At 38.9% G+C, this 72,089-nt stretch overlaps 1 protein-coding gene across 2 annotated transcripts; it reads right to left on the bottom strand.

Annotated features, from left to right (window-relative positions):
• Positions 1-29,385: 29,385 nt before the first annotated feature.
• Positions 29,386-65,858, bottom strand: HPRT1 (hypoxanthine phosphoribosyltransferase 1). 2 transcript variants are annotated; one of them, XM_057495428.1, is made up of 10 exons: positions 65,662-65,858; positions 56,138-56,244; positions 54,765-54,948; positions 48,052-48,204; positions 45,881-45,946; positions 43,962-43,979; positions 34,465-34,547; positions 30,869-30,915; positions 30,627-30,703; positions 29,386-30,096 (listed from the first exon to the last, which is right to left on the bottom strand). In XM_057495428.1, exons 1-10 carry the CDS (start codon positions 65,686-65,688, stop codon positions 30,049-30,051), a joined length of 810 nt encoding a protein of 269 aa, XP_057351411.1. In that variant the 5' UTR covers positions 65,689-65,858; the 3' UTR covers positions 29,386-30,048. The 2 variants fall into 2 exon arrangements, with proteins under 2 accessions (XP_057351411.1, XP_036787128.1); XM_036931233.2 differs by lacking the exon at positions 48,052-48,204.
• Between the last annotated feature and the right edge of the window lie 6,231 nt (positions 65,859-72,089).

Genomic DNA, 72,089 nt, shown 5'->3' with positions numbered 1-72,089 from the left:
AAAGACAGCGAGAGAGACAGAGAAATGATGTTGCTTGAGTCCCTGGAGCTAGGTCTGGTGTACATGTAGTTCCTTTTGGGTTTAAGCTGGTTTCATTTATTCATTCAACAAATACTTATCCAGCACCTTCTAAGTACCAGGCACCCTTCTAGCGGCTGGAAATAGAGCATTAAATGAAAGAGACAATGACCCCGCCCTCGTGGAGTTTACATGCTAGATGGAACTGTACGTCTGTCAATTGCAACTGAAGCAGTGCTGCCTGCCAGATCAGAGGAGAATGTACATGCTAGGGTAAGAACTAGGGAGAGACTCTTTACTATAGACAAGGAGGACTCTTTGAAACTTCCTGAGCAGAGGAATCATATCATCATTCACAGAAGTCCAGGTTTGAGGCAGGCCAGATTGGAAGCATGACTGTGGAAAGGCTGGAGTGGCTACGATTCCAGTTTGCTCCATTTTTGAAATACCCTCATAAAGAGGAACTCATGCCTGAATCAAGGTTCCTGGGATAAAACTCAGAAGGAAAATACAGTGCTTCCAGGAAGTATTCCAGGCCCAGCTCTCTCAGAGCTCCCACCCTCCCACTTGTTGGATGTTTGGCTCAGCCTCCCCTGGCCTGCTCCAGCTCCCTGCCTTTACCCTGTGGGTGGAGTGCACAGGCCACTGACCCCAATACCTTAGCTGAAGGGCAAGCCTGCATGGAGGCTGCCCTCTCCCTGCTCCCACCCCACTGCACCTTCAAGACCCAATCCAAGCACTCCCTTCTCCAGAGGACTTCCTTGACTGCCTCCCCTCCTTGTCCTGAGCCTCCTCTGAGCTCCTCCCACACCAGGTCCAGGTGCCAGGTCCAGGTGCTTGCTCAGAATAGACACAGACTTTTTCAAGTGTGCTCCTGCAGTTCAGCAGGAAGCTGCATGCAGGCAAGAAGCAGGCTTCCCTTCACCACCTCCCCTGTGGAGCCTCTCCTGTGCCTGACACAGCAGGCGGGTGCTCAGCTCAGGATGATTGATAGGACTGATTGTGGAGATGGCTCACAATAAGCTAATCTGAAGTCCTTTTCCCAGGGAAGTCATGGTTTAGGCCTATTCAATGTCTTAATTATTAGTAGCATCCTCTTTCACTCTCGGAAGTGTCTCATGATAAAACATACTGTCACCTCATCTGGAGGGTATGACAGGGGCTGTTGTCACAGCCACGTTGAAGTGGCTCCTGATACAGGACAAAATGCTTCTGAAATCACAACAGGGTTATATTGCAATCCCATGTTCTGTCACTTGGAACTGAACATGCTTCCTGCATAGCTCCGGAAAGCCCTACCTGCTCAACTGCATCCGGCTCCCTCACGCTCTCTAGCACATGAGGCATTAAAGCCACAGTCCAGCCTGTCATAAAATTCAGATATTGCCTCCATTTATTCCACAACATGGGTATGTAAAACAGCACTGTTAGTCCCACAAAGAAGGGCAAGGCACAGAGGCCCAGTCCAGGACCAGAAAGCATTCAGAGGCAACACGAACAAAACAGCAGATGGGGCAGAACGCTGCTTGATGATTCTTTCCAGTCCTGAGCTTGTGAAAATCTGTCTCGCAGGGGCAACCAGAAGGAAAGAACAGCCTCACCTCACCCGCACTCCATCTTCCTCTCTCCCTGTGTCTCCCCAGGGTCACGGCTTCATCCTGCCCCTGCTCCTGGCACTCTAACTGGCGCACTCTACTTGCCAAGGACGCTCACCTTCTCCAGGTGGGGCACCTGTAAGGTGAGCAAGTCCCCCTTTGGAGGATTAGTGAGTACCACAAATTCTTTGCCATTCCTTACACTGGCATACGGGTTCCAAGTCCTCTCCCCTTGAATCTGGGCTGGCTCCAGTGACTTGCTGCCCACTGTGGCAGAAGTGGCCTCGAAGCTGCCACCTGGGTCTCTTGGAGCCTTGAACTTCCATCTAGGAGTCCTAGCACGCTACTCTGAGGACATCGTGCTGGAGACAATATGTGGAGAGATGCCATGGAGAGACCCTGAGACTCCAGTGCAGAGAGAAAGAGATACCCTGGCAGCCGCTAACTGCTCCAGCCCCCAGCAGTTCAGGTCATCCCAGCTGAGTCCCCAGATGTCACAAACCATCCCTGCCCAAATCACAGATTCCTGAGCAAAGGAAATGGTTGTCCTTGTTTTAAGGGAATAAGTTTTGGGTGGTTTGTTATGTAGTCGTCTATCAGCAGGACACTCCCTCTGGCCGGGACTGATTTATCACGCCTTGTAGCATTTAAGTCTGATGTGCTCTTCCAGCTCTAGGACCAAAAGTGAGGCCAGGGAAGGACCCAGCTGGTGAAGGGGACAGAGGACCCTGTACTGCTGTGCTCCTAGCTCTGGAGCGGAGGAGCACTACTAATGGCAGGTGAGAGGATGGTTGGATGGTAAAGGAGAAAACTAAAACAATTTTAGTAGTATGTGTGCAGTGTCCGTTTCCTTTCATTTACAGCAAGTGAAAAGTTTTCATGTTTACCATAGTGAAATAAAATTGTACGTACAAATAAATTTGCCATACCCATTAGGATGGCTACTACGAGAAGAAAAAACAGAAAACAAGCATTAGCAAGGATATGGAGAAACTGGAACCTTTGTGCATGTCTTGTAAAATGGTATGGCTGCTATGGAAAACCACATGAAAGTTCCTCAAAGTATTAAACATAGAATTACCGTATGTTCCAGCAGTCCTACTTCTGGGTATATACACAGATTAACTGAAAGCAGATATTCAAACAGGTATTTGTACACCAGTCAGTTTTCATGGCAACATTATTCCCCAATAGCCAAAAGGTGGAAACAACCCAAATATCCATCAACAGGTGGATGGAGAAAAAGACATGGTCTATCCACACAATGGAATATTATTCAGCCTTAAAGAGGAAATACATTCTGACACATGCAACAGCATGGAGGAACCTAGAGGCTTTCATGCTAAGTGCAATAAGTGAAACACAGAACAAATATTGTATGATTCCAATGACTTGAGTCCTATCACTTGTATGAGTAGTCAAACTCACAGAGACATTAGTTCTGGCAGCTAACTGCATTCTTCAACCACCCAGAAGCAGAGCAATCCACTGCTTTTAGAGTCCTCTGGGTTTTATTGGCAGCGTCCCTACAGAAGGGGAGCCCCTGCCCCCGCCATCCCTGGGCTGCACCTCTGGCAGCCAGTAAAATACCAGGAGACCAGACTCCAAGGCGGATTTCAGGACTGGGCGTGGGGCACCGCTCCGTAGGGGCGACCTGGGGCACCCCGCAGGCCCCCAGGGCTCCCGCCCCTGCAAGGACGCCCGCGCCGCGCCGCTACGCACATGGGCCACGACCTCCGGGTAGCTGCTCCCAGCGGCGGCGGCAGGCGCGTTACCCCGCGAGGTCGGGGCGAGTCTGGGGAGGAAGGGCCAAGCCTCGGGAGGGTTTTTAAACCTCCGAGCCCCATGCAAGGAGGAGCGGGGGCGGCTCGGGGAGGTCCAGAAGGCCGCTGCCTCATCCATTGCCCACTCAGCCTGCGACCGCCTCGGGGGACACAAACCTTGGAGCTTTGGACCTTTGATAGGACATACTTGCGGAGGGGCAGCGTGGCATGGGGTGTCTTGGCCCAAGTGGATTGAGGAAAGCATCAAATTGGTGGCGGGGATGAACTGTAGATGATCTGATCTTGGTCCCACTGAACACAGATGAGGTCAGAAGTTATTTGCCCAGACAAAATCAGAATGATTAAGTGAAAGTGTAAATGAGTAACTCACCACCTCCCCCAGCCTCCTTTCCTCACTGAGCTCCCAGAACGCTGACAACCTGGCTTATGTCCTCCAGGCAGGAGACTGGATTTTACTCCTTGTAGTAGACGCCTCTGGTGCCTCTTGTCCTTTCTCCTTGGGCCACCTCTGATGTCAGCTGCATACGTGCACCATTTTGTACAAGATCATACTGGACTCATGCTGGCAGTTTGACCTTCAAGGAGCATTAGGTCTCTTTCTACTTTAATTTTCAAGGCCTTCTCTGCTGCTGTTTGCTATGAACTGAATGTTTGAGTCCCCCCTAAATTCATATACTGAGACCTGACCTCCAGTTCAATGGTAATTAAGAGGTGGGACCTTTGGGAGGTGATTAGGTCTTGAGGGCAGATCCCTCATGCATGGGATTAGTGCCCTTACAAAAGAGACCCCAGAGAGCTCCCTCACCCCTCCGGCCATGTGGTGAGGGAGGGAGAAGTCAGCCGTCTATGAACCAGGAAGCCGGCTCGCACCAGACACCAAATCTGCTGGCACCATGATCCTGGACTGCAACCCCCAGAACTATGAGAAATACATGTCTGTTCTTAAGCCACTCAGTCCATGATGGACTAAGCCCAAATGGACTAAGACACTGTAGGAGACTACCTGGCTCACTTTTATGAGCAGCCTGTAAGTGTGGTCAATTAACACCCCAGGGTTAGCCCTCAACAGATGGGGAGATGGGAGCTAGTGTTTAAATGCTCTAGCTTCCTGTTCTTCAGTGGTCAGTCCTGGGAGGCCTCTGAATGCTTCTACGGAGGCCCTGGCTGGAATGAAACCCAGGCTTCCCACAGGGGTAATCTCAGTACTGCATGTTGATACTGGCTTTGCCTCTTTTTCTGTGTCACTCTCTCAGCTCTCTCACTCCAACTTCCTGAGATCAACTCCCAAATAAACAACCTGCTCTCAAGTCCTTTTCTCAGCCTCTGCTTTTGAGGAAGCCCAAATTAAGGTGCTCTCCATTTTGAGATGCCATAAAGACATGGCATCTATGTCAGACAAAGTCTTTGTCCTGGTCCAACATTCTGGAGTGAAGCCAGCAGACAGGCTGGGCCCATGCCACAGAGCTTCCAGCCAGCATTTTTATGTCTCATCACTAAATATGGATCAGAGCCCAGGCTCAGAGGCCAGAGCTGGGAGTAGAGGGAGGCAAGTGGGATGCCCAGGGTGCAAAATGTAAGAGGCGCCCACGTTCAGGTGCCGACCCACTTCATGACCTGAGAAGTGGGCGCCTCCCTAAATTTTGCAGCCTGGGAGTCCTGCTTGCCTCACCCTAGTCCCAGCTCTGGCCAAGACATTAGTGAAATCCTCTAAGATGAAAACAAATAGAGAAAAAGAAACTCAAATGAAAAGGAAATAATGCACACAGCAGAAAATAACTTTTAAAAATCCACAATATCCTCAGAGACATAATTTATTCATCCATCAAGAAGGAAAAAGGAGCATTTAAAGAACAAGAAAAGGCTCTTGGGAATTAAAAGTGTAGGGTATTTCTCAGAGACTAGAACAAAAAGGCAGAGAGTAGGAAAATAGGACAGAAAAGAAAAAGGACTTTAGGAAAATAGGTAGAAAAGACAAGAACTTTAAAGGATTGTTCCAGGAGACAAATAATAGAGAGGGAGCAGGAAAGAAAAAAGTTGGAGAGGATATTGTTAAAGAAATGACACATGAAAATGCCCAGAGTGAAGGACATGAATTTCCAGTTTGTGTGCCCAGCATAGTGAATGAAAAAAGCCCAAATTAAGGCACCTCATCATGAATGTTTCAAACACAAGGATAAAGGATAAAGAGAAGATTCTAAGAGCTTCCAGGAGAAGAAAAAGAGATTCCACACAAAAGATCAGAAATCTTTTTTGATCAGAAATTAGAATGGCTTTGGATTTTTTAAGAGAAATACTGGCAGCCAGAAGACAAGGAAGCAAAGCCTTCAGTATGCTGAACAAAAGTTCATATTCAACCTAGAATTCTGTATCCAGCCAAAGAACAACTAAGTGTGAGGATAGAATGTAAACATTTTCAGACATACAAGGTCTCAAAAAAATCACTTCCTATGTGCGCTTTCTCAGGAAGTTCCTAGAGGGTGTATGCCACCAAATGAGGAAGAGAGACTTCAGCTTCTGTAAATGGAAGACTAGGTAATTTGGGCCAGCACTCCTGCTTTTGACTTCAAAGAAGCTGAACAAAATAATTTAAAAATATCCTTAAAAGCATAAAACACTTAACAAGACAGTGAAAGTCATGAGCCACTGGGGCTGGTATCCTGAAAAGCTGTACCCCAGGAGTAAGCAGGACTTGGAAGTAAAGTAGTACTTACGTGCATTGCAGCCTGCCTTCCACTCACCTGCATAACTCGGAAAATCTCAGACCCCGAAATTGGATTAAGTTCATTCCAGATAGCAAGTAGCCCAGGCAGCTGGAGAAAACAAATCAAAGGCTTTGTTGGAGGAACATAACAATATCCTAGGCTTCATATTATTACTTTAAATTAAAATCTCATGTCCAACACACAGTCAAATACATAAAGATTTAACACACTATGGGCCAGAACCAGTAGAAATAACAGCAAACAGAAATGAACGCAGAACTCCAAATACCAGAATTTTTGAGCATGGCTGTAAAACAGTCATGCTTATTTCGTTCAAAGAGAAGATGCCAAGCTTTACAATTGTGGCAGGAAATTGAAAACTAAAGTGAAACACAGAAGATTCAAAAAGAAAGAAAGAAACCAAAACTTGAGAGTGAACTAAGAAAAAGATATGGGAGTCATCAAATAGGGAATATGGCACAGGAGAGGTATAAAGGAAATTCCTAAGACGATAGTGAAGGAAGCCAGCATGAACCCTGTGCACTAGACCTTGAGAACTACCAGGTCGGGTTGGAGCAGGGGATGGAAGGCCTTAAGAAGGTTATTTGCCAGGAGGAAAACAAGAGTAACTGAGAGATTATCTAATGTGTTTCACATATGAAAAATTTGGTTGAAAGTTGTATTAGGTCATTGGATATTATGAAAACACTTAGCCAAGGATTTGAAGAAATTTGGGGAGCGGCTAGTCAATGGAAAATATTTAAAATTGTAAAATCAGTGAAGCGCGGTATAACCATAGGATTTTATTTGTAAGGTCTTATTTCTCACGTAATTTCTTCTTTGCTCTATGGGTTATTTAGAAGTGTGTTGATTTATTACTATCTGGGGATTTCCTGCCTTCTTTAGTGTCTTTGTGGTACATGTCATTTCCTCTATTATTTATTAGTTGTGCCTCTTTTTAAAGTATTTTTAGCAGTTGCTCTAGGGTTAATGTATGCATCCTTAACTTACAGAGTCTATTTAGAGTCAATATTCTATCTTGTCACACTTCACACCAGAAACATCAAACTTCCAACTTTCCCCTTTTCACTTTACATATGACACTTCACAAATCCACTAACCGTACAGCACATGAATCCATTTACCTGCCCTTCTATTGTTTGACTTCTACAATGGTTATCAACCCCACTGTACAGCTTTTAGATTCTTTCTTTAAAGTCATTTGCCTTTTAAGTAAATTACAATGAGAAATCCTAGTCTTTTGTTTACTCACTTGCCATTTCCAGTGCTCTTCATACTTACTTGTACATCAGGTTTCCTTCTGGTGTAATTTCTCTTTGCTTTGAAGAAGTTTAATAGTTTCTTGTAGTGAAGGCCCACTGGTGACAAATTTTCTCACCTTTTGTTTATCTGAAATCTTTATTTCTCCCTCATTCTTGCAGGATAGTTTTGGATGGACATAGACTTCTGAGTTGACAGGCTTTTTTTCTTTCATCAGTTTAAAAATAGTATTTCATTGTCTTCTGACCGCTGTTGTTTGTCAGCCATCTTATCCTTGTTTGCCTGTATGTAATTTTTAGATTGTTTCTTTGTGTTTGGTTTTCAGCATTTTATTGGTGATGTGCCTAGATGTGGTTCTCCTTATATTTATATTTTGTGGGGTTCTCTGAGCTTCTTGGATTTGTAGATCATTGGGTTTTTTTAAACCAGTGTGGGACATTTTCAGCCATTAGTTCTTCAAATATGTCTTCTGCCTTAATCTCACTCATTTTTCCCTTTAAGACTCCAGTTGCATCTATATTTTATCATTTGATATTGACCCACAGGGTCCTGTAGCTATGCTCATTTTTCTTCTTTTCTGTCTTTCAAATTGGATTATTTCTATTAATCTGTCTTCATTTATGTTCTATTTCTTCTACTATTTTTAAGCTATGTTAAGTTCATCCAGTTTTAAAATTTTTCAGCTCTAGAATTTCCATTTGGTTCTTTTTTACAGCTTTTGCTTTCCTGCTATGATTTCTTGTGTTCATTCATTAAAATCCTAGTTTCCTGAAATTTTGTACCACATTTATAAATGCTTTAATGTCTTTCTATCAATTATCTCAGCCATCCCAGGCTGTTTTTAATGACTGACTTTGTCTTTACTGTGGATCATACTTTTTCTGTTTATGTGTCTAGTATTTTTAATTGAATACAGGACATTATGAATAATATATTGTAGGTATTCTGAATTCTATTATCTTCCTCTCTAGAGGAAACAGGCAGGTCAGTTACTGGCTAGTGTCTTTTATACTTGTGTGGGCTTGGTTAGATGGGCTGGCCAAGATGGTGAAATAGCCAATTTGTATGCGGCATACCTCTGCGCATACCTTTTGTGATGAAAACACTGCTGAATAGGATTTCACTGTTCTACGTCCTTTTTACAGAAGTAGAAGTTTGAATCTAGGGAGGAACTTCTACAAGGTCACAGGAAATAATTGGTAGGGAATGAAAAAATGCTCTGCCTCCCAGGCCAGTGTTCTTCCTCCCTCATCATTATGTTTATGGTGTTCCGCTTTTTCTTTGAGAGTTTGCCCATTACACACTCTTTAAAAAGATTAGAAAAAGTAAAAATGCAGATGAAAAGCCAAAGCTATAGTTCAAGAGAAGATGATGGGCCTGATTTTGGATGGCAGCAGATGGCTAGAGAGAACTAGATCGGTTCAACAGGGGTTTAGGAAGTCATATTTTTATTGTTAACAGTGATGTCCCCCCTGTTATCCCTCTTCATCCCCTGAATACGGTTGTGAGAGCTCTTCCCTCCATCACCCTTCTCCATGAACAGTGGTTCCCTGAAAGGCTGAAGGCAGTGAGGAGGTGTCTTCATTAGGATGGCTGAATGATTTAGGGAGGTTTCAAGATCCAGATAAGGTAACTTTCCCACTCACAAGATGACAAGACAATTAACGAGGAAAGTAACGATACCACTCACAAGATGGGCAGCCTGCATGGTCCCACTCTCCTTGGACTCTGGTGCAGGAGTGACTTTCTTGGGCCCACACGCTACTGGGCACACAGACAGTCCTCTAAACTGTGTTCTGCTCCTATTTGCTGAACTCAGCGTTTTCTGGGTCACCCAGTGAAGATGGGAAACCCTTGAAGAATGGGCATATGAATCCCAGGCATCTCCTCCCAGGTTCCTGCCCAGTACCTTTAAGCTCTCACCCATAAATGCCCTCATTCTACTTCTTTCCCCTCAAAGTAGGGCTAAATGGTTCCTGAAGCAATTGCCAGCAAGACTCCTAGTCTTTCCAGAACACAAATCTTGTTCACTTTCTGGATGGTAAGGAGGTCTCAGACCTTAACAACCCGATGACGTCTTCTAAAGCATCATAACACAGTAACAACAAATTGGGTTTTCTTACCCTGATACCTACTCTTACATTAAAAAAAGAGTAATGAGAATGTATACCATTTCTATCTAAAAAGTCGTATCTTTCAAAAAACACAAATGTACATGCATAGAGAAAAGTCTGGAAGTGTGTATATGTATCCACAAACGTTTAAATTGTGGTTCTCTCTGGGATGGACTTCCCTGAAGATTTTTACTTTCTTCCTCTAAACATAAAACTTTGTTGTTATTTATATATGTATTATTTATTTAGTTTACACTGGACATGTATCCTTTTATAATCAGAAAAAAAATGATAAAGCTATTTTAAATAATCAATTGATAACTTTGGTTAGTAAAAATAATACATTCCCAGCATTGGGTTCAAATGAAGACCCTGCTTCGGAAGTTTTAACCCACTTCAGAAGAACTGGGAAAGGACCTGCTTTAAGGCAGGGCCTTTCAGAGACAATAGAGGAGAGAAAAAAAGCTATTTTGATTTTGAAACAGTTACTGTTTTAAAAGTAATATATAGCTGTTAATAAACATGAGTGACCTCTTCTTGAACATATCTCCCCGGGCAAGGAAAACAACAGCAAAAATGAGTAAGTGGGACTATATTAAGCTGAAAAGCTTCTGTACAGCAAAAGACACCATCAATAGAACAAGAAGGATCCCTACAGTATGGGAGAATATATTTGAAAATGACACATCCGATAAAGGCTTGACGTCCAGAATATATAAGGAGCTCACATGCCTCAACAAACAAAAAACAAATAACCCAATTAAAAAATGGGCAGAGGAACTGAACAGACGGTTCTCCAAAAAAGAAATACAGATGGCCATCAGACACATGAAAAGATGCTCCACATCGCTAATTATCAGAGAAATGCAAATTAAAACTACAATGAGGTATCACCTCACACCAGTAAGGATGGCTGCCATCCAAAAGACAAACAACAACAAATGTTGGTGAGGCTGTGGAGAAAGGGGAACCCTCCTACACTGCTGGTGGGAATGTAAACTAGTTCAACCATTGTGGAAAGCAGTATGGAGGTACATCAAAATGCTCAAAACAGACTTACCATTTGACCCAGGAATTGCACTGCTAGGAATTTACCCTAAGAATGCAGCAATCAAGTATGAGAAAGACAAATGCACCCCTATGTTTATCGCAGCACTATTTACAATAGCCAAGAACTGGAAGCAACCTAAATGTCCATCGATAGATGAATGGATAAAGAAGATGGGTACATATACACAATGGAACACTACTCAGCCATAAGAAAAGGGCAAATCCAATCATTTGCAGCAACATGGATGGAGCTGGAGGGTATTATGCTCAGTGAAACAAGCCAAGCGGAGAAAGAGAAATACCAAATGATTTCACTTATGTGTGGAGTATAAGAAAAAAGGAAAAACTGAAGGAACAAAACAGCACCAGAATCACAGAACTCAAGAATGGACTAACAGGTACCAAAGGGAAAGGGACTGGGGAGGATGGGTGGGTAGGGAGGGATAAGGGGGGGAGAAGTAGGGGGGTATTAAGATTAACATGCATGGGGGGGTAGGAAAAAAGGGAGGGCTATACAACACAGAGAAGGCAAGTAGTGATTCTACAACATTTTGCTATGCTGATAGACGGTGACTGTAAAGGGGTTTATAGGGGAGACCTGGTATAGGGGAGAGCCTAGTAAACATAATATTCGTCATGTAAGTGTAGATTAGTGATACCAAAAACAAAGCAAAAAAAAAAAAAAGGGCAGTTCCTGTGTGGTAACCTCCAACGAGTTCTACACAAGGGTATAAAGGGCATATAAAAGTGTAGGCAAAGGGTGTGTTTGTGTTTATACAGAGGATCAAAGCCTAATTGGGCTACCCCGAAAATGAACTAAGATACGATATGAAAAAGAACTTCCAACACCAGCACTCTCTGGAAGACTCATGCCAGAAGATGATCATCAAAAAACCCCAACAAAGATCCACGCACTGCTACAGCTGTAGATGCACTCATCCCACCAGTTCCTGGACTTGCCATGGGAATGAGGAAGGAGATATCTAAGCTGACCTGTGCATACAGTAAAACAACAAATTTGACTGGATCTATACTGTTGGAACTCAACCAAGAATTTGGAGAAGTGCAAATTGTAGCGCTCCAAAGTCTTACAACTACAGACTATTTACTGTTAAAAGAACATATGGCATGTGAACAGTCCCCAGGAATGGGTTGTTTTAATTTGTCTGATTTCTCTCAGACTGTTCAAGTTCAGTTGGACAATATCCACCATATCATAGATAAGTTTTCACAAATGCCTAAGGTGCCTAACTGGTTTTCTTGGTTTCACTGGAGATGGCTGGTAATTACAGATATGCTTTGGTTATGTAACTATACTCCTATTATGTTAATGTGTGTGCGCAATTTAAGTAGTAGCTTAAAACCTATACATGCTGAAGTTACTCTACAAGAAGATATGTCAAAGAAATAATCAATCTTCCCATGTTTTCTTCCGCCTGCTACTTCTATAGCTTTTCTTCTTCCTTCCTAATTACAACCCTTAAATAGAATTCGTGCCTCATATCAAATTTACCGAGTATCATAATTCTTCCAAGTGGTAAAGATACCTCAAGACAAATGCTGGGCATAGAAGCCACAGGGCATAAATATGCAAAGAAGTAAAAAGCTAACCTTTTCAAACAATAAGGCTTCTCTCTCACTTACCAACTTCACATTTCCCTGTATGGCCCCGGGAGATGACTGGTTAGCCAGAGACAGGTAAGATTCCTCAAGGGAGGAACAACCTAAGACAGGCACAGTCGCAGGGGGGCCATCAGGTGAGAAATTGGGGATCAACAGAGGTGAGGCTTAGAACCTCACCCCCCCTGTTCTGAGAGAAATCTTCTGCATACGTGGATGTTTTATTGCCCTTGTCTAGCTTGGATTAACACATAGTCTACAGGCACACACCTGATCATCTACATTTGCTCTCTTACAACACTAAACTATGTTTTCTACCTTTATCTTGTATCTACCTACCACTTCAGCATTTTATTAAAAATAATAATAATAAAGAGAGAAATGTGGTATCCACATATAAATCAAGTATAAAAACCAAATGAGTATTCATATTTGAACTGACTGTTTAGAGTTCATAATGCATGAGCAAAACCGAAAGTTTCTGTGATGACTGCCCTTGTACTGTTCACCGTGTAACTTATTCACTATGTAAGAATTTGTTCTCCATGTAAGAACTTGTTTGTTATGCCTCAGAAGATTGGAGACTGACGAAAATTAGGCTTGGGGTGGATTAATGATTGTGCATTGAGCATTGACTCCCCTATACAGAATTTTATTGTCGTTAACAACCATTTGATCAATAAATATGAGAGATGCCCTCACAAAAAAAAAAAAAAAAAAAAGGACAGACTTTCAATGGTAAAATAAATAAGTAACCGGGATGTAATGTATAGCATAAGGAATATAGTCAAGATATTGTAACAGCTTGGTAGGGTGATAGCTGGAACCTAGAATTATGTATATAAATGTTTTACCACTGTGTTGTACACTTGAAACTAATGTAATGTAATACTGTGCGTCAACTACCCTTCAATAAAAAATAATTATTTAAAAAAAAAAAAAAGAAGTAAAAAAAATATATATATATAGCTGTTAAGAAGATAGGTAATAAAAGTCTGGGTAACAACTGTAGTTAAGAATTGCCATTTATCAACTACCTACCACACGTTTTTGGAGATAGAGCCTCAGTGGAAACTGAGGTTCAGAGAGGTTAGGAGCCTTGCTCAGACTCCATGGGTAGAGAGGAAGTGGAGATCAACACAGGAATCCAATTCTGTCAGTAGACACATTGGTCTTCTCATGCAACAGCCTGAAAATGTGTAAGACACACCAAACTAAGCCAAAGAAATTTCACGACCATATATAAAGTATGATTATAATTAAGATAAAAAACACTATGCATTTATGATTGTTTGCATGACTCACCTAGTTTTCTCTATTTTCCACATTTTTAAAAATCAGAAGCATTAAAAATCATAAGAGCACAAATTGAGGTTTTCTTCTTGATACAATTAGAATGACTGAAAAATAACCGAAGAGGGAAATGACATCAGAGAGTATTAGCTTCATTTAAAAAATTACTTTCTTCTTTCTTTTGGCTACAATACAAGTTTCTCTTTTATTATACAGTTAGACACATACATAAAAGTTCAAGAATCAAACCTGATTAAAAAATGGGCAAAGGACTTAAATTGACTTTTCTCCAAAGAAGATGTACAAATTATTAGGGAAATACAAATCAAAACTGCAGTGAGATCCCACTTCATGTCCATCAGGTTGGCCATTACCAAGTAAACAGACAATAACAAGTGTTGATGAGGATGTAGACATTGGAACCCATGTGTATTGCTGGTGAGAATGTAAAATAGTTCAGTCGCTGTGGAAAACAGTGTAGCAGTTCTTAAAAAAATTAAACGTAGAATTACCATGTGATCCAGCAATTCCACCTCGGAATATATATCCAAAGGAATTGAAAGCAGACTTAAATATACATTTGTATACCCATGTTCATAGCAGCCTTATTCATGATAGCCAGAAGGTGGAAGCAACCCAAGTGTATTAATTTGCTAGGGCTGCCCTAACAAAATACTATAGACTGGGTGGCTTAAATGAATTTATTTTCTCATAGCTCTGGAGGGTGGCAATCCAAGATCAAGTTGCCAGGAGGGCTGGTTTCTCCTGAGACCTATCTCCTTGGCTTGTGGGTGGCCACCTTCTTGCTGTGTCCTCAAATGGCCTTTCCCACATTCTTGGTATTTCTTCCTCTTCTTATAAGGACATCTGCCCTACCAGACTAGGGCCCCATCCCTCTGACTTCATTTAAGTTTAATTACCTTTTCAAAGGTCCTATCTCAAATACAATCACACTGGGGGGTTAGGGCTTCAACGTATGAATTTGGTGGGGACACAATTCAGTTTGTAATACCCAATGTCTCTTGATGGATGAATGGATAAACAAAATGTGATATACACACAATGGAATATTATACAGCCTTAAAAATGAAATTTTGACACATGCTACGACATAGATGGGCCTTGCACACATTATGCTAAGTGTAACAAGCTAGTTACAAAAAGACAAATACTGTGATTCCATTAATGAGATATCTAGAGTAGTCAAATTCATAGAGACAGAAAGTAGAATGGTGGTTACCAGGGGCCTAGGGGAGGGGAGACTGGGGAATTATTATTTAATGGATAGAGTTTCAATTTTGGAAAATGAACAAGTTCTGGAGACTGATAATGGTGATGGGTGAACAACAATGTTAATGTGGCTAACATCACTGAACTGTACACTTAAAAATACTTAAATTGATAAATTTGATGTTGTGTTTATGTTACCATAATAAAAAATGTCCAAGAACCTCCCTGAGATAATAATCACTAAAGTTTTGGGAACTCATCTTCCATTCATTTTCTACACTTATATACATATATATGTTTCCTTTTTGTCCTTGTAGAAGTCCTATTAATTTTAATATATTTTTATCAAGATATTTCAAATATAAAGCATATTCATAGTGCAGAAGCCCATGTACTAACCCACTCAACTTTAAGAAATTTTCATTTTTTCATGCTTGACAACTTTTATAAATCTTTTTTACTATGTAATAGTACCTACAATATTATATATTTAATGCACATATAAAATAAAAATGCACACTTGAGAACCCACCCAACCTCAGAACTAGACCCTTACGGATACTTTTGAATCTACCTGTGTTCATTCCAATCTCATCCCCCCACCCCTTTCTACCTGCATCTCCCCCTCTTCAAGAAACACTATATTTTGCTTAAATAACTTGCCACATACGTATATAGTTCTGGCTACTTTCTGCTACCTAATAAAATACGTCAAAACCTAGTGACTTAAAGCATCAGCTATTAAATTATATCTCATGATTTCATGCGTCAGGAATTCAGGCAGGGTTCAGTGGGTGATCTGTTTATTTCACACAGTGGACGGGCTGGTCTGGAAGGGCCACAGGCCCCACTCAGGTCTGGAGGCTTGGTGGGGATGGGTGGACAGCTGAGTTGAGCTGAGACTGTTTGCTGGAGCATGACCTCCAGAACAACGGATTCTGGGTAGAAAACTTTTTATATGGCAGGCTCAGGGCTTCCAGAAAGTGTCCCAGGAGAGCCAAAGCTTAAGGCTTCTTCTGATTTAGCCTCAGAAATCTTGGAACGACACTTCTGCTGCAGTCTATTGGTCCAGCAAGTCTCTAAGGCTAGCCAGAACTCAAGAGGACAGGCATTTGCTCCACCTAATAGGAGGATTAGAAAAGAATTTTTGCCCACATTTAATCCATCACAGCTCCTAGACAGTATGTTTTTTAGTATTTTTAATGCCAGTGGCAGGGGTCCTGCACATGCTGAGCATTCCATAGGAAATGTTACTTTCTCAATTAGGCTTATCCTGATATATTACTTTTCCTCTTAAAATTTATTTTTATTATGGAAAATTGCTAACATATAAGTAGGTAGAATAGTATCATTAACTCCACATATACCCATTACCCAGCTTCAGTGATTATCAGCTCATGGTCAGTCTTGCAGCCATATCCCCACCTATTTCCCCTGCTCTCATATTATTTTGAAACAAATTCCAGACGTCAAGCCATTTTCATCTGTAAATGATTTAGTATGTATTTCTAACAGACAGGACTTTTAAAAAACTTAACCACAATGTATTATTCCACATTTAAAAAAACCACAATAATTTCTTGATATCAATATATATTCATGTCCGTGTTCCAATTTCCAATGGTCTCATAAGTGTCAAAAATGTGTGTGTATTCTGAAGTTTGAGTTGCAATCCAAATGAGGTCCATACATTGCTACTGGTTGATATTTAAGCTTCCTAATTCATAGGTTCCCCTTCATGTCTTTTCCTTGCAATTTATTTGTTGAAAAAACCAGGTTGTTTGTCCTGTAGATGAACAATTGATAGCATCTTAGATTCAATGAAACACAGGAATATTTTTGGTTTGTTAAACCTAAAACTCTTTCCACATTCACCATTTTTCATTTTTCACTTAGTGAGCACAGTACTCCACTTTCTTGGCACTTGAGACCACAGAGGTTATTGTTGGTTGCCTCCCCAGAAGAAATTCCCCGTTTCTTCCTTGTTCACTGAATCCTGATTTTGTTCAATGTGTCCCCAGGGAAATGGACTCTAATCTTAGCTCCACAAGTCTGCCTGATTGGGCAAAGGGCAATCCCATCCCCAATTACCAATAACCGGTTTAAGAAATAAACATGTGAGCCCATTCTAGCTAGCAAGAATTAAGGAGAGATTTTTCACTTTAGAGAGAGTTGGCATAGAAAGCCTTTCTCGAGGAAGCTTGCACTCAGATGACTACTGGCAAGCCCTCATCTGACCACAAGGAAGAACAGCCTTAGGATGAGGCTGAGTAGTGGGATGGAAACCACAAGGGTCCTTGGCAGCATAATGGAGCAACGAATCAAACTGATCAAGCCTGAGCTACCTCTGGACTTCCCAGAGCCAATAAACCTTATATTGCTTAAGCCAGTTTGAGCCGGGGCATCTGACTGGAAGCCAAGAACATCCTAACTGATACAAATGCCCTTAAGATGACTCCAATCTACCTGTCCGGCTTTCTCTCTTACCACTCCCCTCTACATCCTCTCTGCCTCACCAAAACAGACTACTCACCATTTCCCACAGTGCTCTGAGGTTGTTTTTACCTATGCCTTTGCCCAAGCGGACCTTTTGGCTGAAACTTTCCCCCCAGCCTTCCTTCCCCTGTATCTACCTGCCCAAACCTTTCCCGTTCTCCAAAGTTCCATTTCAAATGCTGCTTCTCCCTGAAGCTTCTCTCAGAATGCTCTCCTGCCTCCCCCTCCCCGTTCTGAGATGTTCCTCCTTGACTTCCCACTGCAGTCGGTGTGCCCTCCTCTCCAGTACTGAATACAGCCTCGCGTTGCATCTGAATCACTCGGACACTTGACCCCCTCCCCTACTACAACTGAAGCCACTCGAGGGCAGGGACAGTTTGCATTCATCTCTAATCCTGAAAATGCCAACATTTGACAGACCCTATAATTATCTACTGAATGGAACAATGCCTAATATGGTTGTTCCTTGAAACTATGTGATGCCAGACAACTGTTTTCTATGAAGGCTCACTGACCTTTAAAAGAAATTGTTATGTCTACATATTTGCAAATAACACATGTAAACACATTTTGAAAATGGGGAGGGCAGACTCAACTGAAGGCAACGTCTTCTGCCAGGTTCCAACCAAACATCAGGTGGCCCCACCTTGTGGACCTTGTTTAACCACAACTAAATAACTAGAACAAAGGTTCCAACAGTTAACAGAATGTTTTCAGAAAGGTGACTTTCGAAGTGCCGATCTTCAGGAAGACCCTGACTGAGGAGGAACAAGACAATTTTAATACAGAGGCGGTTTGAACACTGGTGCTGGCATCAAAGATCCTAGTTTGGTTATGTCCCAGCCATGTCACATTAGCCAAGTTCCTTACATTCTCTGATACTCAGCTACTTCGTCTAAGAAAATGGGGGTAATACCACTACCTGCCTCAAAGGGTTGTTGTGAACAGGAATGAAACATGGCATGTAAAAGGTCCACCCTGTAGCGTGTGCTAGGTAAAAATGTAACTGCCATTAAAAACAAGGAAGGTGACACTCATGGGGTGGGCGGTAGAAGGAACAGAAAGAGGGGGAGTGGGAACAGGATAGTGGGGATGGGGGGAGAACAAAATATCTCCACATAGACGTTTTTGTATAGCTCTGACTCTAAAAGTTTCATCATAATAACTAATTCCAACTAGGATAAAGGGAGTCAGGGTCCTAAACAGAATACAGTTAACAAAGGAATCAAACTGTATTACAGGTAACACAGCTACACGGAAAGGGATGGAGAAAATAAGTAATTTTGAAAAACAGTATTTTGATTGGATACCATAAGGCTTACAACAAAAAGATCTGTCCGTGAATATTGGGCTCTAGTTAGTAAATCTGTTACGGGCATACATAACTATTTCATGATACTAGGATTGAACAAATAAGTGAATAGAGCCACATTCTCGCTGTCAAAGAGAAAAGTTAAAAAATAAGGCAAAGCAGGTGAGGCTGAATCCTGCGGTGTAGATAAGAGTGGAGACATCAGGATGTTTTGCATATATATACAGAAAGACAGGTACAGAAGTAGACATAGACGTGTGTGTGCCTGGGTTGGTACGCATGCTTCATTTCCTAGTTCTGTCCACTGGGAGGACCTAGAAGCAACGACACTCCTAGCATCCAGATCCTGGTTTCTAACACGGTTCTTCACTAACAGAACCAGGGCCCCTTGGAGTAATAGTGGCTGATTCCAGACCAGGGCAGGGAAAATACAAGGTGAACCTGTAATGTCTTGCGGTGCCAGAATGTAAGGCAGTGCTCAAAAAAGGGTGAGGGCATAACAAGAGGACACAAGAGCCAATGTGAAGACGTGGGGCAATCGTTCCAGAGGCAATATTCCACGGGCAATGTAACTGAACCTTTGATTATGTTCAGAGCTCTCAAATATTTTCATAATGAAAAGAATAGAAAAATGTTAGGAAAGGAAGTCCTACTGAAAAGCTACCAAGTTTGAAAGTCACTTCAGCCATGAATCATGAGGAGGCTCGTTATGAAGCATGCCCACATTGTGTAAAGAGAAAACTTGAAATTTAATCTGGCAGTTTTTATCAGTAATGCTTGAAGTTACAAATAATAATGAAAAACCATTAAAAAATCATTAGTCTTTCAAGTGGTTTGAAGTATCTATAAAATTCACATTTAAAAATGGCAAAGAACACACATAATCCTTCATGCCAGAAAGTTATTTTGTCTGGAGCAGCCCACGGGATCGTAAAATAAACCAGCAGAAAAATTTGAGGATCACGTTGGAAGAATGCTGTAATTGTCTTTGAAAATGCTTCCTAGTGCCAGAGGAAGTCACTTTACATTCTTAAAGATCATCTATGACCTCAAAAAGCTGTATAAAAGTCATTTGGAATTATTACCTTCAGTGAGTTTAATATTTTCCTCCATGTTATCAGTGAATTAGTTTCCACAAGAGCTAGGCACTAACGAGTAAGTGGCAATACACTAAGAGGGTAGGCTGTGGAATAAGATTGGCTGGATTCAAATTCATCTGCCACTTCTGGTTGTAATCCTTGGCAAATTATGCAACCTCTCTGAGCCTGTATTTCTTCATATATAAAATTGGGATAATTAAAAAAACCCACACCTCACAGGGATTATCACAAGAATTCAAGAGGGCTTAGTGAAGTTCTATTGCATATGGTAATAATTCAGTAAATGTTAGCTATTAATCATGGTTTGTTGGGTTTTTTTGCTCAACCTGAAAATATATCTTGCTTCTAATTCTAGGTAATTAGATATAATTTTAAAACATTTTATTTGCTTTTAAACTATCATTTATCCAACAAATATTTATCAAGCACTATTAATTTGCCAGGCACTCTTCAAGGTGTTAGGGATGTAGCAGTGAACAAGACTGGCAAGGTCCTTCCCTCATGGAGTCGATGGTCTACTAGGAGAGACAGACAATAAGTAGAGAAATACAGGACTAAAGACCAATTTGGCAGGTGCTTATAAGTTAACAGCCCTGCAATGGACATCACCACGCAGGCTTCACACACAAGGCCAACTGCAGCCCGACTCAAGTTTCAGATGAACACTTTGTGATCCTCCCAGAAACATGTAAGGTAAGCAACCTTGTGAGAAGTCGTCCCAAGGCTATTTGTCAACCTACTCCTGATCTTGCAGGGGCTGCCTCAAGGCAGTTTCTCATGTCTCCCAAGGTCTGGTAAGGCGGGGGACTTTCAACCTTGCCTCCCCACTTAGGGCAGAACTGCACTTCTACCCTATAAAATAATTCAGCTGGAGTATGGAGTGAGCTCCTCCATGACAGGGCAACCCACTGCTTGTCATCTGTCCTCTCTGGTTTGGTGTCCTGGGACTGGGGATGTAGGAAGTTGACATCACGTTGATCTTGCTTATGCTGTCTAAGTAATGAAGTATCTGTATCCACTTGGGCTTTGTTTCCTTCCTGCTTGGCTGAATCTAAGCAGTTATAGGTCCAACTTAGCAGCTGTAGTAGTTGTTGCCATTTAGGGACTGCCTGAACTCTTGACTGTGTTAAGGATTACAAGGAAACTGAAACAGAGGTAATGCAATGGAGGGTGACTTTGTGGCTGTTAGAGGGAGATCAGGGATGGGTTCACCAAGGTGCTATATGAACCAGTCAGGTGGATCAGGGGGAATCAAGTAGTAGGCAGAAGGAACAGCAATTTCAGAGGCCCTGGGGCAAGAGGGAGATTGGTAGGTTTGAGAAACAAAGTATAGCAGTGTGGCCGCAGTAAAGCAAGCAGTGAGGAGGATTAATGAAATCAGACAAGTAGGCAGGAACTGGTTTGTACACAGGATTACAGGCCACAGGACAGCTTTTCAAATATTAAGCAGGCAAGTGATATAATCTGATCCATATTTTTAAAAGATCATCCAAAAAAAAAAAGAAAAGAAAAAAACAAGAGTAAAACGAGATTACCCCAACTGCAATGTAGGGGTTGAAAGGGAAGACAGTAAGAGGGGAGGCAGGGAGAGCAACTGGTGGCTCCTACAGCAGTCTAGCTAAAGTGGTGGATGACAAAGAAATGGAGCAACTCCAGAGCCTGCCCAGCATGCTCATGGTACAGTGATGCAGCCAGGCTGCTTAGAGCAGTGAGGTGTAGAGTAGATTATCATTGTAAAGGCTTTGGCTTTCACTGCAAAATGGGGAGCCACAGCAAAGATTTGAACTGAGGAGAGACTCAATCTGATTGTTCTAATTAAGATCACATTAGCTGCTGTGTTGAGAGATTAAGTGTGTGTCAGTCAGTGGGAAGGGGGACAAGGATGGAAGCTGGAGATCAGGTTGGAGGCTATTACAATAATCCAAGGAAGAAAGGGTGGCCAATTTGTCCATAGTAGCTTCACTCCAAAGAAGAAACATAGGTGGCAACAGGCACATGAAAAGATGCTCCAGATCACTAATCATCAGGGAAATGCAAATCAAAACCACAATGAGATATCACCTCACAGCAGTTAGAATGGCCACTGTCCAAAAAACAAGAAATAACAAATGTTGGCAAGAATGTGGAGGAAAGGGAACCCTTCTACACTGTTGGTGGGAATGTATGTTGGTACAGCCACTGTGGAAAGCAGTATGGAGGTTCCTCAAAAACCTAAAAATAGAAATACTATACGACTCAGTAATTCCATTTCTAGGAATTTACCTGAAAAAAATAAAATTTGATTTAAGAAGATATATGCACCCCACGTTTATTGTGTTTATTATAGCCAAGATATGAAAGCAACCAGTGTCCATCAATAGATGAATAGCTAAATAAGATGTGGTACATGTACACAATGGAATGTTACTCAGCCATAAGAAAGAAATCTTGCCGTTTGTGACAACACGGATGGACTTAGAGGGCATTGCACTACGTGAAATCAGTCAGATAAGAGGAATACGTTATGGTTTCACTTATATGTGGAATCTGAAAAAGAGAAGAAACAAATCAGGAATAGACTCATACACATAGATAACAGATGGTTGGTTACACTGGGAGGCAGGAGGAATGGGTGAATAGGTGAAAGGGATAAAGGGATACAAACCTCAAATTATAAAATAATTTAGTCACAGGGGTGGAAGTATTGCATAGGGAACATATCTCATACTATTGTAATATCTTTGTATGGTGACAGACAATAACTACACTTATCCTGGTGAGCATTTAATAATGTATATAATTGAAGAATCACTATATTGCTCATTTGAAAGACATAGTAAGCATTGACAACGATGTGGAGAAAAGGGAGCCCTCCTACACTTTTGGTGGGAATGTAAATTGGTGCAGCCATGATGGAAAATATGGAGATGCCTCAAAAAACTAAAAATATAAGTATCATACAATCCAGCAATTCAACTTCTGGGTATTTATGTGAAGAACGAAAACACTAGTTCAAAAAATATATATGTACCCCTATGTTCCTTGCAGCCTTATTTACAATAGCTAAGATACAGAAGCAATCTAACTATCCATCAATAGATAAATGGATAAAGAAGATACGGTGTGTGTATATATATCCATCCATACACACACACACACACTCAGCCATGAAAAAGGAAATACTGCCATTCATGACAACATGGATGGACCTTGAGAGCATTATGCTGAAGACAGAAAAAGACAAATACTATATGATTTCACTTACTAAGTGGAATATAAAAAACAAAGGAACAAACATACAAAAAGCCAGAAACAGACTCAAATACACAGCACAAACTGGTGGCTGCCTGAGGGGAAGGAGGGTGAAGATATAGGCAAAATAGGTGAAGGGGATTAAGAGTTACAATCTTCTAATTATAAAATAAATAAGTCACAGGGATGAAAATACAGCATAGGGAATATAGTCAATAATACTGTAATAATTTTGTACAGTGACAGACGGTAACTACATTTATCATGGTATTTCATCATGTATATAATAGTCAAATCACTCTTGTACACCTGGATTTTATGAAAACCACTTCAATTAAAAAATTTTTTTAAATTCATGACACCATAAAACTCTTAAAAAAAACATAGGCAAAAGCTCTTTGACATAAACATGAGCAACTTCTTCATGAACATAACCCCCTGGGCAAGGGAAACAAAAGCAAAGATGAACAAGTGGGACTATATCAAGATGAAAAGCTTCTGCACAGCAAAGGACACCATCAATAGAACAAAAAGACATCCTACAGTATGGGAGAATATATTCATAAATGACAGATTCGATAAAGGATTGACATCCAAAATATATAAAGAGCTCACGCACCTCAACAAACAAAAAGCAAATAACCCGATTAAAAAATGGGAGAGAACCAAGATGGCAGCGTGAGTAGAGCAGTGGAAATCTCCTCCCAAAACTACACATATTTTTGAAAATACAACAAATACAACTATTCCTAAAAGAGAGACCAGAAGACACAGGACAACAGCCAGACTACATCTACACCTGCGAGAACCCAGCGCATCGCAAAGGGGGTGAGATACAAGCCGCAGCCCGGTGGGACCCGAGCGCCCCTCACCCCAGCTCCCGGCAAGAGGACAGGAATTGGAGCAGGGAGGGAGAGGGAGCCCAGGACTGCTGAATACTCAGCCCTAGCCATCCGTACGGTGAACGCAGACACACAGCATGTGCGTGGGGTGCTGGAAAGTAGGGAAACAGGACAGTAAGACCTGTGAGCAGGTCCCGCAGCTGGCGCACCCGGGACAAAGAAAAGCAAGTGCTTTTTGGAAGTCTTAAAGGGACAGGGACCCCACCGCTGGATGGAAGCGTCCTGGGTCACTTAGCCAAGTGGCTGGGAATCCCAGGGAACTCCGGGCACCCTAACCCCCTGGGAAGCAGTGCAGGTAGGAGGCCCCGCACTGTGATAAACAGCCTCCCACCCGTTCCCCCTCCAACGCAGCTCCGCCATATTGGAGAAGCAGCCTGAGGCTGGCCACGCCCACAGCAACCACAGAGATCCACAGCAGCCGGGCAAGAATTAGAAACCAAATCTGCACGCAGCTGCCCAGCACAAGCTGCTAGAGGTCGCTGTTCTCCCAGGAGAGGAAGGCCACAAACCAGCAAGAAGGGACTTTCTCTTAGCCAACACACATGCCAGCTCCCCACAAATACTACTATCGCCATGAAAAGGCAGAAGAATTTGATACAGACCAAGATCACAGAGGCAAACCCTGAGAAGGAGATAGACATAACCAATCTCCCTGAAAAAGAATTAAAAATAAAGCTCATAACCATGCTGATGGAGCTGCAGAGAAATATGCAAGAGCTGAGGATGTCCAGAAGGAGATTACAGAAATGAAACAAACTCTGGAAGGATTTATAAGCAGAATGGATAAGATGCAAGAGGCCATTGATAGAATAGAAACCAGAGAACAGGAACGCATAGAAGCTGATGCAGAGAGAGATAAAAGGAGCTCCAGGAATGAAACAATATTAAGAGAACTGTGTGACCAATCCAAAAGGAACAATATCTGCATTATAGGGGTACCGGAGGAAGAAGAGAGAGAAAAAGGGATAGAAAGTGTATTTGAAGAAATAATTGCTGAAAACTTCCCCAAACTGGGGGAGGAAATAGTCGGTCAGACCACAGAAGTGCACAGAACCCGTAAAAGAAGGGACCCAAGGAGGACAACACCAAGACACATAATAATTAAAATGACAAAGATCAAGGAAAAGGACAGAGTTTTAAAGGCAGCTACAGAGAGGAAAAAGGTCACCTACAAAGGAAAACCCATCAGGCTATCATCAGACTTCTCAACAGAAACCTTACAGGCCAGAAGAGAATGGCATGATATATTTAATGCAATTAAACAGAAGGGCCTTGAACCAAGAATACTGTATCCAGCACGATTATCATTTAAATATGAAGGAGGAATTAAACAATTCCCAGACAAGCAAAAGTTGAGGGAATTTGCCTCCCACAAACTACCTCTACAGGGTATTTTAGAGGGACTGCTCTAGATGGGAGCACTCCTAAGACAAAATAGATGTCACCAGAGAAAAATAAAATCACAGCAAAGAAAGTAGGGGGGGACTTGTTGAAGGGGGGACCTTAGTAAACATAATGTTCTTCATGTTATTGAAGATTAATGACAACAAAATAAAAAAATTATTAACTAAAGGAAAGAAATAAAATCAACTACCCACAAAAGCAGTTAAAGGACACTCAAAAGAGCACAGAATAAAACAGCCAACATATAAAGAACGGAGGAAGAGGAATAAGAAGGGAGAAAAATAAAGAATCACCAGACAGTGTTTAAAATAGCTCAATAAGCGAGTTAAGTAAGACAGTAAGATATTAAAGAAGATAACCTTGAACCTTTGGTAACCACAAATCTAAAGCCTGCAATGGCAATAAGTACCTATCTTTCAATAATCACCCTAAATGTAAATGGACTGAATGCACCAATTAAAAGACACAGAGTAATAGAATGGATAACAAAGCAAGACCCACCTCTATGTTCCCTACAAGAGACTCACCTCAAACCCAAAGACATGCACAGACTAAAAGCCAAGGGATGGAAAAAGATATTTCATGCAAACAATAGAGAAAAAAAAGCAGGTGCTGCAGTAGTATCAGACAAAATAGACCTCAAAACAAAAAAAGTTAACAAAAGATAAACAAGGACATTACATAATGATAAAGGGCTCAGTCAAACAAGAGGATATAACCATTCTAAATATATATGCACCCAACACAGGAGCACCAGCATATGTGAAACAAATACTAACAGAACTAAAGGAGGAAAGAGAATGCAATGCATTCATTTTAGGAGACTTCAACACACCACTCAGTCCAAAGGATAGATCCACCGGACAGAAAACAAGTAAGGACACAGACGTACTGAACAACACACTAGAACAGATGGACCTAATAGACATCTACAGAACTCTACATCCAAAAGCCACTATTTACAATAGCCAAGAAACGGAAGCAACCTAAGTGTCCATCAGTAGATGAATGGATTAAGAAGATGTGGCATATACACAATGGAATATTATTCAGCCATTAAGAAGAAAACAAATCCTACCATTTGCAACAACATGGATGGAGCTAAAGGGTATACATAAGCCAGGCGGAGAAAGACAAACACCAAATGATTTCACTCATATGTGGAGTATAGGAACAAGGAAAGACTGAAGGAACAAAACAGCAGTAGAATCACAGAACCTAAGAATGGACTAACAGTTACCAAAGGGAAAGGGACTGGGGAGAATGGGAGGGGAGGGAGGGATAATGGGGGTAAAAAGAAAGAGGGTATTACGATTAGCATGAGGGTCATGGGGAGGGCTGTGCAACACAGAGAAGACATGTAGTGATTCTACAGCACCTTACTACTCTGATGGACAGTACTGTAAAGGGGCTTGTGGGGGGAACTTGGTGAAGGGTGGACCCTAGTAAACATAATGTTCTTCATGTTATTGAAGATTAATGACAACAAAATAAAAAAATTAAAAATAATAAAAAAAATAAAGGGTCGAGGATCTGAACAGACACTTCTCCAACAAAGAAATTCAGACGGCCAATAGGCACATGAAAAGATGATCCACATCGCTAATCATCAGAGAAATACAAATTAAAACCACAATGAGATATCACCTCACACCAGTAAGGATCGCCATCATCCAAAAGACAAACAACAAATGTTGCCAAGGATGTAGAGAAAGGGGGGAACCCTCCTACACTGCTGGTGGGAATGTAAGCTAGTTCAAATATTGTGGAAAGCAGTATGGCGGTTCCTCAAAAAACTAAAAATAGAAATACCATTTGACCCAGGAATTCCACTTCGAGGAATTTACCCTAAGAATGCAGAAGTCCAGTTGGAAAAGACAGATGCACCCCTATGTTTATTGCAGCACTCTTTACAATAGCCAAGAAATGGAAACAATCTAAATGTCCATCAGTAGATGAATGGATAAAGAAGATGTGGTACATATACACAATGGAATATTATTCAGCCATAAGAAAACAAATCCTACTATGTGCAACAACATGGATGGAGCTAGTGGGTATCATGCTCAGTGAAATAAGTGAGGTGGAAAAAGACAAGTATCAAATGACTTCACTCATATGTGGAGTATAAGAACAAAGAAAAAAAAACTGAAGGAACAAAACAGCAGCAGACTCACAGAACCCAAGAATGGACTAACAGTTACCAAAGGGAAAGGGACTGGGGAGGATGGGTGGGAAGGGAGGGACAAGGGGGGAAAAGGGGCATTATGATTAGCAGATATAATGTAGGGGGTGGGGGGCACAGGGAGGGCTATACAACACAGAGAAGACAAGTAGTGATTCTACAGCACCTTACAATGCTGACGGATAGTGACTGTATGGGGTATGTGGTGGGGATTTGATGATGGGGGGAGTCTAGTAACGATAATGTCGTTCATGGAATTGTAGATTAATGATACCAAAAAAAAAAAAAAAAAAGTAAAGCCTGGAGGGATTACTGAGGTGTGACATTTAGGACCATTTGCTCCTCTACTAAGTGACTAAATGACCCAGGAGGCTATAGCTTTTTCCAATACCTTCCTCTACCTTGACAGAATGTTATCCTAAAAATTACTGCTACTCACCTCAGGATCTCTTTCCCCTCATCTTATAAAGAGACCACATATAGCCTATTGAAAGTTGGCTAAATAAATGATATTATTAAAATTGTAGGTCCCCAAAGCTAGTTAAGTAAGGTCTGAGGAGTATCCTTATAAGAAAAGTACATGAGCTTCAGGAAGCCTTTCCTTCCTGGCTGTTAGCTGGGTTTCTTGTCTGATTTGCAAACCAGCTAAAATATTAGTTAACTAAAAAACTGAAGAGTTTGGGTAAATCAGAAGGGGAAACAGAAACAGTTCAGCTTCTTCATGACAGTATCTGCACATACTAGCCATGTAACCTAACTTCTTGAAACATTCAAAAGCAAGTAATGTATATGGAACACTTGTTATGTCCCAGGCCATGTCCTGTTTCACCCGCAGTATCACATCTAATTAATCCTTGCAATAAGCCTGTGAAGGAGACAGCATTATTGCTATTAATCAGTTGTGAAAACAGGTTCCAAAGGCAAGTAACTCAATGTCACATAGCTAATAACCAAAGGTCAGGACAGTGTAACCCAGAGCTCTTAGTCAATCATTCATTCAACAAAACTCTTCTGAGCTCCTACCATCTTTCAAGTATTAGGTATACATCAGTGAACAAGACAGCTAAAAATTCTTGCACTCCTTATGGAGATTACATTCTAGAAGATGTAGAGGGGGAAGATAAACAGTGAGCAATAAATACCAATGTAAATTCCACAGCATGTTATTAGGTTACACCTCTTGAAGTTGCCAATAGCCAACTATTTTTACTTACAAAAATGGTAATTTCATATGGTTCAACCTATAGAAGGTGTTAAGTGCAACTGAAAAGAGGAGGGTAAAGAGGATAAGCAGTGGGAGGCAGGTTGCAGTTGTAAATAGCGTAGCCTGGCAGACCTCAGTGAGGTAACATGTTGAGGGGAGAAGAGGAATCAGGAGTTATCTTGGATGCTACACACACATGCGATAGCATGGACCTCAACGTCACAGGGGCTGTGAAGATCAAATGAAATTACAATAGTGAAAAAGTTTTATAAGTTAGGAAGTTCTAGGACTTTAACAAATTATTATTTAGTATTATTTGAAGTTCCCTACTTTGCTGCTGGGAATTACAGCAAGATTAAGGCATATATATATATATATATATATACACCTAGATGGCTTGCAAAGTTACCAGTTCATACCTTAACTAGAGTAGAGAAGTATTTTTGATGTAAAGAAAAGTTTTGATGTAACACTTTTTTTCCTGCTCCCAGAAAAGCTTTTGTTGTTGTTCTTTAGTCAATAAAGTATTAACTACACAAAGCAGGTAAACAGTACATGTCTGAAACAAACTGTTGAGATGCAGATGATACGCAATCTAAAAAAATTTAACAGAATTCCAAGAGAAAGCCATGTTACTTTAATATAGTAAAATGTAAGAGTATACCAGGTATCTGAAATTTAATGTCTCTGAATTAGGTGAGAATTTTGGTAGCTCCAACAACCCATTCTACCAGATAATCATTATTTACTCTCTTTGGTAAAGATTACAATTAAACTAGTTAGCAAAACTTAACAGACAAGGAAAAGGTAACCAACAGAAAACTATACTAGATTAATGTGTAGAGAAATGATAGGTGTGCATAGTTTCTTTTAAAGAGACAGCCTTTATTTCAAGGATTTTTACATTGAGGAATTCAAAAAGTGGTAAGGATTTTTTTGAAATTTACTGATTTGTATTTAAAAGGAACTGTTGACAAATATTCACTAGAAATAATCTGAACAAGAGGAAAAACAGTCAATACTTCTGAAACACTACTAAAATTAATACCAGGATGTATGGTTTCCCTGACATAACAATACCTCTTAGATGCTACCATTGATAAGAAAACTGACTGCTTCTTACTTTTCTAAACACACAGTGGTATAATTAACAACATGCAATCACTTCTGTTCTTTCTTGAATATATAAAAATTAAAATACCAATTAAAAAACTAATATATCTTCTCTTTAAATGTTTCTTACAGATACAATTTCGGTATTTCATTCAACAGTGTGGTTTAAGAGATTTCACAAGTCAAACAATAATCCACCCAAAGGGACTGATAGTCTATAGGTTCATAGTGCAAATAAGAAGTTCAGGAATGCAGCAACTGACATTTCTAAAATACAAAACAGATAAAATTCTTAGAAGATACATGCAATATGCTCTGCTTAAACAGCTGGCCACAGAACTAGAACATTCGATAATTTTACTGGTTATTTCAATGGGACTCCAGATGTTTCCAAATTCAACTTGAATGCTCATCTTAGGCTTTGTATTTTGCTTTTCCAGTTTCACTAATGACACAAACGTGCTATAAGATAAAAATCCAGAAATTCACATTAGAGAAGTGTATTTGGAAATGAAAGGCAAGCATAGCATTTCTGTGTATTTTACACAAATAGTATTATTCTGAAGGTTTTTTTACTAAACAAACAGAAGTTTGTGTAGTCTTCCTAATCTTCCTCACCCATGTTCATAAATGCATTCTCAGGACTCCTACCTCCAGAGTAGGAAGCAGGTAACTGAAGGACAATGAATTAAAATACTTCAACTATTGCATTTATTTCTTACCTATAATTACATTTATCATCTGACATAATAACGGGACAGTTATTGTACATTAAAGCTGTTCAGCTGTTTCAGCCAGCAAGAAGTGTCACCCTAGCTGGCCAAGTTCCAGTTCTAAGGAACGTCTGTACTTGACTACAGTTTTATGTGACTAATGGGAATCATCAGTGTATTCTAATTATGAGGTTCTGAAAAGAGAAAACAATTATTCTCCTTTGTAAATTTTTATGTGAGTTCTGAGGGATGAGATTGAGAAAAAGCAGCTGTACTTACATTCAAATCCCTGAAGTATTCATTATAGTCAAGGGCATATCCTACAACAAACTTGTCTGGAATTTCAAATCCAACAACTAGAAAGAATCATAATTCCACAGTTAGAGTAAACATCATTTTCAATCTAATATTTGTAAATATGCCTTCTCTATGAATACTTTCTGAAGTAACTCTAAAACATTAAATATAAAATTTATTTGGGTTAAAGATGATTCAGTGATTGACAAAAGTAATTCACTTACAGTCTGGTCTATAGCCAACACTTCGAGGAGTCCTCTTTACCAGCAAGCTGTTAATTACAAAATGTGACATGTGTCATATGGAGACACTACAGGGCTTTACAAAAGAGAACACTAATGTTCTGAAACATTGTCTCACCTTCATTTAGCATACTAAGGTCTGTTTTAACATACCCAAAGAAAGACTATGAAACAGAAAGCTAAACCACAGGGATCACTGGGCAGGGGCAGCAACAAGTTTCCACCACTGATGAGGCCTTTGATTGCTCTGTTCCTGGAAAGTTCTGAGAGCTGCACCCTGACTACCCACGCACCCACCAAAGGGCAGCTAATCAGGAGGATGAATGGGTGGGGAGTACCAATGAGAAAGATGGAAAGAAAGATAGGGGCTGTCAGTCCAGAATCCCTGGATATACAATCCCTAAGCAAAAAAGGGGCATGGGAGAGGTGAACATCACTTTTCCAGACTTTTAATATGTGGCTTCCAGAGAGTAACAAGGTTAAAAAGTAGCTAAATGCTAAAGGAATATTTATTTTTGAGAGAGCAAAACCTTCAGGTAGGATGAGTCAAACTCTAACAAACGTAATTTCGTAACCCAAGTACTACCTGCTGAAAGTTTTCAGCCATTAAAAAAAGCTGTAGATGGTGTTTTGAAAGTATCTACATATGTCAAGGATAATCCCAATAAAACATGATTTTATACCTTTCTAGATAAACAAATTTAAAGAACTATAAAGGACATAAAGTGATTCTCAACCATAACTGCCTATCAAAATCACCCAGGAACCTAAAAAAACAAATGAAAACAGATACCCAGGCCACAGCCCTGACCAGTTATATCAGAATTACTGGGGTTGGGACACACATATATTTTTTGTCATTTTTAAAATTTCTCAGGTGATTCCCATGTGCAGCTGAAGTTGAGAACCACTGGCCTAAGCCTTAGCCTCCAAGGGAGCATCTAATCATTTGAGTTGTATTGTGAGAGGCAGCCTGCAAGTGCTTGCTGGCTGCCTTGTGGATATTAATTTTTTTATCCTCAGTTTATATATATTATAATTTAATTTCATAAATGTTACTCACCCTATCATTAACTTGTCAAGTACTAAAAAGAAAAAATGTAAACAAATTATCCATGAATAGAAGTTACAAACTTTTAAGAAATTAATTTTTCAATTGTTTGACTCTTGCTAGAAACTACCAGCTGTACATATTTTTAAATGTGATTATATTACTATTATTAGGTATTCATAGAAATTGCTAATTTGTATGTATAATTTTATACATTATAATTTATATAAATAAATTATATTAAAAAGTTACTAAGCAGGTATAGTCATAAAGTTCAATGGTAATATTTTTTTAATTTTTAATTTTGAAATAATTACAGATTCACAGAAGTTGCAAAGAGGAGGTCAAATGTTCCCTTTCTCCAGTTTCCTCCAATGGTAGTATCTCACATAACTAGTTATGGACATTGGTAGACTGATTTTATCCAGATTTCACCAGTTTTATATGCACTGGTGTGTGTGTGTGTAGTTTATGCAATTCATCATACATGTGGATTCATGTAACTACCATCAAAATCAACACAAAGAACTTTCCATCACACAAGGCTCTCTCTCTTGCTAGCTCTTTATCGTCACATCTACCTGTCATGCCCTAACCCCTGGCAGCCACTAACCTATTTTACATTTCTATCACTTTTGTCACTTCAAGATTATATAAATGGTATCATATAGTATGTAACATACTGACATTGACTTTTATCAGCATAATTCCCTGAGGGGTTCATCCAGGTTGTTGCCTGTTATCAATACTTTGTTCCTTTTTATTGCTGAGTAGGATTCCATGGGAGGGTCTACCACGATTTATTTAAGCATTCACCTACTGAAGAACATGTTGGTTTTTCCAGTTTTGGGCTACAAATGAAGCTATAATGAACATTCATGTATGGATTTTTGTGTAGATATGCTTTCATGATCTGGGATAAATGCCCAGAAATGCAACTGCTCAAGTCATACAGTAGTTAAATGTTTAGTTTCTTAAGAAACTGCCAAACTGTTTTCCAAAATGGCTATACCATTTGATATTCCTATCAGTGTACAGAGTTAATTTTTAACTTAACTTTTAAATTTAAAAGCTTATCTAGTCATTCTTGGCCCTGAATTGAAAAACGAATAAGCTTTATACTTACTCTTTTTGTGTGTAAAGCAGATATGCGTATACTACAGAAACATATATATATATATATATATATATATATATATATATATCTGATATTAAAATTCAGTCATGAGGGAGAGATTTTTAAAAAAGGTTGAGAAACACTGACTCAACAACTCCATCAAAAGGACATGCCCTAAGTATTCTTTGAGCATTTCACACCTTCAGCAATAAAAAATACCTCTCTCATGCGGCAATCTATCTCAATTCTACAGCACATTCAAGGAGAGAGGCACAAAAGAATATCCAGAGGAATAAACGCTATGCCATGGCAGGTTGACATTTAAAATTGTAAAGAACCAAGCAAGTACACTGACTGGTGGACAGGATACTACTTAGTACCCCAGAGTGCGTCATTTACACACACTCATCACACCTGTCGCAAATCCATCTAAGGTAAACATTCACTGACAATACACTTGCACCAACTATCAGAAAAGCTCCAAAAGACAAACTGCTAACATCTGACTCATTAGAAGGCTGGCTTACTCTGATTCAAAGATGCTCAACAATACTTTGATCTTTAAAATGGGTTTATAAGAAAGACTTAATCTTTAGGGGGAAAAAGTTGGATCACTGTATGACCCCTACACAAAAACTGCAGATTGTTCAAAGATTTAAATATAAAAAAATGAAACTATAAAAGTTAAAAAAAGTATATCCACCAGGGATTTCACCCTACCAAGACCTTAAAGATACTAAAGCATGAACTCTGAGCCTGGTTGCCTGGGTTTAAATTTCACCTCTGTTGTGTACCAGCTCTGTGCCTTTGGATAAGTCCCTATGTCTTGGTATCCTTATTTCTGATGTGGGAATAATAGTGCTTCCTCAGAGTTGTTGGGGAATTAAACTATAATTAAGGATAAACACAGGTAGAACTTAATAAAAGCAAAAGCCAAACAGCACAGGTAGGAGGCCACAAGGTGGGGCTGGTTTAGAAAAAAGGAAGTAGGTATTGTAAACTTTCAACGTAGATACAAAACAAGTATACATCACCACTCCATCGATCAGTTTCAGGATCTCCACATCTTCAGGGCCTATCCTTACTACCACTCCTAACCCCTCTGTGGGAGCCTTGGTCTCAATTTTGCAAAGGGGTCCCAAAGCCTCTGCCATGGTACCCAGGACAAGTAGGTAACAGCATTACCATGCTGAAAAATGAGATGTTATTATTAGGCAAAAGGTGACTGCAATGAAGGGCTTTATCAACACATGACAATTTATAAAAGATATTTACCAAGTCATATTTGAAATTACATTACTTTATGAAGATTAAATGACAGTTGAGAACATGTACTCTTACAAAGAAGCAATTTACTTAGTCCTCTTTCAAATGTAGAAAATATCCTATGTGAAAATGTTATATACATACCTTGCAACCTTGACCATCTTTGGATTATGCTGCTTGACCAAGGATAGCAAAGTTTGCATTGTTTTGCCAGTGTCAATTATATCCTTTAAAAAAAGACATTTAAGTGGTAAATAAAACTATAATAGCTTTAAATTCAGTCATTATATAAACACAAAATACCAAAACCCATGTATAATTGGAAAAATGCCCTTTTTTTCAGTGGAGTAATTCTCACAATTCATAAACTGAAATATAATGGCATCTATAAATCATCTGGCTCTCAGAAAGAAGTATGAATTCCTCAGGACTGGATTCTGTAGACACCAGAAGTTACTGACAGTTAATTTGGATATATGTATATGCAAGTATGTACACCCATGTTTTTTTTTTTTGTATCATTAACTACAATTACATGAGTAACATTATGTTTACTAGACTCCCTCCATCACCAAGTCCCCCCCACATACACCATTACAGTCACTGTCCATCAGCATAGTAAGATGCGGTAGAATCACTAGTTGTCTTCTGTGTTGTACAGCCCTCCCTGTGCCCCCCCAAATACATGCTAATCATGGTGCCCCCTTACTTCCTGCCCCCCCCATATCCCTCCCTTCCCACCCATCCTCCCCAGTCCCTTTCCCTTTGGTAACTGTTAGTTCTTTCTTGGGATCTGTGAGTCAGCTGCTGTTTTGATCCTTCACTTTTTTTCTTTGTTCTTATACTCCACAGATGAGTGAAATCATTTGGTACTTGTCTTTCTCCACCTGGCTTATTTCACTAAGCATAATACCCTCTAGCTCCATCCATGTTGTTGCAAATGGTAGATTTGTTTTCTTCTTATGGCTGAATAATATTCCATTGTGTATATGTACCACATCTTCTTTATCCATTCATCTACTGATGGACACTTGGGTTGCTTCCATTTCTTGGCTATTGTAAACAGTGCTGCAATAAACATAGGGGTGCATATGTCTTTTTCAAACTGGGCTCCTGCATTCTTAGGGTAAATTCCTAGGAGTGGAATTTTGGGGTCAAATGATATTTTTATTTTGAGTTTTTTGAGGAACCTCCATACTGTTTTCCACAATGGCTGGACTAGTTTACATTCCCACCAGCAGTGTAGGAGGGTTCCCCTTTCTCCACAACCTCACCAACATTTGTTGTTTGTCTTTTGGATGGTGGCGATCCTTACTGGTGTGAGGTGATATCTCATTGTGGTTGTAATTTGCATTTCCCTGATGACTAGCGATGTGGAGGATCTTTTCATGTGCCTGTTGGCCGTCTGAATTTCTTCTTTGGAGAACTGTCTGTTCAGCTCCTCTGCCCATTTTTTAAATGGATTATTTGCTTTTTGCTTGTTGAGATGGTACACCCATGTTTTATTAGAGAGTTATGCGGCTGCTCTTCATAGATATTTTCATAAAATCAAGATCGGGATTGTTCTCCCCAACTCCCAGATGCAGGTGGTTAGCAGACCACACTTTGAGTAACACTGTGTTATACTTTATACCATCTTAAAATTATCCAAATTAATAAGGCTTTACTATATAAAATGACTTCACATGAAAGTGAATCTTAGCTATTTAGTCAAAAGTAGGACATTATTCAAAACAAACCCATCTCTAATTGGGAAAATATTTTTTAACAGTAACCCTAATGCTCTTCAATGAAAATATTCTCTACAAAAAAAACAAAGAGAAAAATACTCTCTACAGATAGTACAAAGCAGTGCTTCACAAAGTGGTGTCTGGTTCAGTGAGTCATCAGAAACATAAGGGCTGGAGACTTGCCAAAAATGCAGATTTCTGAGGGAGGAGCCAAGATGGCGGCATGAGTAGGGCAGCAAAAATCTCCTCCCAAAACCATATAGATTTTTGGAAATAGAACATATACAACTATTCCTAAAAGAGAGACCAGAAGATACAGTACAACAGCCAGGCTACATCTACACCTGTGAAAAACCCAGCGCCTCATGAAGGGGGTAAGATACAAGCCACGGCCCAGCGGTACCTGACCACACGCCCCACCCCAGCTCCCTGGTGAGAGGAGAGGAATTGGAGCAGGGAGGGAGTGGAAGGCCAAGACTGCTAAATACCCAGCCCTAGTCAACTGCACCGGGAGCGCAGACACACAGTGCGTGGTGTGGTGGATATTACGGAAATGGAAAAGTAAAACCTGCGAGCGGGTTCCCACAGCCGGCGCCCCTGGGAGAATAGAAAAGTGAGTGCTTTTTAAAGTCTTAAAGAGATGGGAGCCTCACAGCTGGATGGAAGCGTCCCAGTACACAGCCCAGCAGCTGCAAATCCCGGGGAACTACAGGTGCCCTTAACCCCCTGGGCGGCAGTGCAGCTCTGAGTCCCCTCACGACAATAAACAGCCTCCCACCTGTTCCCCCTCCAGTGGAGCAGCAGCCTGAAACCATCCATGCCCACAGCAGCCCCGCAGAGCTGCCTGAGCTAGACCCAAAGACACCCGTTGGCATGCAGCTGCCTAGCACAAGCTGCTAGGGGTCACCGTTCTTGCAGGAGAGGAAGGCAATGAGCAAGCAGGAAGGGACTTTGTCCTCCCAGCTGATACATGCGCCAACTGCCCACGACTACCTCTACTCCATGAAAAGGCAGAAGAATTTGATCCAGACCAGAATCACACAGACATCCCCTGAGAGGGAACCTGGGGAGATAGATTTAACCAATCTTCCTGAAAAAGAATTCAAAATAAAGGTCATAACCATGCTGATGGAGCTGCAGAGAAAAATGCAATAGCTAATGGATAAAGATGGGAGGGAGACTACAGAAATAAAACAATCTCTGGAAGGACGTAAAAGCAGAATGGATGAGGTGCAAGACGCCGTTAATGGAACAGAAAACAGAGAACAGGAACGCAGAGAGAGATAAAAGGATCTACAGGAATCAAACAATATTAAAAGAGCTGTCTGACCAATCCAAAAGGAACAATACCGCATTACAGGGGTACCAGAAGAAGAAAAGAGAGAAAAAGGGATAGAAACTGTATTTGAAGAAATAATTGCTGAAAACTTCCCCAAACTGGGGAAGGAAATAGTCGCTCAGACTACGAAAGCACACAGAACTCCCAACAGAAGGGACCTAAAGAGGACAACACCAAGACACATAATAATTAAAATAGGAAAGATCAAGGACAAGGACAGAGTTTTAAAGGCAGCTAGAGAGAGGAAAAAAAAGTTCATTTACAAAAGGAAAACCCATCAGGCTATCGTCAGACGTCTCAACAGAAACCTTACAGGCCAGAAGGGAGTGGCATGATATATTTAATGCAATGAAACAGAAGGGCCTTGAACCAAGGATACTGTATCCAGCACGACTATCATTTAAATATGAAGGAGGGATTAAACAATTCCCAGACAAGCAAAAGTTGTGGGAATTTGCCTCCCACAAACAACCGCTACCGGTATTTTAGAGAGACTGCTCTAGACGGAAGCACTCTAAGGCTAAATAGATGTCACCAGAGAAAATAAAAGCAGACCAACCAAATATTAACTGAAGGCAAAAAATAAAATCAACTACCCACAAAAGCAAAGGAAACACAAAAGAGCACAGAATAAAACACCCAACATATAAAGAATGGAGGAGGAGGAATAAGAAGGGAGAAAAATAAAGAATCATGAGACAGTGTTTATAACAGCTCAATAAACGAGTTAAGTTAGACAGTAAGATATTAAAGAAGATAACCTTGAACCTTTGGTAACCACGAATCTAAAGCCTGCAATGGCAATAAGTACATTTCTTACAATAATCACCCTAAATGTAAATGGACTGAATGCACCAATCAAAAGACACAGAGTAATAGAATGGATAAAAAAGAAAGACCCATCTATATGTTCCCTACAAGAGACTCACCTCAAACCCAAAGACATGCACAGACTAAAAGTCAAGAGATGGAAAAAGATATTTCATGCAAACAACAAGGAGAAAAAACCAGGTGTTGCAGTACTCGTATCAGACAAAAGACTTCAAAACAAAGAAAGTAACAATAGATAAAGGACATTACATAATGATAAAGGGCTCAGTCAAACAAGAGGATATAACCATAATGAATATATATGCACCCAATACAGGAGCACCAACATATGTGAAACAAATGCTAACAGAATTAAAGGGGGAAATAGAATGCAATGCATTCATTCTGGGAGACTTCAACACACCACTCACTCCAAAGGACAGATCCACCAGACAGAAAATAAGTAAGGACATAGAGGCACTGAACAACACACTAGAGCAGATGGACCTAATAGACATCTATAGAAATCTACACCCAAAAGCAGCAGGATACACATTCTTCTGAAGTCCACATGGAACATTCTCCAGAATAGACCACATACTAGGCCACAAAAAGAGCCTCAGTAAATTCAAAAAGATTGAAATTCTACCAACCAACTTTTCAGACCACAAAGGTATAAAACTAGAAATAAATTGTACAAAGAAAGCAAAAAGGCTCACACATGGAGGCTTAACAACACGCTCCTAAATAATCAATGGATCAATGACCAAATCAAAATGGAGATCCAGCAATATATGGAAACAAACGACGACAACAACACAAAGCCCCAACTACTGTGGGATGCAGCAAAAGCAGTCTTAAGAGGAAAGTATATAGCAATCCAGGCATATTTAAAGAAGGAAGAACAATCCCAAATGAATGGTCTAATGTCACAATTATTGAAATTGGAAAAAGAAGAACAAATGAGGCCTAAGGTCAGCAGAAGGAGGGACATAATAAAGATCAGAGAAGAAATAAATAAAATTGAAAAGAATAAAACAATAGCAAAAATCAATGAAACCAAGAGCTGCTTCTTCGAGAAAATAAACAAAATAGATAAGCCTCTAGCCAGACTTATTAAGAAGAAAAGAGAGTCAACACAAATCAACAGAATCAGAAATGAGTAAGGAAAAATCACGACGGACCCCACAGAAATACAAAGAATTATTAGAGAGTACTATGAAAACCTATATGCTAACAAGCTGGGAAACCTAGGAGAAACGGACAACTTCCTAGAAAAATACAACCTTCCAAGACTGACCCAGAAAGAAACAAAATCTAAACAGACCAATTACCAGCAACGAAATTGAAGCGGTAATCAAAAAACTACCCAAGAACAAAACCCACGGGCCAGATGGATTCACTTCAGAATTTTATCACATACAGAGAAGACATAATACCCATTCTCCTTAAACTTTTCCAAAAAATAGAAGAGGAGGGAATATTCCCAAACTCATTCCATGAGGCCAGCATCACCCTAACATCAAAATCAGGCAAAGACCCCACCAAAAAAGAAAATTACAGACCAATATCCCTGATGAACATAGATGCAAAAATACTCAACAAAATATTAGCAAACTGAATTCAAAAATACATCAAGAGGATCATACACTATGACCAAGTGGGATTCATCTCAGGGATGCAAGGATGTTAACAACATTCGAAAATCCATCATCATCCACACATAAACAAAAAGGACAAAAATCACATGATCATCTCCAGATGCCAAAAAAGCATTCGACAAAAGTCAACATCCATTCATGATAAAAACTCTCAACAAAATGGGTATAGAGGGCAAGTACCTCAACATAATAAAGGCCATATATGATAAACCCACAGCCAACATCATACTCAACAGTGAGAAGCTGAAAGCTTTTCCTCTGAGATCAGGAACAAGACAGAGGTGCGCACTCTCCCCACTGTTATTCAACATAGTACTAGAGGTCCTAGCCATGGCAATTAGACAAAACAAAGAAATACAAGGCATCTAGACTGGTAAAGAAGTCAAACTGTCACTACTTGCAGATGACATGATATTGTACATAAAATCCATAAAGACTCCACTCCAAAACTACTAGAACTAATATCAGAATTCAGCAAAGTTGCAGGATACAAAATTAATACACAGAAATATGTGGCTTTCCTATACACTAACAATGAACTAACAGAAAGAGAAATCAGGAAAACAATTCCATTCACAATTGCATCAAAAAGAATAAAATACCTAGGAATAAACCTAACCGACGAAGTGAAAGACGTATACCCTGAAAACTACAAGACACTCTTAAGAGAACTTAAAGAGGACACTAACAAATGGAAATTCATCTCATGCTCTTGGCTAGGAAGAATTAATATTGTCAAAATGGCCATCCTGCCCAAAGCAATATACAGATTCGATGCAATCCCTATCAAATTACCAACAGCATTCTTCAACAAACTGGAACAAATAGTTCAAAAATTCATATGGAACCACCTAAGACCCCGAATAGCCAAAGCAATCCTGAGAAGAAAGAATAAAGTAGGGGGGATCTCACTCCCCAACTTCAAGCTCTACTACAAAGCCACAGTAATCAAGGCAATTTGGTACTGGCACAAGAACAGAGCCACAGACCAGTGGAACAGAATAGAGACTCCAGACATTAACCCAAACATATATGGTCAATTAATATACAAAAAAGGAGCTATGGACATACAATGGGGAAATGACAGCCTCTTCAACAGTTGATGTTGGCAAAACTGGACAGCTACATGTAAGAGAATGAAACTGGATCATTGTCTAACCCCATACACAAAAGTAAATTCGAAATGGAACAAAGACCTGAATGTAAGTCATGAAACCATTAAACTCTTGGAGGAAAACATAGGCAAAAATCTCTTGGATATAAACATGAGCGACTTCTTCATGAACATACCTCCCCGGGCAAGGGAAACAAAAGCAAAATGAACAAGTGGGACTATATCAAGCTGAAAAGCTTCTGCACAGCAAAGGACACCATCAATAGAACAAAAAGGCATCCTACAGTATGGGAGAATATATTCACAAATGACAGATCCAATGAAGGGTTGACATCCAAAATATATAAAGAGCTCATGCACCTCAATAAACAAAAAGCAAATAATCCAATTAAAAAATGGGCAGAGGAGCTGAATAAATAGTTCTCCAAAGAAGAAATTCAGATGGCCAACAGGTACATGAAAAGATGCTCCACATCACTAGTCAACAGAGAAATGCAAATTGAAACCACAATGAGGTATCACCTCACACCAGTAAGGATCGCCACCATCCAAAAGACAAACAACAACAAATGTTGGCGAGGTTGTGGAGAAAGGGGAACCCTCCTACACTGCTGGTGGGAATGTAAACTAGTTCAACCATTGTGGAACGTAGTATGGAGGTTCCTCAAAAAGCTCAAAATAGAAATACCATTTGACCCAGGAATTCCACTTCTAGGAATTTACCCTAAGAATGCAGCACTCCATTTTGAAAAAGACAGAGGCACCCCTATGTTTATCGCAGCAGTATTTACAATAGCTAAGAAATGGAAGCAACCTAAGTGTCCATCAGTAGATGAATGGATAAAGAAGATGTGGTACATATACACAATGGAATATTATTTAGCAATAAGAAGAAAACAAATCCTACCATTTGCAACTACATGGATGGACCTAGAGGGTATTATGCTCAGTGAAATAAGCCAGGCGGAGAAAGACAAGTACCAAATGATTTCACTCATATGTGGAGTATAAGAACAAAGAAAAATATGAAGGAACAAAACAGCAGCAGGCTCACAGAACCCAAGAATGGACTAACAGTTACCAAAGGGAAAGGGACTGGGGAGGATGGGTGGGAAGGGAGGGATAAGGGGGGGAGAAAGGGATACTATGATTAGCATGTTTAATGTGGGGTGGCACGAGGAGGGCTCTACAACACAGAGAAGACAAGTAGTGATTCTACAGCATCTTACTACACTGATGGACAGTGACTATAATGGGGTATGTGGGGGGGACTTGGTGAAGGAGGGAACCTAGTAAACCTAATGTTACTCATGTAATTGTAGATTAATGATACCAGAACAAAAAAAATGCAGACTTCTGGGTAGATAGAATTCTGATGGCCACCAAGACTCATGCTCCCTTGGTGTACACACCTAAAACAATCCCCTCTCCCTTAGTGTGAGCGGGACCTGTGAAAATGATGGTAGTCAATTCTGTGATTGGGTTATATTATACATGAGAGCTGTAGCCGACTGGAGAGGCTCCTGCTGATTTTAAAGAACTCAGCTGCCATGTGAGAGGGCCATGTCCTGGACATGAGGCTGGCCTTTAGGAGCTCAAGGTAGCCCCTGGCTAGCAGCCAGCAAAAAAAAATGGGATCCCGAGTCCAAAAACCACAGCAGCTAAATTCTGCCTACAACATGAATGAACTTGGAAGTGGACCATGAACCACAAGTGACATAGGAGCTCCAGCCTTGATTTAGCCTGATGAGACCCAAGCAAAGGTCCTAGCTAACCTATACTCAGGCCCCTGACTCATGGAAACTGATAAAAATATGTGCTTTCTTAAGCTGCTGAATTTGTGGTAATTTGTTAGGTCGCATTATCCCAGACAAAATGAATCAATCTGAAGTGGAATTAATGAACTTACATTTGAAAAAAGTAATCAGTTCACAGGGATACTCATATACACAAACCCTTTGAAAAGTGTTGTTTATTTTTTAATCTATAAGCTAAAGTTTTTAAAAACTTTAACAGCAAAAAGTCAATTGGGGGTTACTGTTACTCTTGGGCCTTAAACCACTACACCTAAGTGTGAGAACTCATTCTATTACTGAGACCATAAATCATACAACCACTTTAATGAGTAACTGGCAATAACGGTACAATAAAAAATGTAAGAATTCTACAACCCAGACATTCTACTTCTAAATGCCTGTATCTAGAGGGAACTCACACATGTGCACACAGGGCACAGCAAAAGGATGCTCTTAGCAGCCCTGTTGGAGCAAGAAAAATTGGAAGCAAACTATTTATAGGGCAATAAATTGGCTGATTCATACACTGCAATGCTATGTGACATTTCAAGGCCAACAACTGCATGTCTCAACACAAATAACCTCAAAACCAGTTTTGAGTGGAAATAAGTTGCAAAAGAATATGAATAGTGTGGCCCTATATAAAATTTTAAATACACAATATATATATATTTTTTTTAACTGAAGGGTAGTTGACACACAGTATTACATTAGTTTCAGGTGTACAACACAGTGATTCAACATTTATATACATGATAATTCTAGGTACCAGCTATCACCATACCAAGCTGTTACAATATTTTGACTATATTCCTTATGCTATACATTACATCCCGGTTACTTATTTATTTTACAATTGAAAGTGCATATATATATATATGTAACAAAATATATTTTGCATATGGATACATATATGCAATGTAAGTATAAAAAACATGCATGGGAATGATAAATACAACTTTAAAACAAAGAAAAAATTCAAGCCAAGAAAAGAGGAGTAATTAATATACCCCAATTTTTCCATTATCCAGTAAAAATTAATTACTAAGTATTTCTTACAAAAGCAATCTTACTCCCATATAACAAAGTAATTCCTCCTTGGCTTTCCTTTCTTTCTCTGGCTTACATTTAGGATTGTGCATACTAAGTTAGAAAATCATAAACACTATATTAAAAGTATATATAACTTACTTCAACAATCAAGACATTCTAGAAGAAAAAGAAATGAAAATCAGTACAATGAATCAGACAGTGTTTCCAATTATTGTGTAACTCAAATCACATCATAACAAACTCTGAGGAATTATCCAAATATCAAACACTGATTTAAACAAGTGGGTCATCTGCTGGAATTTGGAACTCTTCATATGAAATTTTCACTGCAATGGAATCTTTAAAAATAAAATTTGACCCATATGTTCATTCTTTAACGTTTTTATTACTTTAAATGGAGGTCTATCTTGGGCCAGTCATGACATTTCACCGGCCCTCAGTTTCCCATGCGTAAAATGAAGGACCTAAATGAAGTAGTATGCATTTTTCAACTGCAATATTAAAAGATGGTAACTCCAAAATCACCCATTATCTTACCATATGGAATCCATTTCAAAACCCATTTTCTCATTAGGCTGAAATTGATCTGCATTTTCTGGATGTGCTCACATTCTTTGACTAAAGAAATACCAATCAATGCTTCCTCCCACGATAAACCCCCAAGTCACAGAAGAGTCCTATCTTATGTTCTTATGCTAGTTGTAGGAATGAGGTACCATGTCACATACTGGTTATAATTGCTGTCACAGGAAGATTCATGCTATATTGTTTGTTTGTTGTTCTCATTTCTCTGTCAGACACCTATAGCATCAGAATTTTAATGTTCTGTATGTTCTTTTAAGTCAGTGTTTACCAAGGTAGGGCACACAAGATCCACTGCGTTGCAAGAAAGAAACTCCACCTTATTTAATAAATAATCTGGCATGTTTTACAATATATGTAATATTATTACCACAGTAAACATAATTTATTCCATTCCTCCTATCACAACTAATTTGTCTCTTTTCAAAAGATACTCTAATCTAAATCTTCAGTAAAAGTGAATATAATCAATTAATGGGCCAATAATTACTTCACAATCTACTATGTGGTTGTTTCTGAACATTTTTTTCTGCCCTAGCTAGCCTATCTGAAGGATAACATTTTTCTGTCAGTAACTGTGGCTCACAGCTGCAGCTATTTGCACCATGGGATGGCATTGTAATTTGAAGAGAGCACTGAATTATGAGACAGAGAAACTGGATTCTAGTCTTTTTTTTTTGACGGGAAAAAACTTTTACTAGTGGACACCAGGCATTACAGTGAGTGAAGCCACTCCCATTTCTACCCCTTGGTTCCTCCATGTGCAAATCCTAGCTATGGAAGAAATGGCACCATATACCAGATGCTGATGAGATGATACGCTACCTCCTAGTGGGCACTGTTCTTCCCATAAGGCCTTGACACCTACTTGATGCCATAACTGAATCTTCAAAAACTGCTGCACTATTTTATGAAGCAAGTTGCTTCAGGATGGTGGGGAGCATGGTAAAACCAGCAAAGTCCATGAGCACGGGCCACTACGATCTTCTTTTGCTGTGAATAAGTCCCGTGATGGGAAACAATAACGTGTGGAATATTATGACAGTGAATAATGCCGCAACCATAGCTACTTTGTTCATGACCCCATCCATCAATGATAGGAGTAGCTGGGAGAGGTGACTGATATTAACAAAACAAGTCGAATTATCCACAAGTCATTGGAAGCATGATCTTTGGTGAGGCAACTGTCTTGAGAAAAGGTAACCAGGAAAAGGAGCCATATATGTATTTTTTGAAGGATTTCAAATTACATCCCCAGAGGCAGAGCAATATGGACTTTAATGTTGGATTCTGATGACTCTTTGCTATACAACCTAGGCAAAGATACCTAACCTAGATTGCTTACAAGGGTTAAATAACCTCTGTTTAAGTGCATAAATAACTAGGTAAACTGCCTCTTAGTGACTGACTGAATCCATAGTGTTACTAATTGACTTGGTATGAAGTGCTTTTTTCTTTCCCTTCAAGATACGTACCTTTCCAGTCAGAGTTGAGAGATCATCTCCACCAATAACTTTTATTTCCCCTGTTGACTGATCATTCTAGTAAAAAAAAAATAAGATGTAAGTATGTATGTATATCCACACACTCATTTCAAATTATCAAATGGGAACTAGAAGATTTAAGAAGTTAGCTAATGTCATAACATTATGATAGTCTAAATGATATAAATTATAAGAATTAAGTTTCTAGAAATGAATGACTAGTTAACTTTCAACTACAGATTAGTAAAAATTAAAGTCCTAATTGGCCATTACTAATTTAATGCTTTTAAGAAAGGTACTAAAAATAGAATACTCCCGTTTGTAAGCAGGCAGTATTATGGCAGCCACCCATCTTCAGTCACAGTAATTTCTGAACCGTGAAGGAAGTTATTAGCATGACAGGTGTCTGGTTCTGGCCCTGGACCATTTCCATGAGTCAAGCAAATTGACTGTATCACATTTAACTCCAAAAATATTTCCCTCAAATGTCTAGCCCAGGCTCAAGTCATCTTCAGCACAGTCTGTGAAACCAGGTCTGATCAGTCATCTTAGGCTCCCAGTTTTCTGCTATTAGAGAATCCAGTAGAAACCCTTACAGGTGTTTCATAGGGGAATGCACCAAACCTGCTGGGTTTGGTGGTGATAATGACCATAATCTGGTCATGCTGGATTCAAGACAGAAAACTGGAGTGAAAGAGCAAGTAGGTCACCAAAAGAGCACAGACTTGCCCTACCAAAAAGCAGAACATATCAAGGCTACAGCAACTACACAAGTGCTGCAGTAGCACAGTAATAGACAAAGAGATCAAGGAACAGAATAGAGCCCAGAAACAGACCTAGGAGTATATGAGGATTTAGTATATGATAAAGATGGTATTTCAAGACAGGGAGAAAAAAATGAATTATTCAAGAAATGGTATTTAATCAACTAGTTATCCATTTTGGGGAAAAAAAGTATGATCCCTACCTCACAGCATACACAAAAATAAATTCCAGATGGATTAAAATCTAAATATAAAAAATAAAGCCATAAGCAGAATAGATGAAAACAGAGTATTTCCCATTTTTAGAAAAGGTAAAATCCTAGGCATGACATGAACCCAAACTGAAAGAAAAGATCTTTAACAAATATTCTTATTATACACAGGGTTCCAACAATACGAACCCAATAGGAAAATGGAGGACAAACACAAATAGGCAATTAACAGAAGACCCTACAACATAAAATGCTACCTGAGAAACAAATACTAAAACAATGTGATTTTAATATTCATTCACCCTGGCAAAACTTAAGCCTGATGACATATGCTGCCAAAAGTGACGGGAAACAAGCCCTCTTGTTTTTGGTCAGAGTATAAATTGGTACAACCTCTTCTGAAAACAATACAGCAATACTTATTGAAATTGTAAACATGCATGCCACTTGCCCCAGCAATCCCACTTCCAGGAAATGATGCTACAAAAACGCAATTACATAAAGGTACATACAAGGATGTTCACTGTATCAACTGTTAATAAAAAAAAAGAAAAACTGGAGACAACAATGTCTATTAATAGGGAACTGTTTAAATTAAGTTCATCCATGCAATTTAATAGCACGCAGCTATTAAAAAGAACCTGATAACCTATACACACTGACATGAATTAACAATAATTAAAAACACCAAGCAGGAGAACAATGTGTTGCATATAAAACCACTTTTGTTAGCATTTTTAAAAAGTTTATACAACAATTACTTCTGGGCAATGAAAATGAGGATAACAAGACTTTCATATACTTCTATTTTCGTCATATCCTTCTATAGACACGTCCATTTTTTAGTGTTATTTTTGAAAAACACAAATGCACCAACACTATTCAGTAATGCAAACTAAATATGACTGCTATCAAAAACTTGCATATTACTTATCTTAAGGAAATTACAGATATCTGTTATTCTAACTAATTTAAAACCGAGTTTCAAACACAGAGAATAGCAAAAAACTGAACAAAACCTGAAACTTTCAAAGAGTGAATCATATTGATTTACACTGTAAATCACGTTAAATAGTGACATCTTCTGTAGAAATTTGGTATTACAGTCCGACTGCAAATGACCTTTTTTTGACAGGAAAGGAGTAAAAAGATCTGAGAGCTGAAAAGTACAAAATCATGGAAAAACCTGTGATCCAAAGGCTGTGGTGGCAGGGTAGAGACAAGAAAACTCCAAGCATGTAAAGACACTGCTGCTCCACCAGTACACATATCTCCATATTCCTGTTTGCCCCAAGGTTTTTAGGTTAATCTCTTCTTTTTTTGTAGAAACATAGCCAACCTTTTAAAATGGAGGTAATAAATGGTTCATTTAAGAAAAATGTTCCAGGTCCACTTTGCTAGAATACAGGTATAAGTACCCAAATTACTCCACCAGAGGAATTTATCTCCCTCCCTCTCTATCTGGAACAATTTCCCATGGCATCCCTGCTTTACTGCATTACTGTGTGACTCTTACATGCCTCATCTTTAATGAGAGATGATGGGACTGGCATGGGGGAGGGGAGAGCACCCCCACAGTTGCTCTTCCCTCTTCTTTTATCATCCAATCTCCTAATTCCTCTCAGCCAGAGAGCCCAATCTGTCCTTAACTCAAGAGTGTCTCTGTCAACTACATAATTATCAAAGAAGCTCTATGGGTATACCCTTAGCATCTCTGTTTCCATTTCTGTCTACCTTTCTCAAGTCTAGGTGAAAAAATGAGAAGGGAAATCGGAAGGAACTTTGTTTATTCCTAACTGTTTATCACTAGGAATTTTGAAAACCTCTAGTTAGCAACAAGAACTGAAGCTTGGTATGGGCAAGAGAGAGACAGCTGTATGAAAACATGCAATGAATGGGCTGCAAAAGAATGGCTTGGAACAAACAGGTTGAGGCCATAAGAAGAGGATGCAAGAGAGGCCAGTCACCAAGGCTCAGTTCCCAAAATGGTAAGACTGGGAGTTCTACTGAGGTAGGCAGTCTGGGCTTAGCACTTAGCAGCTTAGCACTAAGTAGCTTCCTTTTTACAGTGAACTTCAGATAGATCATTCTTTCAGGTCCCTAGAATGGAGTTATTGGGAAATAGTCATTCCCTCTATATCCAGTTAGGCTCCAAGTACACCACTCTCAATCATGTTTTCTCGTCACATCATCTCAACTATCCTCTGTTCTTTAGCTGTTTTCCTGCAACCTGATCAAATTATCAACAAGAGTAAGAATATTAGAATAATATACTTTAAGAGGTCGATTGTACCTTAGATGAAAAATGGGACATATTTAACTTTTAAAAAACATATGCAGAAAAAAATTAGTCTGGAAGGATATATACCTAGGTAGTAAGTTAATTTATTTACCTCTATTTTATGAGTTCTTTAAAAAAAGAACACATTGCTTAAAAAAAAACATTATCAGTTTAAAAATGATGCTGCTGATGAAGCAGGGTCTTTCTAGATCATCTAATCCTACACTATCCAATATAATAGCCACTAAGCATATGTGGCAGGTACTTAAAAAATTAAATAAAAACAAAAATTCATTTACTCTGTTGTACAAGACGTAGTTCAAGTGCTCAACAGCCACATGTGGCTAGTGGCTCTCTATTAGACAGCACAGATATACAATATTTTCATCATCATAGAAAGTACTATTAGTCAGCAATGCTCTAATCAAATCAAATATACCATTTAGCACAACATAGTACTAGATAAGCCTGAAGAGTTAGTGCTGATATTTACTATCTAGTATTTTCAAGCAGTTTTCAAACCTTGAGAAGTTATTGCATCCTATCTTCATGCTTTGCATTCCATGTCTGGTTTGAGACTAGGATCTGATAAAACAAACATGTTCAATAGAACCACTTTTCATGGTCTAAGATAGTACCGTGCATATAATAGATGATTAGTATGTGTTTACTGAGTGACTTGACCAATTTCCTTACTTTTTTGTTATTACAAAATTTGTTGTTTCACAGGACCAAACTTGAACCCTACCTTTATGTTCTAAGAATAAGGCTGCCTATATAAAACCTCAGTAGCCTGACAAGGACTAAATCAAAGTGAAAATATATAGGAAAGGGCTAGAAAGTATACTTTTGACCCTCATTCTGTTAAAGGTTCTTTGTGCCATGGATAGCACACATCCTCATTTCTGCCAATTTAAACTGAACAATATTTTCCCCCCATACATGTCTATGTTGTAATAAAAAGAAGAGAGGTATAAATCACTTCATTTGCTTTATATATATATAAATATATATATTTACTGAAGATAAGCTTTAAACTACTTAGTGTAACATCAAAATGGTATATTTACATTAACTTCAACTGTTCTGGAGAAAAAAAAGCATACCTCAAAGCAACTGACTTAAATACATACAGAGAAAAAAGTCAGACAGAAAGCTACTGACCTCTTCTTACAAGAGACACTTTAAGAAACTACTCCAATATTTTGACCTCTTCTTACAAGAGACACTTTAAGAAACTACTCCAATATTTTCTGCATTTTTCTCTAACAAGCTCATTCAAATAGTTACCTTACAAATTACAAACTACTGAAAGTAATTTGCATCTTTGATATATTGAACAGATAGCCTAATCAAGCTATTAACCAAGCAATTTCCAAGATCAAGACAGAAAGTTAAACCTTTATGAACCTTGATTGCAACTGAGAAAAAAATCCCATAATTGGCAAAATGAATTCTGTCTGGATGCAAAACTTCTGACTAGTAGGGAATGAAGAAATACAGTTGATCTGTGAACACAGGTTTGCACTGTGTGGGTCCACTTATACATGGATTTTTTTCAATAAATATATTGGAAAACTTTTTGGAGATTTGTGACAATTTGCAGAAACATTTTTTCTCTAGCTTACTTTATTGCAATAATACAGTATTATAATACATATAACACACAAAATATGTCAACTGTTTATGTTATTGGTAAGGCTTCCTTCCAGCCAACAGTAGACTATTAATAGTTAAGTCTTTGGACGGTCAAAAGCTGTATGAGGATTTTAGACTTCATGAGGGGTTGGTGCCCCCAACTCCCATGTTGTTCAAGGGTCAACAGTAATTGGAAGCCCATATTATAGGATCCAAGTCAGTTAAAAGTTTTCCCAAATGAGACTCAAAGATCAAAGTTCTGATCAAAGATGTGTATGACCTTGAGCAAATCATTTAATCCTTCTGCAACTCATTGTTCTCATATGTACACGGAGACAATAACTCATTACTAAAAAAAAAGTTTTCTGCAACATTTCAAATCCTAAGAACTTCATTTTATGTAAGCCATTTAGTCTGGACATAGCATTAATTATGCTAATTTTCCATTTGCTTATGGTCCACACAAAAATACTCCCACAAAAAACTTACTTGTTTGACAATTTTTCCTCCTGAGGCTTCATCATTTTTTTTAATTCAACAATTTTAGTTTAAAATATTACTACAAAATTGAACTAACAATAGAGAAAACTTATTTGCATACTTAACTTAAATTTTTGTGAATATCAGAGGCTTAGGGATAGAAAAGGTCACTGAATATTCTGTACTACACTTCACTGTTCTAAAATGCACATTGACATTTTAATGTCTCTGAAATTGACATATTACAATTGATGGCATCTTACAACTATAACCAATAATGTCTTCTTTCTTAGCAGTACCAAAAATAATGGTAAGTCTTAAAATCAATGGTATATTAGATTTAATGAAATATGGTATTTGGAATCACCAGGCAATTTCCCATCTACGCACTAAGCAAGTAAAATCCTGCCTACCTACTTTGATTAAGACTATGTAAACTATAATAGGTGCTTTCTCAGTAAGGAAATTCTTTAAAATAATAGAAATAAAAGTGGGAATGGAATTTAGGGTGATTTAAATCCTTTAAAATTTCTGTGGTGATACTTTTTTTAAAATAGTAAACAAGTATTTTTTTTTATCAGAAAAATGCAGGTTTTATTGTGAATTACAAACTAGATGGGGCGTATTGACATTATTATGGCTCTTTATATATTCCAGAAACATTTAATAGTTCATGGGGCATTTCTTTAGGATTTGTACAGATCAGTCAATGATTAATTCACTATTTCAAACTGGCTAAGATCAGCATGTAAAACTATACTAACATCAATGTTACTAATGCAACAATTTTAAATTTCCATTTCATGATCTTATCAAAGTACGTTGTCTATTTTTAAAATATTAAAACATTATCCACGATGAGCTGATGATAGGGCATAAATGTTATTTCAAACCAACAGAAAGTATATGGATGGTGTTCTTAATTTCTATTGCTTAGTAGTACATCTAAACAGAATTTTCCATGAGGTAGAACAGATATTTTTCTCAATGTAAAAATTAAACTAAAAATTTGCTTTGCTTTGTGTTTAATATCCCACTTTTTATCAATTGGGGAGTTCACCTTAATAATCCTCTAAGATCTAAAACTAATACAAAAAAACTAAAAGCAGAAAATGGGATTAAATGAAGTGTTTCTATTGCTTCAAATTGCTCTTGTAACTATAGGACACTTTAAAAAACTAAACTCCCCTTATTTTTCTTTTCAAAAAAAGAACATTCTGTGAAAATCCCCAGGGGAATGAAGTATAAGTCACAAAATAACAAGATTGATTTTTATGTATATGGAGGGTGGCTGCTTAAGGAGATCAAAAAGATAAATCATTCCATGGACTATAAAACATGTTTTGACTCTAAGCAACGATACATTAAAAGCTGGGCAGCTAATACTGTTAGCAGCTATACTAAGTAAAATTAAATCTTTTTTAAATCTTAGCTGGTATAAACCAGCTAAGTAAATAAATAAATAAATTCTGTGGAGTCAAAATGCAAATTTTGTAGTCAAACAAGTTTTTAATTCAAGAAGACTGTGAGAAATTAACAGGAGCTTATAAATAAGAAGTAATATTCTGATGTGTAATCACAAAGGGTTTCAAAGGGATAGGGAAATTGTCTATAATACTTAAATGGCTGCCCAGTCAAATCACCCAAGGGACCGATGAAAATGTGGAAAAGGTCAAAGACTTCGGTCAAATAGATGACTAAGAGAGAGAATGAAGGCTGAAAGTTAAATGTAGATAAATGATCTTATCCTGAATGAAAATGTAAACATAAGGCAAGTTTCTACAAAGATGCACTATAATACCAATTCATAAAACAGCAAAGATGGGACATTTACTCTACTCTTTGCGGAAGCTAGGAGTAATCCTATTTTTAAGGAAAATAGTAATTCACAGGAATTACAATGCCAACATGCAACCAGAAACAAAGCAACAGTATAAAGTAGTAAAAATAAAACATTCACAGGATCAAAGAAATTGTGGATGGTGAAATTCACAGGTAAAGATTACATGATTTTGTTTCAGCCCAGTGTCAATACTGCTTATTGTGTCAATATTCAGAAACATTTGAGATCGTGAGACAAAGGCAGAGTGATTGTGAATCAAGAGTGGTTTCTTCAATATGCCAATGCTCACTCCATATGTTCTTTCTAGAAAGAAATGTTAATTCACCTTATTTATCAGACCTAGCTGCAAATGACTTATCACTTCCCTGCAAACTGATCAAGCTCCAGAGAGGATAACTGACATCAGTAAATATAGTTAAAAAAGGTATCCCCCTGAACAGACAATTCTCCAAAGAAATTCAGATAGCCAACAGGCACATGAAAAGATGATCCACCATCACTAATCAGCAGAGAAATGCAAACTAAAACCACAATGAGCTAACACCTCACACGAGTTAGGATGGCCAACATCCAAAAGACAAACAACAACAAATGTTGGCGAGGATATGGAGAAAGGGGAACCCACCTACACTGCTGGTGGGAATGCAAACTAGTTCAACCATTGTGGAAAGCAGTATGGAGGTTCCTCAAAAAGCTCAAAATAGAAATACCATTTGACCCAGGAATTCCACTGCTAGGAATTTACTCAAAGGAAGCAAGATCCCAGATTCAAAAAGACATATGCACCCCTATGTTTATTGCTGCACTATTTACAATAGCCAAGAAATGCAAGCAACCTAAGTGTCCATCAGTAGATGAATGGATAAAGAAGAGGTGGTACATACACACAATGGAATATTATTCAGCCATAAGAAGAAAACAAATCCTACCATTTGCAACAACATGGATGGAGCCAGAGGGTATATGCTCAGTGAAATAAGCCAGGTGGAGAAAGACAAGTATCAAATGATTTCACTCATCTGTGGAGTATAAGAACAAAGCAAAAACTGAAGGAACAAAACAGCAGCAGACTCACAGAACCCAAGAATGGACTAACAGTTACCAAAGGGAAAGGAACTGGGGAGGATGGGTGGGGAGGGAGGGATAACGGAGAAAAAGGGGCATTACAATTAGCACACATAATGTAGCGGGGAGGGGGGAACATGGGAAAGGCAGTATATACAGAGAAGACAAGTAATGATTCTATAGCATCTTACTACACTGATCGACAGTGACTGTAATAGGGTATGTGGTGGGGACTTGATAATAGGGGAAGTCTGGTAACCATAATGTTGTTCAAGTAATTGTACACTAGCGATATTAAAATTTTAAAAAAAGGTATCCCCCAAGTCCTAATAGCAATTCCTAAAAAGGGTTTTTAAAAAATCCAAAAAAACAAAACCAAATCAAAAAATTCTTAAAATAAGTATAGTCTTCTCCAAGGTGAATAGCTCAAAAAAGATAGTATTCACTTGGACATAAAGCACTAGTGTACCAGAAAATCTCATTGTAACCAAGTGAAATGAACATGTTAAGTACAGTGTACAGAGCTTCAAAAAAATACAAGAAAACCTACAGCTGCCATGATTTTTCTTAAACATTTATTAAATATACTTACACAGTAGCTCTTCAGTCTGATAAAATCTACAGTCATAGGAATAGATCTATCACTATTTCTGTTCAGTGCTTTGATGTAATCCAGCAGGTCAGCAAAGAACTTATAGCCCCCCTTGAGCACGCAGAGAGCTACAATGTGATGGCCTCCCATCTCCTTCATTACATCTCGAGCAAGCCGTTCGGTTCTACAGAAATAAAATCGGGAATTTTAATATAAATTAATTTGTAATAGAAATATATTTAAACTTTATAACAAACATCCCTTAAGCATTAAACTTCCATAAAACACATCCTTCATCCCCATCAAGTATACCCTTGTTTCATAAAGCAAAGATAAAAATTTCAAAAACCTTCAAAAACCAGGTACACTGTAACATCGATTATAAATTTTAAAAATGCAAATTAAAGTAAGCTACCATTTTCACCTATCAGACTGGCAAATTCTGATTAAGTAAAATTTCCCTGATGATGTACAATATTAGAAGAGATTGTGATGAAAAGAACACTCTCCTATACCATTGGGAGTACAAATTAATATACTTTGGCAGTATCAAAACATTCAATGAACATCTTTCCCTTGTCCCAGAATTTCCACATGGATAAAGTTGAATGCTATGCAACCTTTAAAATACATGGGATAGCTCTGGATATACTCATCAAAAAATGTCCAGCAAATTTTAGACCTTATGATAGTACATACATACCCATGTGTCAAAATATATATGTATTTGCATATAGTATATTGCATAGCCAGTGTGTAAGGAGAAAATGTGCATAGGAGGCTAAGAGGAGAGAAATTTATTCTTCTCATTTTTAGACTCTATAGTTCAAATACTTCATAACATACATGTATTGATGCCATAACCTTAAAATCAAAAACAAAACAGCCAGATACACAAAGCAATCATTTAAATACCAAGTCCAAGCAAGGTTTTTTTTTTGTTGTTGTTTTTTTTACTGCAATTCATTTCAGGGGAAATGTTCAAGCTAGATGTGCATAATAATCAAAATGTCACCTTGCTGTCATGTGATTCAGCCCCAGCCCATTACCCTGTTCAGGAATGAGAAATCAATACCCTGTTCAGGATTGAGAAATCAAAGACTCTGTGACTAGAGTTCATTCATTTTTCCAATCTCCCTTCAATGTTTACTTTATTTTACTCCCTACAGATACCCGTATACCATGACTTATACTGGGTAGTTAGTAAGCCCTCTTTCCCTTTTTTATAAAGAGAGCTTTTAAAATAGAAAGTATCTACTATTTGACAAACTGGCCTAGTTCACGTTCAAATATCAACTACTTACAACATTTGCTGACACTTCAAATTAATACTAAGACAAAAACCAAAAAGTTCTATTTAAGATCTTACTTACCTGTCCATAATTAGTCCATGAGGAATAAACACCTTTTCCAAAACCTCAGCATAATGATTAGGTATACAAAATAAATCTAGGTCATAACCTGGTTCATCATCACTAATCTGAAAAAGAAATATGGCTGTTTCAAATGAGAGCATTAAAGGATACAAAGACTTGACGACTGGATTTTGATGTTTAAAAACCTTACCTATCAGAGAAATTTAGAAATGAGATACCAAGAACTCTCTATAACTTTGTAGGCATGATAACGAATTAGTTATTAGAGATGAATAGTTAAGATTGTAGAAATAAAATGATGATAGGAAAGTTCCTTTAGTTCAGCAAGAGAAAAACTTTATAAAAAGCTAAGACAAATGTGCCAAATCTTGGCATTTTAAACACAGGTGATGGGTATATGGGGATTTATTATACTATTCTTTTCACTTTTGACTATGTTTGAAAATTTACTTTAAAAAACTTTAATTTACAGTAGCTTAACAAGTAAAATGTCACACTGCATGAGAAAAACTGCTGTTCCCCACCACAAATTCAAATAGCCTCCCCCATCACCAAAAAAGCTAAGTGATTTCTTAAAAACCCAAACTCTTTGTAGTCTGAGATTGTTGTAATCAACTCATGAGGTCCCTCTGTAGTAGATACTCCAAGGTTCTTTGAGTAGACCCATATATTGGTTGTCTTGATATGTCCAGTCCCTGGCATATAAAGTATTTAATAATACTGATGGTGTGGTACCTGTAGTGATAAAATGATCTAGGACTACAGTTTTTTAAGTATTATATATACACCTACACACAAAATAATATATAGTAAAACCATAAAAATTATCTCAGGGACAGGAGTTAGAGTGATTTTATTTAGTTCTTGATGTATACCAAATATTCTTCAATGAGTATATATTGCTTTTAAAAACTTCAATAGTCTAAATCATCTCTGGTAGTATATATACACATATATATAAAAAGTGTGGGGAAATTTTTTTAAATGCATTAAAACAAAATCAACAAAAAATTGTAATACAAAAAAATTAAAGGAAGAAAAGGGAGGAGGGAGGGAGGGAAGGAAGGAGGAAAAGAAGGGTGGGTGAATACACCAAAAAATAGTCACCTATAATAAGTTTGCACTTGCCATTTTCACACTTTAATATTGACTTGGTTTTTCTTTTTCATTGTCAATTTCACTTTTTATTATAGTTGACTTATAATTCCCACTCATCATATTTAAAGTTTATTCAAAGAAATAAATCAGAATTACAGTACTCTATCTCACATGATGAATTCAAGACTAAGTATCTTCCAAATCACACTCAAGAAGCTGATGATATGAGCTCTGGCAGTTTTCAAGAAATACTGGTCAAACCATAATGAAATCTCAATGTACTGGCTGTATGTATTGAGCACCTCCTCTTTCAGTAAGCATTGCATTAGGTTCTTAAGGACAGATAAGTAGCTTAGTCTTCAATACATTTTTAAAGTACATATTTAAGATTTATAATATTATTCACAGAATTCATAATTACATCCTAAGATATTTGAGGTTCATGTTGTCTTTCAGTCTCCAAACTGTTTTGAGCTCTCCGGACTTTGGTGGAATTTAGGCATTGTCATGTCAGGTTGGTAGTACTTTCTACCTATGCACGTGGCCAGGAGGCTGGCAGTGATTCAGGTTAAGTGGAGCAGGACACCCCCCAGGGCATGGTCTGGCCACACGTAGTGCACAAGTGCTCACTTGGCAGTCAGTCTGAGCCAGTCTGAGGGAAGTCGGAAGTCAATATTGATTTGTTTTTTAAACAAACATGTATTACTTTCATATGCAGAAAAAAATTGTATCTGGGGGAAAAAAAGATTATGCCAGATCCTCTAAGATGAAGTGCTAATGTATCTGCTAAATAGTCACATCATGCTTATTACTAACCATATTTACTACAAAAAGAATGGAAATGGGACAATTGTATCACCTACAGGGGCATTTAAAGAGTACTTATAACAAGTATTATTTTTAAAAATTTTAAGAGCTGAAATATAGTTCAAGTTTTGGGAAAAGAAAATAAACCTTGCCAGATCCTATAAGATGAGAGGATCAACTTTTATGTCAGGCTGATCAGAATACATCTGCTTTTACCTGACAAGAATGAAAATGCACCATTTCAGTGCTTTAAAATTAAGACACAGAGCACCAAGTGGCTTCCCTGAAGCTTATTCACTCCTTCCTCCCAGTTACTCACCACTTCTGCCACAAGCATAAACCAGGACTCACCCTTTGAAATACACACTTGTAAAGACTACAGTTCCTGTGAAAATCACTCAGTGCCTTGCTACAGGTTTTGCAGACAACCTAAGAACTTCAAGGGTCTTGTTTGTCTCCGTCAGAGCCAATGTGAATTCTGCCAAGAGGTCATCCCAGGCACACAGTCTAATACACACAGACCAGCAGGGATGTACCCCAAAACAGGAATTCTACCTCTCTCAATATACCAAATTAATTTCCAATTCTAAAATTTTTATTTCCACTCAATACTATTAGACTTATATATCACATTTAATGTCAAAGAGTTGATTTATTATTTCAAGCATAAAAAAGTTAATATTAACTCTACTCATAAGACAAAAACAAGAATTCATAAAACTTGCATTGCCTGAAGCACTTTAGGCATGAATTCACAACTTTGCTATAGTTCACTATAAATAAATGGAGTATATTTATGTGGGGTCTTAATTTAAGAAATATATGATGAGCTATGGCTAGACAGATAATTGTCAAAACTGGACAATGGGTACATTAGGGTTCATCATGCTATTATGTCTATGTGGGGATGTTTTAAAGTTAAATAAGGAGCAATTTATTTGAATGATGATAAGGCATCAAAATTAACTTTTCCCAATTTACATCTAACACAAAAACCCAAGTCTTTTAAATTCATATTTAATGACCAAATAATTAGAATGCTAATTATAAAGACCTTATTCAGAACTTTTATTCTTATCATTAATACTCAAATATTGAGTACCTACTCTGTTGCACATATTAGAGACAATTAGATAAATTTGACATAGCTACCCTCAAAGAGCTTACAGTGTAGTAGAAGGCATGATATGTACATGAATAGCCATAAAACAGAGTGTTAAACTGCTATGAAAAGGATACAGATAGGCATCTTCCTACACTGATAGACAGTGCCTGCATTGGGGTATGGGTGGGGACTTGATAATATGGGTAAATGTAGTAACCACATTGTTTTTTTGTGTGAAACCTTCATAAGAGTGTATATCAATAATACCTTAATAAAAAATTTTAAAGAAAGAAAAGAAAAAGAAGGGCGGGGAAAAAGAAAGGGGGCCTTACGGCTAGCATGTATAATGTGGGCGGGGGGGGGCATAGGGAGGGCTGTGCAACACAGAGAAGACAAGTAGTGATTCTACAGCATCTTACTACGCTGATGGACAGTGACTGTAATGGGGTTTGTGGGGGGACTTGGTGAAGGGGGAAGTCTAGTAAACATAATGTTCTTCATGTAATTGTAGATTAATGATAACAAAATGAATAAAAAAAGATAAAGATAAAGTATTATGGTGGTATCCACATATAAATCAAGTATAAAAACCAAATGAGTATTCATATTTGAACTGACTGTTTATAGTTCATAATGCATGAGCAAAACCGAAAGTTTCTGTGATGACTGCCCTTGTACTGTTCACTATGTAACTTATTCATTATGTAAGAATTTGTTCTACATGTAAGAACTTGTTTGTTATGCCTCAGAAGATTGGAGACTGACGAAAATTAGGCTTGGGGTGGATTAATGATTGTGCATTGAGCATTGACTCCCCTATACAGAATTTTATTGTCGTTAACAACCATTTGATCAATAAATATGAGAAATGCCCTCACAAAAAAAAAAAAAAAAAAGACAGACTTCCAATGGTAAAATAAATAAGTAACCGGGATGTAATGTATAGCATAAGGAATATAGTCAAGATATTGTAACAGCTTGGTAGGGTGATAGCTGGAACCTAGAATTATGTATATAAATGTTCTACCACTGTGTCGTACACTTGAAACTAATGTAATGTAATACTGTGCGTCAACTACCCTTCAATAAAAAATAATTATTAAAAAAAAAAAAATCAAACGAAAAAAAAAAAGTATTATGGGAGTTTAAGAGGGCACTCAAACTCTCAGAAGCCTCACTTGGACATGGACCACTGATAATAACATAAAATAAGATACAGTTCAAAAAACAGGAACTTGTTTTAATCATCCCAACAACAAAGCTTCATATTAAACAGATCCAATAACCTCAATCTCTCCAAGAGCTAGACAAAAATATAACTGCTAGCCTTTAATCTCATTAGCCCTTATTTGTCCCATCTGATGTTAGTTAATATCTGATATTAATTAACCCCATCTAATATGTATTAGTTAACAATCCAGTAACTGCTTTGACAGGAAGGGATTGCAATATATTCAATTTCACAAAAATGCACTCAGTACCCATCTTGATTAAGGCACTATGCAATAGATTCCGTAGGAGGATACAAAGATTATAAATTTAGGGCCCTCAAAGAGCTTATAGTCTATTGGAAAAGATATACATACATACAATTAACTATATGGCACAGTGAAGCTTGCAATTTGTACCTAAATCCAATCTGACAAGCCCACAAACTTGTGATTATCAAAAGTAGTTATACACACACTAAAGATAAACCTGGAACCCAAGGTCACCCAGCACCAATGACTCCCTACGAAGCAAGATCAAGCTCAAAATAGTCACTATATTATTTTGCCTAGGTTGTAAACTGAGTAAACTGGCATGTCTCTAAATTAGCTCAGCCTTCTAAATCAACTAAACAATAGCAGTGCCCAGCTATGATTGTAAAATTCTATTTATTATTTGACAGTGTTGTTTGTCTAAGCACATGATTATTATCGACACCTTCTAAATGAACCGTATTAGGCTGCCCTGGTTGCCCTATCAAAATACCACAGACTGCATGGCTTAAACCACAATAATTAATTTCTCACAGGCTTGTTGACTGAAAGTCCAAGATCAAGATGCCAACAAAGCAGGTTTCATTCTGAGGTCTCTTCTCTGGGCTAGTAGGTCACCTTCTCTTAGCTATGTGTATGGCTGGGGGTGGGAATGGGTGAGGAAGCTCTGTGATGTCTTCTCTTGAAAGAGGAGGGCTCCAACCTCATGACCTTATGTAATTATAATTAACTCCCAAAGGCCCCATCTCCAAATACCATCATACTGGGGGTTAGGGCTTCAACATATGAATTGGAGAAATGGAGGGACACAAACATTCAGTCCATAATAAAGAATTAACATAAAATGGCTAGAGAAGACTACAAAGAAGGTCTTGGATGGCTTTGGGGAGGGCCTAACCCCAAAATGTTTGGGTAGAGCTCTGGTGACCAGAAATGGTAAACCAATCCAAGCGTGATTTCTCTCTAGATGTATCTTTCCCACTATAGACATTTCTGGCTGAAAAGGAAATCAAAAGACAGGTTATTAATACTCTGAGTTACTTACCATTTACTCACAGTTCAGAAATGTGACTGTATCTCCTCAGAGCTTCAAAACACAGCTCTCAAATTTTAACTTTTAAAAGATAATTTAATCTATCTTTAATATACTTGTTAATGAAAAATCTAACAAGGACTTTTATTAATATGAAAGATAACTGGAAAATCTAACAGTATCTACCTTTTATCTAGAATCAAAATCAGTACTTCCGCATTTAATGAATCACAAAATTAATTTTACTTTCCAGTAAAAGTAGCATCACAGATTCTTAAGAATTGTGTGTCACATCTAAAATAATGGTTTCCATAGTGAAAAGTTTTGTGGTTTACACATAAAACTTCTAATTACAAAGATATGTTATCTAAAATTGCAGTAAGCAAGGAAATTAACTTGAGCTAAAACAACACTTGCAGCATCGATTCATCTGTGACTAAGATTGTTTAAGTCTCTTTGTGGCCAAAAAATGATAATGTTCATGGGTTCAAACAAGACTAAATGGAAGTGAGGTTGTGAATCTTAAAATGAGTTATATGAATTAAAAGATGTACAGTAATAGTTAAAATAAATTTTATTTTAATCCTAGTAATCAACAACAATTCCACGCTTCTAGAGTGGACATAAATTGCCAGGTGGCTTATTTTTACCTTTTATATTCAGATACTTTAAAATTCTCAGAAAACACCAAAGCAGATAAAATGCTATGTCCTTGAGACAATTTGTGATAACTCACAGTATCATAAAAACCAAAATTATGGGTTGTTGATGTATTCCTAAATGTGAAATAATTTAAGCTAGTAGTAAGTTCATCTTCCAATTTTATATGTTTTATAAATAAATCACATATATAATTTGCTTGCCCTCCCTTTTAAATTTTTAAGAATTAAAAGGTTTACAAGAATCTAAGGACTATAAGAATTAAAATCAGCTTCCTTGACTATTCAACCAAGGGATAAATTATTAGCTGCTCCTAGGTAAGTGTGGGCCATACCTACTATATGTGAAAGGACATGAATTTACCCAACATAATTATCTTTCTTTTTATTAGTGTGCACAGTGTAATCATAGGCATGTTCATTCTGGACAAAAAAATACACACCTATCTGAAGCGCAGTGTTGAAAATAATAGTTTTATAGCAATTTGAAGTGTCTGAATTCTTATTAGTAGCAAATTATTCTAAAGGTTAGTTTCCACTAGCAGGAAAATAATAATCTGTATTCTCAACACTGATATTAATATGGTGGTTGACACTTTTATATATATAAATCTTTTTGAATACACACAATATAAAATTATAGAAAGGAGTAAGAGAACACTAGCTCATCTTTAGCATCTCTAATGCTAAACGACATGGCCCATTTACTGCCTAATGAAATTAAAGAAAAACAACACCCAGACCCCTCTTCTCTGCTGATCTGGTTGGTCCTTGTGTCTTTTTCCCACCTCCTACACATGAACTTTCTGCAATACCCACATACAAACAATGGACAGAAAACAATTAAGATGGATCTATAGCATGCATGTCACATTACCAAATTTGCAGAGTGAAACCCCAAACTGAACTGCTCCATTTCTTGTTGGTCACAAAGAATAATTTTGGTCTACACTGACTAATGTCATCTAAAACCTATTGACAGCAATGACAGGGTTGTGGACAAAAAAAAAAAAAAAACCTATCAACTCTATGAAAATTATTGATGGTAAAATTTAAATCCAGTTTGTACAGGATTACAACTCTAACACAATCATCCTGCAAGTTAGAAGACATATACCCCAAAATGCATATCTGACGTTTCAATTAGCAAAAATTCAGAAGCTTGTTCTCAGTTCAAGTGTGTCCAAATTTCCCCTGGCAGTTTAATACAACAGTTACAGACAGCATGGGTTGTATCAAGCAGTTCTGGGGGCCAATTTCATCTACATGGTTTTGGGCAAGTTACTTTACCAATCTGTGCCTCCAAGGTCATACTAATGTCTACCTCATAGGGTATGTAACTTTGGGACGTTTATATTAGATAATGTCTGCAAAACATTTACCTCAATACCTAAAATATAGTAAGTACTAAATATCTACTATTGCCACTAACTTAAAAGTGGAGAGTTTACTCTGGCGCCAGATAACTTAGATTATCCCAGCATTGCTAGGTGATCTTGGGCAAATTACTTAACCTCTCTGAGCCACATAAATTTTTTACAAATATCAAACCAGTTAATATATGTGAAGTTCTTAGAACAGTAACCAGTAAATAGTAAACATTATTTAAATGTTTGTTATTGCTGACATGCAGACAATTTCTAGGAAAGAAATAAAAAAAGGAACAGGAATTTGCGAACCAAAAACACAATGAAGATCTTGGCATTCAAACAAAACAGCCAGTTACAGCAATAGTAATTCACTGTATGCTGGGGCAGGCATCATATCCCAAAGCTAAAGGCATCTAACTTCCTCAGCAACTAAATAAAAACAGCCTCATCATTTTGAGTGCCTACTAATAGCATTTAAGTGCAGAGGCTTTTGAGAGAGCTCTAGGTTTATCTGAGCTCATTAGTAACTGTGAGACATGGGTATGTTCATGTTGAAAGGTTAAATTACTTAACCTCTCTGAATCTTCAGATTCCTCCTCTGTAAAAAGGTAATAGCCACACTATTGTTACAGGGTTGTTTTCAGAATGAAATAGGACTAAGCAGGTAAACACAATGATAGCTAATATTACTATGCCCAGTCAAGGACCATGCAAAGGTTGTTTACTCAGACTGTCCTACAATTCTTTCAGTAACTCCATGAGGAAGCTAAGCACCCCAGTTACGTATAAGGATTCTTAAGCCCAGAAAGGTGAAATAAGTTACCAAGGTCACACAGCTAGTCAACAGACAGGATTCGAAACAAGCAGGATTCCAGGCCAGATTCCATTAGAACACTGCTCTTTACCTTAAGTCACAATGCCTAATACAAAATAGAATCCTTCCTTTTTTAGGGCTCCAGTGGTTCATTCACTCATTCATTGAGGAATCATTATTGAGAATTTCTTACGTGCCAAGCACTGTATTATACGTGGGGTTACAGTGGTGGTTCCTGACCTTATAAAGTTTACGGTTTAGTGGAAGAGAAAAATCAGCAGGTAATCGGGCAGCTGCTAAAACTATAATAATAATAATCATAGTCATAATGCAGTTTAAGGCATTTAACTGTTGGTAGGAGGATTGGCTATTTTAGCAAGCATGATCGAAAGGCAGTGGAGGAGCAGCTTGGCTTGTTCCAGAAACAAGAACAACCAATGAGGTTGGAGGCAGGATACAGAGGCTGATAATGGTATGTATGTCCTTGAAGATAAGGACCGGATTCACATTTTTTGACTCCCGCAATAGCATCAAAGAGCTGGATCCGGATTCAAGTATATCTGGGCCGTGGTTAAACCACCTAATATCGTTTCACTATTTTCTTCGTGTGTAAAGGGTCGACATGATTACTGCAACCAAGGCTGTCTGACGAGTTAATGAGGCAATGCGCACTTCCACTTCCACCAATGCTCATTATATTTGCAGAACTGGATGAAAACACCAGCCCCCGCACGCCCTCCCAGGTGGTCGTTTCCATGCCTGGGCCCTCTACCGAGGAGTCCTGAGGTCCTCACCATCATACCCCAAATTTACGGAGACGGGCCTCTCCTGAGAAAGCCCTGACCCTCACCACGCCGGATCGTTCCCGAATTGGCCCAAGGCTCCTTCCCACAGCATGCTCGCCAGCGGCGCGAGTCCACCAAAACGCCATTTCCACCCTGCCAGCCCACTCCCAGGGTTCTCCAGAGGGGACCCACCCCAAACCTCGCTATTCCGTCCCCCGCCCTGGTGTGACGTAAAGCCAAACCAGGGAAGCTGCGGCCGTCCCCGCACCCGGGGTTCCCCAGGCCACCGCTGCCTGAGCCCGCCCTGCGGACCCCGCGCCTCAGGGGCCGTCCGCCGCCGCCACGAGCCTGGCGGGCCAAGCTGCTCACCACGACGCTGGGGCTGCAGGTCGCCATAACAGAGCCGGCTGGCGCGCGGGCTGAGGGCAGTCTGAGGAGGAGGAAGCTGTCCGCGGAGCAGAGGAGGAGGAAGAGGCTCAGCAGGAGGCAGAGCCGCGCCGAAACGCCGAGAACTTCGCTTCTGCGAGAAGACCTCGCCGCCGCCGCTGCCGCTCAGCGCTAAAGGGAAGCGGGCTCCGCCCCCGCCCCGAGGCTCCCCCCACGCCCCGAGGCTCCGCCCCCACGCCCGACCGCGCGCCACTCGCTCGCCTCCGCCCGCGCCGACCGGTTGCCCAACCCGCGATGGGTCCGTGGGAATTTTCTTCCGGAAGAAGCAGAGACTCCTCCCGTGCAGCTTCCATCCCTCTTCCCTCACACTCCCTTCCAGGCGGCTCCCCAACAACTGAAGTGCTGCAGCCACGCTGCTTCCTAGTGGCCCTAAACTGGAAGCCGGCTCGTCAGCTTCCAGTCACCACGTGGTTCTCTCGCTTGGCGTCCCCTTCCCAAGACTTGGACTGCATTGCAGCTTCCATTTTCCCGACTCATGGCCGAATTTTAACAAAAATCTGCACTGGGTTTAAGAGTTGCGAGCTAGAGACCTAGTCAGGCAGATCAGTGTACAAATACTAAGGAACACTTAACTGCTGTGTGATGACTGAGCAAATCCAACTCAATGAACCTCCCTTTCGTCTCAGTAAAATGAGGATATTAACAGGATCGTTGTGAGGATTAAAGGAGGTGGTATGTGTATATGTATGTGCACATATATTTACATGTATGTGTATGGTACAGTACTTCGGACAACACACAAATCAGCAAATGGGAGCTATCGCTATTACTGATCTTTATTTTTGCCTCCACAATTCCTTATATGGGACTGGAAAAAGTATCTTCCCCTACTCTCATATAGGTTAGGTAAGCAAACAACAGTTGTTCTCCATTCCTAACGTACTCATCTGTATGGCTCCGGCACCCACCAGAGTACCCAGCAAATAGTTGGTGGTCTCTATTAAGGCCACTGAGGGATATGTAATGGTAGATTTGTGAAACGGGTTAAATCATGTAACTTCTCTGAACGTCAGTCTGTTCATCTAAAAAATGAGAATAATAATTATTGCCGTGTACAAATATTACAAGAAATGTAAAAGTCATTTATGTAAAGCGCTTAGCATAGTACTTGCCACATTGTAGGTGCTGAAGAAATAATAGCAGTCATAATTTTAGCGTGTATGAATCTGTTAACTCCATACTACTCTAGTTTCTCTGTCTTCCTATCTATCATGGAGAGAGAACAGACTATCATGGAAATGGTACAAGTGGGCTTTAGGCTGAGAAAAATCTGAGTTCAAATCCGAAGGTAACGGCTAACTAGTATTATGACTAATGTTATGACCTTGGGCAGGATCCTTGACCCCCTGCTTCAGTTTCCTTAAATGTCAAATGAAGACAATATCTGTCACAGGGCATGCATGGTGAGGATTAAACAAACAGCATAAAGTGCTTGCTTCGATGAAAATACCAATGTTATGTGTTCCGTATTTATGCCTTAAACAATTATTCACTCTTTTATACTTCTAGCCTCTTAAGACTTCTTATCCATTCTTCTGTTGGACACTTGGGCAGTTTCCAGGTTTGAGTTATTACATATAGTGCAGCTATGAACATTTTTTACATATCTTTTAGTAAACATATGGATGCATTCCTACTGGGTATAGACTTTGAAGTTCATATCAGCATACTTTTATTACTTATCCTTTTAACAAACATTGTGTTCTACTGGAAGTTAATTCAGAAAACTTAGTTTTACATTTGACCCATGAAACATGTGGACTCAGCTACTTTCATTTGTTTCTAAATTAGGTACCCAACACTTCAGAACCCATCCAGCTTGCTTCTGGCTTGCAGTTTCTTTCTTCAACTCCTGTGGTACCACATACTTGTGGATTTGAAATAAAGTGATAGCCCAGTGATTGTAAAGAAAAACAGTACTATTATTACAGTCCTGTCATTCTATGTGATAACTTGGAGCTTTGTTTTTAAAATGGAAAACAGCAGAGTGTGATTTGCAATGTATAATACTTATGTTTGTTAAATGGAAATCTGGTTCATATATGAAATATTTTACTTAACCTGGACAACATAAAATTGAAATGAATTCTAAAATTTTAGTTATTTTAAAACTGAAGAACTCAGGAAAATAATGATTATTACTATTACAGAAAATAATTTTGCCATTTTTTCTTAAAAAATTATCTACTCTAGGTGCCAAATACTCCGTTGTTCTTTACTAAAATACCTGCATGCAGGAAGAAATAAGGAAAGGGCAGGTGTAAGTCCTGGAAGAGGAAATCCCAGGGCAAAATACCTGTAAAAACCAAAATCAGTCAAAGGGAGAAATAAAGTTTAAAATCCATTTATTGCTCACTAACTGCAGCCTGGGGCCGTTTCTCTCCTCGGCTCTGGAAGAAGCCAAACTGGCCCTCCCTCTCCCCTCTCAGGTACTGATAAGCCCTCCATTGCCCAGGTAATTAGCCATTGATATGGAGATCAACTTCTCTGCACCCCTGAGGAATGATGCAAATGAACTAAAGCCTTACTTCTTTCCACCACTGAACGCCTATTGATATGCAGATGTATTAAAGCCAGGCGAGATATTCTGGAAATGATACGATTTTATCCACAGCGGGTATAACCCAATATTAAATTTCCCCATCCCTTATCTTTCCAGAAACAATTTTGCAGTCTACTTGTTTGGACAACAATGAGGATTTGTGCACCACGACCAGTTCTGATTGTGTTTCTACTGCAGGTGTTTCTTCATTTAGTAAGAATTTTGTTTTTATCATGGTACTGTACTCCGCCAAAATTTATATTTCTGTGAAAAAAATTATCATTTACTTATCCTAAATGTTGAATTTTTAAACTGAATTTTACAATAGCTTTCTCAACGTCAGATGTTTCACCTTCATTAGAATAAATTTCCATAAGCTTTACTTTGATTCCATGAATTGGATGAAAAACTGAACCATTACTGGAATTAACTAATGTGGTGATTAATTTTATGTCAACTTGACTGGGCCTCATGCCCAGATAGTTGGTCAAACAGTACTCTGGATGTTTCTGTGAAAGTATTTTTTGGATGAGATTAACATTTAAATCAGTGGACTTTGAGTAAAACAGATTACCTTGCATAGTGTGGGTGGGCCCCATCCAATCATTTGAAGGCCTGAATAGAACCAAGGACTGACCTCCAGCAAGGAGGAATTCTTTCCCCAGACTGCCTTTGGACTGGAACTGCAACTCTTCCCTGAGTATCCATGCTGCTGGCCAATCCCATCAGATTTTGGACTTGCCAAGCCTCCACAATTGGGTGAGTCAATTCCATAACGTAAATAAAGCTGTCTGTCTGTCTCTCTATATATACATACACACCGTGTTAGTTTTGTTTCTCTGCTGAGCCCTAATACAACTGATTTTCTATTTGAAGCACCTAATGATATCAATATACAACTGGCATCATTTGTGAAGTTCTGCTGCTGCTAATGAGACAGGGACCAAGGGTGTAGTCAGAGTAGGGTGAGGGCCTCCGGGAAAAGCAGGGTGGAATATTTGCACTTAGCAATTTAACAATGGGCAAAGAAGTCCCTATTGAAACTCTGTGCTAAGCATTATGCAAAGTCAAGGTCACACTAATTCTCTAGGGAAAGATACCTAAATATAGACATCTTCAGTGAGATCAGTTAAAGGTCAAAAGGCCAGAAGCAACTTGGCCTGGAATGTTTGAGTGTTCTGCAAGGGTATCAGCATAACCCGTGACTCGCTGTCACCCCTAGCAATCAGACTACGACCCAGCCCACCTTGAGGACAGGGCAGGTGGTACAAGTCCATACCCCTAAGCCTTTTTTTTGATGTTCTCAAAAAATCCTCAACTGCCTATAAAACCCCCTAGACAGCGCACCACTACAGGCTCCCTTGTCCCCTCCTGGCATGACCCGGGAGCTCTATTCTCTCACTTTATCTCTAAATAAAAGCCTGTAACCTTGCTCTCCTATCTTGAGTGTTTGTGAAGCTCATTCTTTGGCTTCGTGAACAAGAACCCCGGCATCACTAATAGAACCTATTAAAAGCTGTCAGTTTGAAGGAGCAAGCTCCCAGATTCTATTTCAGCCAATTGGGACCCGGATCCTATTTCACCCAATTGGAGCTTGGTCTCTCTCCTCTCCAGTCAGCAAGGAGCTCACCCACCACCCTTAGACCCTGCCAATTGACCAGAGCCACGACCTATCACCCCACCAACTACCCCTAGATCCAGCCAATCAGCCAGAGCCACGACCGTCACCCCACCAACTGCCCTAGAACCCCATAAAACCTTTGTGGTATTGAAACTCGCCCTCTTTCTCTGGCATCTTGCCACTGCGTTGGTGTAGATGAGAGATTCAGCTCGAGCTAACTCGAATAAAGGCTCTATGCTTTTGCATCCTTGTTGGTTCCTTGGTGGTCTCCTTGGGATTCGTGACTTCAGGCACAACAAGTTCACTTTTTGTCACATACAAGGAAACTTGTAATAAAAAACAAGCAAATAAGTTTTGAAGAAAGGTCTTTTGATCTAAACAAGTCATTCACAGAGCAGTATAAAAATACCCTCTCTGCAGCTGCACCATGAAGTCATCTTTGGGCATTCTTCTTTAAAATAACTACCAACCTTTGAGGTGGATGCTGATACTGTCTCTGCAGATTTATGTCTTCTGGTTTTCATGTGGTCAATATACCAATGTGTTCCACGTATGTGGATGATAAATGTCAACAAATGTTTTGTTCATGTTACACATTCATGATCAGTTTTCTTGAATAACAAATTTGGTATTTAATTCCCCGTTAATTATGTACTTCCGTTTTTGAACTCACATGCTAGAAGGGTGGATTGCAAATTTAAAAAGTAAAGGGTTGTAGATTTGCACCATGTAATGAATGACATAACCACTGTATCAAGAGCATTTAGACTACTTGCTATATTTTAAGGCAGGATTCCTGAGCCTCTATTTCCTGAATGTATTTTACATACATCTAAATATGTAATTTCTACATCCACTGTCCTACCGACTGGTGGCCTGGAGGCTTCACATATCTTGCAGGTTTTGGCGTGGCACAACTGACTGGCACACGATGCTGGCAAACCGAAGGAGCACAGTAGTGAATACTCCCCACCCCCTATTGCCCACCCGGGGCAAGAATGAATCAATTGCCTCCAACTCCTAATGTCTGAGTGAACTTGCTTTGTTATCAGTGAATGCCCAGTATGCTGTCCTTGAGAGGGAGGCGTTAGTCGTATTGTATTTGGAAAAGATTAGGAAAAGGGAGAAGGGTGGTAGTGATGCCGGGGTTCTTGTTCATGAAGCCTAAGAATGAGCTTCACAAACAGTCGACGTAGGAGAGCAAGGTACAGGCTTTTATTTAGAGATAAAGTGAAAGGATAGAGCTCCTGGCTCACGCCAGGAGGGGACAAGAGATCCCGTAGTGGTGTGTTGTCTAGGGGTTTTATAGGCAGTTGAAGATTTTTCGAGAACATGGAAAAAACTTAGGGGTGTGGACTTGTTAAGTGGTCTCTGAATATTTAGAATTAACACAAGCAACTTCCTCTGATGATTTCTCTCTGAGATACCAGCATCTTGGTCTGGGAGCATATGAAACAAGGCCACCTGCTCAGCCCCCAAGGTGGGCCGAGGTATTGTTTGCTAAAAAGTTAAGAATTTATAACGTCTTAACTTCTTGAGTATTAAAATGCAATCTTATCTTTAAGGTGGAATCCTTCTTGCCTTTTACTGTGTTGCTTATGCCTGGGCTTACTTGCTAAATTAGTTGCCCAGTTTGCAAAATCACTTCATCAGATCTGAAGGAGGAAAGACAGCACATAGGCCTGGGCTTTTTAGCATGCTAAAGGGAATCTTACACATGATTATAAATGGTTAGCATAATAAAACATTGCTACTCTTCTTTATCTGGGGAACATTAACTGATCTCACTGAAGAATGATCCTAGAACTTAATGTTTAACATAGAGTTTTAGTAGGGGGGTTTCCTTGCATGTAGTTACATTGCTCCGACTGCAAATATCCCGTCCTGCCCCCTCCGGAGGTCCTCACTCTACTCTGACTACATCTACGGTCCCTGTCTCACTGGGAGCCAACCTACTCCACCGAAGGGTTATCACTGGTTGTTGTTTAGGTTTGACTCTGGTAAAGTGAGAACTCACTTCTCTGTGTGTGCATCCCACAAGCTAGTAGATGAGACCAAGGCAGACGCTGGAATGAAGAAGTAGTGTTCCAACAGACCAGGGCTGGCTTATTTTGATTCAACTCTTAATACTTAATGAAAAAATGAAAAATCGGGGGAAAATGCTAAATTGGACAAGATGCTAGAGCA

This window comes from Manis pentadactyla, chromosome X (genome assembly GCF_030020395.1).
Source record: "Manis pentadactyla isolate mManPen7 chromosome X, mManPen7.hap1, whole genome shotgun sequence".
NCBI lineage: Eukaryota > Metazoa > Chordata > Mammalia > Pholidota > Manidae > Manis > Manis pentadactyla.
This window is presented reverse-complemented; position numbering and strand designations above follow the sequence as displayed.

Coding starts and splice junctions, on each gene's coding strand:
- HPRT1 (XM_057495428.1), bottom strand. CDS start 65,688: ATGGCGACCTGCAGCCCCAGCGTCGTG. Junction 30,916..34,464: donor AAGATGGTCAAGGTTGCAAG/GTATGTATATAA, acceptor TGTAATTAACAG/CTTGCTGGTAAAGAGGACTC. Junction 30,097..30,626: donor AATACTTCAGGGATTTGAAT/GTAAGTACAGCT, acceptor TTTATCTTATAG/CACGTTTGTGTCATTAGTGA.